The 70,773-nt window shown below is 34.0% G+C and overlaps 7 protein-coding genes across 12 annotated transcripts; 4 read left to right on the forward strand and 3 right to left on the reverse strand.

Annotated features, from left to right (window-relative positions):
• Positions 1 to 11,484: 11,484 nt before the first annotated feature.
• Positions 11,485 to 17,592, forward strand: LOC129896530 (glutaminyl-peptide cyclotransferase-like). Of its 2 annotated transcripts, none has more exons than XM_055972456.1 (11): positions 11,485 to 11,977; positions 13,128 to 13,184; positions 13,301 to 13,336; positions 13,421 to 13,485; positions 14,330 to 14,393; positions 15,262 to 15,379; positions 15,502 to 15,692; positions 16,791 to 16,861; positions 16,973 to 17,000; positions 17,091 to 17,145; positions 17,237 to 17,592. In XM_055972456.1, the coding sequence occupies exons 1-11, from the start codon at positions 11,708 to 11,710 to the stop codon at positions 17,344 to 17,346; spliced, it is 1,065 nt and encodes a 354-aa protein (XP_055828431.1). In that variant the 5' UTR covers positions 11,485 to 11,707; the 3' UTR covers positions 17,347 to 17,592. The 2 variants fall into 2 exon arrangements, with proteins under 2 accessions (XP_055828431.1, XP_055828432.1); XM_055972457.1 differs by having other exon boundaries at positions 11,487 to 11,977; positions 15,502 to 15,599.
• A 1,648-nt stretch (positions 17,593 to 19,240) lies between these two features.
• On the forward strand, positions 19,241 to 21,399 carry LOC129896215 (probable serine/threonine-protein kinase At1g01540). Its single transcript, XM_055972068.1, has 6 exons — positions 19,241 to 19,712; positions 19,943 to 20,044; positions 20,131 to 20,253; positions 20,471 to 20,650; positions 20,886 to 21,015; positions 21,121 to 21,399. The coding sequence occupies exons 1-6, from the start codon at positions 19,276 to 19,278 to the stop codon at positions 21,391 to 21,393; spliced, it is 1,245 nt and encodes a 414-aa protein (XP_055828043.1). The 5' UTR covers positions 19,241 to 19,275; the 3' UTR covers positions 21,394 to 21,399.
• A 6,898-nt stretch (positions 21,400 to 28,297) lies between these two features.
• Positions 28,298 to 29,421, reverse strand: LOC129894574 (uncharacterized). The gene is made up of 2 exons (XM_055970272.1): positions 29,191 to 29,421; positions 28,298 to 29,071 (listed from the first exon to the last, which is right to left on the reverse strand). Exons 1-2 carry the CDS (start codon positions 29,419 to 29,421, stop codon positions 28,298 to 28,300), a joined length of 1,005 nt encoding a protein of 334 aa, XP_055826247.1.
• A 318-nt stretch (positions 29,422 to 29,739) lies between these two features.
• Positions 29,740 to 31,274, reverse strand: LOC129894575 (uncharacterized). Its single transcript, XM_055970273.1, has 2 exons — positions 31,257 to 31,274; positions 29,740 to 30,705 (listed from the first exon to the last, which is right to left on the reverse strand). Exons 1-2 carry the CDS (start codon positions 31,272 to 31,274, stop codon positions 29,740 to 29,742), a joined length of 984 nt encoding a protein of 327 aa, XP_055826248.1.
• A 3,287-nt stretch (positions 31,275 to 34,561) lies between these two features.
• LOC129894163 (glutaminyl-peptide cyclotransferase-like) lies at positions 34,562 to 45,854 on the forward strand. 4 transcript variants are annotated; one of them, XR_008767635.1, is made up of 14 exons: positions 34,562 to 34,850; positions 39,653 to 39,709; positions 39,867 to 39,902; positions 40,234 to 40,298; positions 41,088 to 41,151; positions 41,571 to 41,688; positions 41,769 to 41,866; positions 42,319 to 42,389; positions 42,480 to 42,507; positions 43,028 to 43,082; positions 43,537 to 43,687; positions 44,166 to 44,335; positions 44,421 to 44,482; positions 44,553 to 45,854. XR_008767635.1 is itself a non-coding variant. In XM_055969706.1 (11 exons), the coding sequence occupies exons 1-11, from the start codon at positions 34,665 to 34,667 to the stop codon at positions 43,665 to 43,667; spliced, it is 909 nt and encodes a 302-aa protein (XP_055825681.1). In that variant the 5' UTR covers positions 34,562 to 34,664; the 3' UTR covers positions 43,668 to 43,859. The 4 variants fall into 4 exon arrangements, 1 of the variants encoding a protein (XP_055825681.1); XR_008767634.1 differs by having other exon boundaries at positions 44,556 to 45,854; XR_008767633.1 differs by having other exon boundaries at positions 44,604 to 45,854.
• LOC129894162 (probable polygalacturonase) lies at positions 43,934 to 47,365 on the reverse strand. The gene is made up of 6 exons (XM_055969705.1): positions 46,981 to 47,365; positions 46,549 to 46,857; positions 45,593 to 45,713; positions 45,226 to 45,400; positions 44,898 to 44,968; positions 43,934 to 44,810 (listed from the first exon to the last, which is right to left on the reverse strand). The coding sequence occupies exons 1-6, from the start codon at positions 47,092 to 47,094 to the stop codon at positions 44,116 to 44,118; spliced, it is 1,485 nt and encodes a 494-aa protein (XP_055825680.1). The 5' UTR covers positions 47,095 to 47,365; the 3' UTR covers positions 43,934 to 44,115.
• Positions 47,366 to 60,805: 13,440 nt separating this feature from the next.
• On the forward strand, positions 60,806 to 63,198 carry LOC129896548 (beta-carotene hydroxylase 1, chloroplastic-like). 2 transcript variants are annotated; one of them, XM_055972477.1, is made up of 7 exons: positions 60,806 to 61,387; positions 61,461 to 61,520; positions 61,846 to 61,917; positions 62,033 to 62,167; positions 62,254 to 62,379; positions 62,568 to 62,624; positions 62,835 to 63,198. In XM_055972477.1, the coding sequence occupies exons 1-7, from the start codon at positions 60,821 to 60,823 to the stop codon at positions 62,907 to 62,909; spliced, it is 1,092 nt and encodes a 363-aa protein (XP_055828452.1). In that variant the 5' UTR covers positions 60,806 to 60,820; the 3' UTR covers positions 62,910 to 63,198. The 2 variants fall into 2 exon arrangements, with proteins under 2 accessions (XP_055828452.1, XP_055828453.1); XM_055972478.1 differs by lacking the exon at positions 61,846 to 61,917.
• The last annotated feature ends 7,575 nt before the right edge of the window (positions 63,199 to 70,773 follow it).

Consider the following 70,773-nt stretch of genomic DNA (forward strand, 5'->3'; position numbering starts at 1 on the left):
TGGAACATTGGGACGTTAACGGGTAAATCCATAGAACTGGTTAAGATGCTAAAGAAGAGGAAGATTAATATAGCCTGTGTCCAGGAGACAAAATGGGTCGGCTCTAAAGCTAAGGAGGTAGACGGGTATAAGCTTTGGTTTTCTGGTAAATCGAAGTATAGAAATGGGGTAGGCATTTTAATAGACAGTGATTTAAGGGATCAGGTGGTGGAGGTTAGGAGAGTCAATGATAGGATGATGTCGATTAAAATGGTCGTGGAAGGGATCACGTTGAACGTTATTAGTGCTTATGCGCCCCAAGCGGGCTTGCGCGAGGAGGATAAGAGGCGCTTTTGGGAGGAGTTGGACGAGTTAGTGGGAGGCATACCACCTACTGAGAAGCTTGTTGTGGGAGGGGATTTCAATGGGCACATCGGATCTATTTCGGGAGGGTATGATGATGTGCATGGGGGCTTTGGCTTCGGGGACAGAAATGGAGGAGGAACCGCACTGTTGGATTTCGCAAGAGCTTTCGGATTGGTGATAGCCAACTCGAGTTTCCCAAAGAAGGAGGACCACTTGGTAACCTTCCGTAGTTCAGTGGCTAAAACTCAGATAGATTTTTTACTTCTCAGGAAGGATGATAAGGGTTTGTGCAAAGACTGCAAGGTCATCCCGATCGACAACCTTACAACCCGACATAAGCTCTTAGTGATGGATTTAGGGATAAAGATGACAAGGACGAGGAGGGTCGGGGAGGAACAACTTAGGATCAGATGGGGGAGTTTGACAACGGTTAGTGCCCTTGAGATGGGAGAGAAATTGAAGGATATGGGGGCCTGGGATAGTAGTGGGGATGCGAACGATATGTGGGATAGGACAGCTAGTTATATTAGGGTTGTAGCAAAGGAAGTGTTAGGAGTCTCGACAGGTAGTCGTAGTCGGCATCGAGGGGACTGGTGGTGGAATGGAGAAGTGCAAGGGAAAGTGGAAGCAAAGAAGGTGGCGTATGCTAAGTTGATAGAGAGCAAGGATGAGGTGGAGAAGTGGACGAATGGAGAATTGTATAAGATAGCGAGGAAGGAGGCGAAGTCGGCGATTGCAACGGCAAAAATGGCAGCTTTTGAACGTCTCTATGCTGAATTGGAAGAGAAAGGTGGGGACAGAAAATTATTCAGGCTAGCCAGGGACCGGAAGAGAAGGGCACGCGATGTGGATCAAGTGAAGTGCATTAAAGACGAAGACGGAAAAGTATTGGTAGAGGAGAACCTTATCAAACAAAGATGGCAGTCATACTTCCATAAACTTTTGAATGACAAAGGGGACAGAGAAATTGTGTTGGGAGATTTGGAACATACAGGAAGGAGTCACGATTTTGGGGGTTGTAGGAGTATTACGGTCGATGAGGTTAAGGATGCTGTTCGTAGGATGCGTTGGGGAAGAGCGACCGGACCTGACGAGATCCCTGGAGAATTTTGGAAGAGTGCGGGCTCGGTAGGTTTGGAATGGCTGACTAGGTTATTTAATGTCAACTTTACGACGGCAACGATGCCCGTAGAATGGAGATCGAGCATCATGATCCCGCTTTACAAAAATAAAGGGGATAGCCAGAGCTGTGACAACTATAGAGGTATTAAGCTTCTAAGTCATACTATGAAAGTGTGGGAAAGAGTGGTAGAGATGAGGGTGAGGAGAGGCGTGTCTATTTCAGAGAACCAGTTCGGATTTATGCCGGGACGCTCAACTACAGAAGCCATCCACCTTATGAGAAGACTAATGGAGCAATATAGGGAGAGGAAGAGAGACTTGCATATGGTGTTCATAGACTTGGAAAAGGCTTACGATAAAGTCTCACGAGAGATACTATGGAGATGTTTGGAGGCTAAAGGTGTACCTGTAGCGTACATAAGGGTGATCAAGGACATGTATGAGGGTGCCAAAACCAGGGTAAGGACAGTAGGAGGGGACTCAGAACACTTCCCAGTTATGATGGGGTTGCATCAAGGATCAGCTCTTAGCCCGTTTCTATTTGCCTTGGTGATGGATGGATTGACGCGATAAATTCAAGGTGAGGTGCCATGGTGTATGCTTTTTGCGGATGACATAGTCCTCATCGATGAGACTCGTAGCGGAGTTAACGCTAAGCTGGAAGATTGGAGGCGCACCTTGGAGTCTAAGGGGTTTAAGTTGAGTAGGTCCAAGACAGAGTACCTAGAGTGCAAGTTCAGCGAGACACCTCAAGAGGTTGGTGCGGAAGTTAGGCTCGGGGAACAAGCCATCCAAAAGAGAAGTAGTTTTAAGTACCTTGGTTCTATCATGCAAGACAGCGGAGAAATCGACGAGGATGTCACACACCGTATTGGGGCGGGATGGATTAAATGGAGGCTCGCCTCCGGTGTGTTATGTGATAAGAAGGTGCCACCACAACTTAAGGGCAAGTTCTACAAAGTGGTCGTTAGACCAGCTATGTTATATGGGGCGGAGTGTTGGCCAGTTAAGGTCTCCCACGTGCAAAAGATGAAGGTGGCCGAGATGAGAATGTTGAGATGGATGTGTGGGTATACCAGGAGTGACAAGATTAGAAATGAGGCTATTCGATAAAAGGTAGGAGTGGCCTCGGTGGAAGACAAGATGCGAGAAACGCGACTGAGATGGTTTGGACATGTGAAGAGGAGAGTCCCAGATGCACCAGTGCGGAGATGTGAGAGGCTGGCCATGGATGGTTTCAGGAGAGGTAGGGGTAGGCCGAAGAAATATTGGGGAGAGGTGATCAGGCAGGACATGACACATTTACGACTTACCGAGGACATGACCCTAGATAGGAGGGTGTGGAGGACACACATTAGGGTAGAAGGCTAATACATAATAGTTTTATTCTCCCTTATTCGTAGACGTATTAACGCACTGTGATTTTTTGTACTCTGATGTATGTTATTTATGGTATTTATGTTATTATCCAATAATAATATCTACTGTTTTTGTGCTTTGATTATACGATTGTTTGGACCGTATTTGTCATCTACTTATTTACTCTAATATTATTGTCTGACCTTTTTCTATGCTTTTATTGAGCCGAGGGTCTTTCGGAAACAGCCGTCCTACATTGGTAGGAGTCAGGTCTGCGTACACTCTACCCTCCCCAGACCCCACGATGTGGGATTTCACTGGGTTGTTGTTGTTGTTGTAATAGAAATTTTCCTTCTTTTTTTTTTGTCTGAGATAAATTTAGATTTAGATTTTTGTGTTTATTGAAAATCACATTATTTTTTAACTAATTAAAATATATATTTTGATTTTTTTTCCCAATTGAACATTCATAAAAATGTCATAATTATTAATTATTCTACTGTTTAAAAGTAGTACATGGTTTACCATGGATAATACTCATTTTTTTCAGAATATTATTTGGCCATAGAATTGTTAAAATTTCAGAATTTAAAAAAATTCGAATTTTTTTTCCACCACTTTCACTTAAAATCACTCCCAAATAATTCAAAAACAATTCTAATTTATACTAATGTCCAAACGCTACTTCAATTTTTAAATTCTATTTTCAATTTGAAAACAAATATTGTATTTTCTCCAAGTTTTACAATTTTTATATCCAAACGTTCACTTACTTATCCATACATTATGGTAAACTTGTTTAAGTTCTTTATATTTAATAAAAATATAATTTTAAAAATATTTTAGATATATACTTTATACATAAAGAGACTAAAAACATGCATTTCAAAGGAATTAAAAATGCTATTATCCCTAGTAGTTTTCTCTTTTTGATTTTCTTGAATTTTTTGTGTTTTTTCCTCTCTTGATTACGAGGAAATGAGTATATTGACATAACAAGATTTTGTCTCACCTAGACATCTAGAATGTTCTCGATGGGAAGTGAACCTTCGTGCCTTACTATTTTATTCAAAGCAAGTTTTTAAAATAATAATCAGTTTTGAATATTTCTGCAGCTTTTAGCGATTTAATCTCGTTTTAGTGGTCTAATCGGGCTTTCAATTCTACGTTATCATTTGTTATAGCGACCACAAAGAGGGAATTCATTTCACCTATTATTGCGATGTATTATCCGTCATAGCGGCTTGCACAAGATAAAACCTCATAAATCTTCTCAAAAATCCTCATTTTGCAACACACTTTCGAACTTGACGTAGTTAAATCGAGCCCTTCAAGTCAAGTTCAATATCGAGAGTTCTACTTATACGAATTCACTTTCAAAAAGTCCTATGAATTAACATTTTAGCTAAAAGAAAATCCAATCAAACTTAAACATTTTACGAAACTTCTCTCAAAATTTAAGAAATTGATTGATTCTGCTTCTTATCTGAAATAGAAAAGGCAAATGAATAATCTCTTGTTGATGACGGATGACAAATCATCTGATGGCAGTAGAATAATGTCAAATAAGGAATTGTTTAGCCATAATTATTTTGGTGGAAACAAGACCGGGATGTTATTTCAATCATAACAAGAACATCGGGGGAGGATATTCTCCAACAAATTCAACAAATGACCATTTTTCGAGAAATTGGGCTATTTCTTGCAAGTTCATATGCTCCATCAAAAGATGCACTATCTACAACAGAATATACTGATTATTCAACAATTCCACCCCCACCCTACATTGCATATAAAGTTTTGAACAGGGTGATGTTATGTCTATTTATTCTTAAAAATTTCAAAATCGCATGTCGTTTATCAAACTTTGGAGACTTGTAGGCTACTGCTTTCTACATCCCAGATAAACAGGTATCCTTAGTGATCAAATTTGATGTAACCTGAGTAAGGAAGAATAGTCTGATGAATTAAGAATAAGCGGTGTTCTTATCTTTCCGTATTGTGTCATATGTTCTTGTAACTGTTTCAATTGTATGTATATTGATAAGGAGATGAGAAGGCATGAAATGAGCCACATGAACTGACAATTTAATGTATTTATGGGCAAATAATCTTTTCTGGGTATTTGTAATTGTTCATGACTTCTCATGGTAATTGAGATTATAAATTCATTGTTCTTATTGGAATCGAGTATCATTTTCTGACACACTCTTGAATCGGGTGTCACGTTTTAGCGCATAATTAGATTGGGTGTCATATTTCGATGCGCTATTAGTCTGAATTTGGGTCCCATGAGAGGACCAAGTGTATGTGTTGATAGTCTCATGAGAGGACCAGTTGATATATGTCATTCTGTGGAATAGTATGATTACTTGTTTAGAGGCCGATGGGTGAGATTTCTATAATAACCCCATTGATTTGGTGAGTGATTCGAGTTGAGGACTGAGAGTAAATATAGACTTATCTGGGGGTATAACTGTGCAACATTGTGTGGACATATTGTGGTGTCTGTGATATTCTATAGAGTTCAAGCATAAGAGTAGAGGTTGGGTTGTTAGGTTGGGAATCGACTTCTAAGATTTCAACCAGGTGTTAGCAGTGTGGGTCTGGCAAATGAGGGTCAGAACTAGCTATGAGATGTGATTGTAGGGTGACTGGGTTCTGTCCGATAAGAAAGTAGCCAGTCTAGAATAATTGGTAAAGTCTGGTTAACTAGCGGGAATGGGTTAAGGGCAGCATGATGGCATGGGGCCTTGTAAGTGTGTAGGGCTAGTATAGTAGACTCATCAGTAGTGTGGTTTCGAAGAACTTTCTTATGTTATAGAAAGCGTATCTTAGGATCATAAATTGGAGTTGGCAGCGGACCAATAACTAATAGGTGAGTGTAAATGTTACACCCTAGAAAATTTCGAGTTACTAAGGCTACAAATGGCTTAATGTAAGCCAGAGGGGGAGAAAATATTACAAGTATAAAAAATGAAATTCTACCGTAGAAGTATGAGGATAGCATGAGTATAATATTTGGATTTTGTATAATACGATTAGAATGATATGTTAAAAGATATATTGCCTCATAATCGTGAGCTGAGGTAGGGCCCACATGATGGTATTTTATAAAAGGACTTACGATAAGTTATATGGATAATAGATGTGAAGTTAAATACAACTCAAGAAGAAACCTTGAGCCAAATCCAAGTGTAAGCCATTAAAAAAAGAAGAAGGTGTTTTTACGCTACGTTTTTGGGTGATCTAATTTGGGGAGACCATACCAATATCATTTTGTGGTAATTTCGGAAAACTCATAAAATAAAAGTTATAGATAATTGGCCGCAAGTAGAAAGTCTGACACGTGGTGGCTTCAAGGACTTTTAATCCCAAATTTTAAAATGGCTTGACTTAGTTATAAATTTTAATCAGTGTGGGAATATTAATTGATATTATAGATTAATTAACCATGGTTGGATTCTTATGTGGGAATTTTGGATAAATTAAAATGAATTAAGCTAATAGTGGGATAAAGAAATGGTCCCCCACTGCCGCATGGCCAATTTCTATTGGTCCACATTTTAGTAGGGGGCAACTAGGCATATGGGGCAGCATATATGTCTTCTTTTTGACCAATATTTCAGCCCAAAAACATTTTTAAGGTCTAGAACTTTCGAGAGAAGACTTCATGTCCAAATAGAGAAGAGAAACTCTCATCTTTTCCAAATAGAGAGAGAGGTTCGGCCATGGTTGATGGAGCAGCTCCAAGTGTGGCATTTTTCTTCAAGGTCATGGCAGCAAGATGAAGTCTTTAGGGAAATAAAAGCATTGATGAACCAAGCTTCAAATTCCAACAAAGTTGGGTCACTATAACCTAAGGTAAGATTCCATCTTTTTCCTCATCTTGGAAGCAATTTAATCTCTTATAAGTTGATGAATGTATGAAATTATGGGTGTTGATGTTGAGGTGTTGTTGAGCCGTGTTAGGGGGCTGCTTGGTTGAGATTGATGAATTAAATTCAAGTAGTATTTTGGTTGTTGTCATCATGAATTATGTGACGAGAATAAAGGAAATTAAATGGTTAAAGTGAAAATCATTCTTGTTCAATTAGTGGGCTGTTTTGGGTGTGTTATTGTTCTTGTTGATTGGAGGGATTAGGAGTTAAAATTTGTATTGTGTTGGTTGAAAATAATGGGCTGCCTTAATCTGAAAATGATATAATTAATTATAACTAGTCTTTATGTTATTGTTGTGGTTGATTATATAATGGAAATGGAAGAATTTGATATTTCGAGCTGGAGTGGTGATTGGTTGTGGGTTGTTGCGAAACTTATGGTGAAATTAACATAGTTTTCATGCATATGAATGAATGATATTGTGTTTGTGTGTGGGCTGGTATAAATCACGAAAATTTAATAAAGAGATAGTACGAAATAAGGTGTAAAATCATATGTAATTTCCTTGGTGTGTTCACAAGTAATCGCAAGGTTTTGAGCCTCTTTATGTTGTGAGTTAGGGGATGCTTTGATAGATTGTTGTTATTCTTGTTGAGCTTGGAATATTAAGGATAATTAAGGTTTTATGTTGCATCATATGTCAGTTGGGCTGTTTTAAGATTGTCTCGATAAAATGACAAGACTATGGATCATTAAGGATAATTGGAAGATGTAGTAGTTGTATGTGGATTGAAATTGTTGTTGAGTGTTATGAATGGGGGCTGCCTTAACTTACCAATAATGTTATGATAAAGATATTAACTTGTCTTAAATGGAAATTGGAAGAAAGAAAACCCCATGACTAGTGTTGGTATTAAAATGGACAGATTTGGAGTCGTTTAAATTAGATTAGGTTGATTGTCGTTGTTGCTATTATTGTCATAAATTATGTGTTAAAAGTAAAGGGATTGTATATGTTAATGTTTGGGACATATTGGGGCTGTTCTAAACTAAATAATGGAGGAACATCGATTAATGTGGTGGTTGTTATTGTTGCTTATTACAAAACAAAAATGAAAGCATACGACATGTCAAGTTGAAGTTGTAATTGATTTAAGGGCGGCTTATGGTGTGTGGCTGCTTGTGTTAAATTGAAGTTATGATTATGCATTGTATGGTTTCTTGTTGGGCTAATATAGATCATTTTAATAAGGTGTGATTGATGCAACTTATTAGAAGTAATTTGATGACATCGTAGTCGTCATGTTGGTAATAAACGGAAGTTAAATGTTATGTGGGTTGTTTGGAGTATTTTTGAATATTGTCTTGGATTGTCTTGACATGGCATTTGAATGTGTGATTAGTGATGTTTCTTGGTGATTGTATGGTTGATTTGGGAAGTGAGGAAAGTGGGTAGTATAAGGGAGTTGCTGCCCAGAATTTTGTGTTTTGCAAACCCATTTTTGGATGGGACTACTGTTAGTAATTTTAGCATAACTCCTTGTGTAAAGCTCCGTTTTGAGTGATTAAAGATGTTCTGGAAAGCTACTTCATAGGCTAAAACTTTCATGAAGGCTCTAAAATCCAATTTTGCTTTTATGTACTCGAAATATGGTGATTAATTTCAGGGGAGGTGTTGTCCAAATTTTCAGAAATAACCTAACGACGAAGTACGTTTTATGCCTTTCCATAGCCTAATCATAGTTCTTAACCTATTAATATAGGTTGAGATCCTATGGGGCAACATATACGTATTGTGTGCGGATAAATGCTAAAGGTATGTAAAGCTAACCTTTCTTTCTTTTGGCATGATCTTATGAAACAAATGGACGGCGAATGTATAAAATTTCAATGAAGCTCTTATTCTTAAATATACTAGGATGGCGAATGTTCTCAATTTTCAGAATTTTATATCGATATGTCTTGATTCATATGTATGATTCCATCCATCTAAGTTGGTATAAATCATATTTTAGTATAAATCATACTTCTGTATAATTCATATTTGGAATAATTTATAAGGTCAATCGGAGGTTACTTGAAATGAATATTGTCTTGATTTTCAAATGATGGTTCATTTGAATTATTCTATTGAGTCTCAAATGATGATTTAAATGCATATGGTTACTCACTACTCTACTCGTGCATGCCTTAATGTATATTTCACCGAGTCCCGGGGCGGGTATGTATTCATGCACAGTTTCACTACATTGTTCATCGAGTCTCTCACTAGAGGGCCGGATACGGTATATATATATATATGATGATATGATATGATGATATGATGATGTGATGATGGCGCCGGGCCCCATGATGGGCCAAATATGGTACATGTATATGACAGATTCACCGAGTTCACAATGGACCGGATATGATATATGATATAATCAATGTATGATTTTATTTCATAAGGCACAAGTACAATGACTTCTTGAGTATCATACTTATCTCCTGAATCTCTACTTCAAATATGATCTCGTTTATGATATGTTATGCTTTATATACTCAGTACATATATCGTACTGACCCCCTTTCTTCGGGGGGCTGTGTTTCATGCCCGCAGGTACAAATATTAACTTCGGGAATCCGTCAGCTTAGGATTTCCACTCAGCTATTTTGGAAGTGCTCCATTATCCCGGAGCCTAGAATTACGATATAGATATTTTTAATGTATATATTTATTTATCCATGGGTATGACGGGGCCTTGTCCCATCATATGATTCTGTTGATATTCTTAGAGGTTTGTAGACATATATGTGGGTGGTATATAGATGTTATCCAAATGTACCAGTGTGAATTATATTTTGGGAACTTTCCTATTTATAATGGCGGCCTTGTCGGCTTGCATATATGTATATGATATATAGCGGGATGTTCCTACATGTAATAATAGCCTTTTCGGCTTATGTACTACATTGCCTTTGATGTTATAACTCCTCAGGAGACAGGTCGCATTATATATATAAATATGGGATAGTCTTGAGATAACATTCTATTTCCTTAAGTCTCATATCATGTTTAGTTCTTGATTGATTATAGATAACATATGTGTACACGAGAGTCCAGTTTGAGCTATAGTCATGACCATGGGGTTGGGTCGTGACAGTAAAACTACAAGAGTTTTGTGAAAGGAGATAGTGGTGAGTTAATGATTATCGGTGGTGTAATTCTCTATTGATTATGTTTCTTCCTATTGTTTCCTCTATATTATGCGATGAGTATCAGGTTGACCAATGATGTCTACCAGTACGTTTTGTTTGTACAGATACAACTCTTGTTATGCCACTTGGCATAGTCCGATTGCTGGATAAGTGATGTTTCTTAGGTGAAGGCAAAGATGATTCTTTAACAACTTCTACCCTCCTTTCCTTGTGATTGGAGCTGTCATTGTTTTATTTACATTCTACCTCTGTAGAAGCTCTTATATCTGTTTTAGATTAGTATTTTTAGGGGTGTTAGATAATTCTTGTAATAAGACTTGAATTTTTAAATTAATATAAGTGTTTTTATAACTCTGTTGGCATAATATTGTTTTCCGTTTAACTTCCGCAAGTTAATTTTGTTTAGGGGGTTAAGAATTCTCCTACTTAGGTATTAGAGTAGGTGTCCGCACGACCCGATTGGTTGGATCGCAACAGTAAGGGTGGGCATAAATATCAGAAATCAAAAAATCGGATTGAATCAAACTAATTCGGTTCTTCAATTTTTTGGTTCGGTGTCAGTGTTTTATTTTCAAAAGTTCAATTCTTTGATTCAATGTAAGGGTCTCAGAACTTTGGTGCTCCGAAGAACCGAGCTTTTATTATTATTTTTTTAAAAAAAATTATATATATATTCAACTAGCAATTAAACCATTCATGAGCAAAATCAAAGTAGCAACAAATTTACAATTCAGATAGTTAGCTTCAACTATTAATTCTCAAGAGAAATCCAAATGCATTTCTGTCGGTGTACGTCATGTAAAGGAATTTGTCTTCGTTCTTGTTTTTCTCGAGCTATAGTTAGAGGCACAATGTTCTTGTAAAAGAAAAATATGATCTTTTAGCACAATAACCCCTTGTTTGGATGGTTGTTGCTCGTTGTATTGTATTGTATTGTTAGTATAAATACAATGTTTGTTTTGATTGTTAGTTAAATTTTATTGTATTATATCGTTTAAATCCATCGTTAGGTAACGACGAAAAAACTCATTTTGTGTAACGATCGATTTGGTGTGATCGCGTCGTTACCTTAATATTTTCTTCTCATTTTGCCTTTACTTATTATTTAATAATTCTATTTTATCATTTACCCTACTTTTTCTTAGTAACTTTATCCGTACACAATAATTTTTTGTAGGTTTATCATTCAAATTATGGATATGTGACATTATGTAACGACGGAGAACGATACAATTTATCCAATCATTGTATTCATTAAAATAATACAATACGATACGATTCCACACAATACAAAACAACAAGATACATTATGTAATACTACAAATAACCATCCAAACAAAGTGTAATTGTTTCATTATGAGACACATCATCACTTATCATGATTATAAATTTTTAAGTGTTTTAATACTTTAATTTTGTCTTTATTTTATTTTTTATTTACATAAAAAAATATCAATTTAAAAATACCAACCTAAATCAGACCAAAATTAAAAAATTCAAACCAACCAAATTAGCTTGATTGGATATTTGGTGTATATTTTTTTAAAACTGAAAGTCAAAGAACATAATCGAAATTTGATAAAATCAAACTTAAGAACGCAATGCCCATCCCTATGCCAAGGATATATTTGATTAAATTGACCTAAATTACATAAATTTTGATCAATTGGAAGTCAAAGTTGGCAGACTATCCACGTAAATCTCCCATCCCCTCAACAATTTCCGCCGTCGTTCCGGCGTGCCCTTCCGATTGACAGGAGGAATCCATGAACGTCGTCGTTTATGAGGTGTCGACCACATGCCAGGCGCAAAAGTGAGAAAGAAATCTAATACTAGGAGATTAAACACCCTACCTCAACAACCTTCAATGGCTTCCTCCTCTCGTTTTCTTCTCCATTACAGAAAAATCTCTGCCCTTGCATTTTTAATCCTAGTTGCTTGTTTGATTATTGTTTTGAACACTTCGTTGCGAAAGGAAGGCGTGTCTCTATCAGATGTTCCATCGAATCAACTTTACACAGTCGAAGTGGTCAATGAGTTCCCTCACGATCCTGACGCATTCACACAGGTTCGATCTTCTTTTGATTCTATTGATTTCAGCTGATCCTCTACATTTATATTTAATTCTAGTGTCTCTTGCATTTAATTTGTGTAATCGGAAAGAGGGATTGGTAATTCAATTGCATTTGAGGAAAAAATAAGTCTAAATTGGACTTTTTGGTAGTGTAAGATTGAACTAGGATATTACTTAATTTTTTTCAAATGAAGAAGAAGAAACTATCTCAGTTGACAGGGCAATACCCTGGCTTACAATAGCGAAGATAAACAGAGGCCTTGCTTCTCTTATCAAACACATTTTGCAGGACTGGCTGGGTTTCTAATTCTAATTTTTCTTGGGATGTAATGAGAGCTAGTCTTTCGCTTAAAAGCCGTACAAGTATCTGGCATTTTCATATCAGATCATCCTTTTAAATCGAAACAATGGTCAGTTCTTTGGCTGCATTGACAATAAACATCACCAACTAATAGAAAGTTTCAGCAAAACCGACAATAAGAATAAACATTAAGACGGTATCTGATGAATGCAGTGGATATGTGAATTTGCCAATAAAGGGTGCATTCTAGATGAAGTATCTAGAAAGGAGTCTTTGTCCATAGATTTGCTTCTGTTCATTCACCTTTGATGTTTCTGTTTTCCTTAACATTTCTAAATGAAATGACTAGGCCCAATATTCTCTCGAATGTGATTAGTCATTCCCTGTCAACAGATGTGGAAATTGTTTTCCATGCACCTTGATCAGCTATAAGGATGGATTTATGTGTAACATAGGTGAAACTGTTCTGTCTATTTACTTTAAACATGCTTAACATTTACAGTGAAAATCTAAATAAGCAAAGATAAAATAGATTTTTTTTCGGACCATCAGCTTTCAAATGGTAAAATCTTAACTATTGTTGTATATGATTAAAATCCGTGCATGGTGTGCTATTTGATATTAATGTTCTCCCCTCTCTTTGGTTGCTGTTGAAATTTTAAGCTTCTTTGCTTGGTGAGAAACCTGAATATTATGTTTCACTACACTTATCCTATTTCATTCTATTAGAAGTCCCAAAGTAATTGCCAGTTTTAGTATTAATCAGATGGTGCTATTTCTTTTGGTGAGTTATTAGATATTAGTGTTTTTCCCAGCTAATAATACTGAACATCTTTTTTACAGGGATTACTGTATGCAGAAAATGACATCCTATTTGAGTCTACTGGGTTGAATGGGGCTGTGAGTTTTCCTTGGTTCTATAGTTGATTCCAATTGATTATTTCATAGGAAGAATTGATTTACCAGAATATTGTTTTTGGTTCATTACTGATAGTGCTTATAATATTTGATTACAGTCATCTGTTCGGGAAGTCGCTCTGCAGACTGGCAAGGTAATTGGCCTAGATTCTCTGAGTGAAATTGGCCTTGATGCTGAGTTGGTTTATCATTGAGACCTTTCTTTCTGGCATTCGCAGGTTAAGGCTATTCAGAGAATGCCTTACTCTGATTTTGGGGAGGGCTTAACTCTTTTTGGTGATAGGTTTGTGATCTGAACTAAATGGTTTTACTTCTTTTATCTGATGATGGGTTTTTGCTTACTTATTCTGAAAAAAGAGGGAAAAATGCTTTTACTTATCTAGATTCAGCAAGAGAAGAAATTCATGTGACATAAGCAATTAGTTCTTTTTCCAAACAAAATAGTGCCTCCCATTAGTTATAAGTTATACAGCTTGTAAATGATGCTTCTATGGAACATACTTTCTGGGAAAACAAAAAGATGTTTTTGTTGCCCACATGGATATAGGTCCTTTTAGGCTTCTGACTACTCTGATCTTTTATGACTTGATGCCTGAACTGGTGATCTCTATAAGTGAAACTAAGCTTTTATCGTTCTTCTTCTGTGTGTATAGGTGTATGTTGGAGGGGGGGGGGGGGTATTTAAAGAAGAGTTAGTCTATCCTCCTCTTGGTATAGCATGATTATGTCCCTTTTTTTGTGATAACAGTATCCTTCTACCTCCCACCAACACGAACATGTAGCGTCTTTGCTTTCTGCTGGGATTTTAACCTGAGACCTCATAGTTCTCAACTCACTTCGTTGACCCCTAGGCTACACCCTTGGATGCTTTTGCATGATTATGTCTGCTAAATAAGTTGACAATCTCCTCAAATCTGAAGGACTTCTGAAACTCCTTTGATTGGGGAACTACTCTCTATATTCCTTACGGTGATCTAACTTGGAATTAAAAAAAGAGTTTTGACCCTTTTACTGCATGGTATATTCTCAAATTCAGTATTTCCATGTACAATCGATTGTTGCTTTCTCTTTTTATGTGAAAAAGATGGTCCTATCATCTAATGTAGCAATCTTAACATATTTTGTAGGTTGATTCAAGTAACTTGGCGGCAGAGTACTGGTTACATATATGATCGGCATAATCTCAGCAAAGTATGTAATATTTGTTCAGTGTTTTTTTGCATTTTTGTGCTATTGATGTTAGTATCTTGCTCAGATGAATCCCAGTTGATCTGGTAATATTTTTATGATGTTATTTGCAAATTCTCTAGTTTGAAAAAAAGGAGATTTTCCTGTGCTGATCATTTTATTTTGATCTTGTTTGCCAAATCCCAACTTTTGACTCCGAAGTCATGGCCAAAATGGTGAAAAACTTAAAAATGGTATCATGATGTCATTGACTACAACAATATTTTTCTGGAAACTTCTACTTTGGCTACTAGTATGATATTGGGATAATTATTTTTGGCTGCTCAGTTATATTGTCTGACAGGTCTCCCTGTCAGTTGAGACCTTTTCTGAGTTATCACTAACAAAGCATTGCAATAGAGTTTCTTTGACAACCATCTGTATACAGTTAATCTGTAATCAATTATTCTGGTTTATTTTTAGATTGCTGATAATGCTGAACAATGATATGAAAATATTAGGCAATTTCATCTTATTTTCGAGGTTTTGACTTATCTTCCAGTGTATTTTTCAAACTGGAAAAAGAACTCCAAAAACATTTTGATATCAGTTGTCTTCTGTATTCCATCTGCTTGAACCAAAAGATCACCATTCCCAGAAAATGACGCTCAGGTTTTTGTCCAAAGTCTTCTATACCATATAAACTGTCGTTTTGTGATGCAGAAATATGCTATGTATTAATCCTTGCCCATTTGAGATTGGGGAGCTAGAAATGCTAGTATTTTTGTGGTTGAAAGATCTGTATGTATTGATATGTACTCGGTATTTCCTTTATTTTCCCCCTTCCCTCCTCTGGAATTCTTACAGTTGCAAACTTGCAATTTCTCTTCAGTTTGAGAAGTTTCGCCATGGTATGCCCGATGGTTGGGGATTGGCAACTGATGGGAAAGTCCTTTATGGGAGTGATGGATCTTCTACACTGTATCAGATTGACCCTCAAACTATGAAAGGTTTTGTCATCTGAAGGTCAAATTATGATTCAGTTGTTTTATTCTTCATATAAGAATGTTTTATTTTGTTCTTATGCTCTTGTATTTTGTTCTTATGCTCTTGGTTTTTCTCATTCTTGCAGTAGTTAAAAAACAAATAGTTAATTATCAAGGTGATGAAGTACACAGGCTCAATGAACTAGAGTATGTTTATGACGAAGTTTGGGCAAATGTTTGGATGGTATGGACTTGCTCTCCGACAACTGCCTCTATAGAACAATTGATTTCCTATTATTCATCACAATTATATTTATCCAACATGAATCTGAGAAAGGTATTAGGGAGAATCTGTCTTTTTCTCTAATTACGAAGCAGAGCATCTTGAGATTCTTCTTGAAACTTAATCTGTATTTTACTTGTTCTGCTAGTGTGAGTACTTGTGCGCAAGTCCTTTTCTGGTACCTTATATTTGTACTGATGGGGCTACAAGGCATCATCATTCAGACTTAACAATGACTGCTTTGTCTGAACTTCTGGATATTGTACCTTATCACTGAGCTTGGATTAATTGCTGCTCTTTGATTTACCATGTAGTGATTTCTTCGATTCTATGTTTAATTAAGAGCTTTCTTTAATAACATGAGCAACCAAAATAATGGAGGCTATTTTCCGAGTATGTAAGTTCTCAGTGTTGTCAAAGAATCACTTCAGATTCTTATAAAAAAGAATCACTCGGAGACATCTTTAAACCCTGGTGTTCTTGTAGGCAACAGTTCACATCACTTGTGACTGAGCTTCAGTGAGTGCACCAAAGCGCTAATGCATGAGCCTCAACAATCATGGCTTGCACTGTCTTGAAGTGAGTGTGGCACTGAACTTCCTTAGGTGACAGTCCAGTTTAGAAACCAAGGCACTTAAGCATTTACCTGAGTGTCCATAGGCTCCATCTTGCACGAGACATTAGGTATTAATTAGCAAAACAATTGGTTGTTAATAAAATAAGAAAAACTAGTCCGTAAGTTTGAATTGGAGACTCAAAGCTGCATTGTCACAACTGAATCAGGTATTTAAAATGGTTTTTGAATTGATTGAGTTATAAAAAGTGATTTTTGAGCTTGATTGACAAAGCTTTCTGTTTCATATAATTCACTGAATTGTTTCCAACTCCTTTTTATCTATAATTACTTTAGTATTTATAGTTATTTCTGTATTTATGCCTTTCTTTGCCAAAGTGAGCATTAACTGTGATTTGTGCTCAGGTCCTAGCAAACTTTTATAATTTTTTCGTTTGACAACAATACCTGTTCTAGTAAACATCATTGTACAATATCTTCTGTTTGATTCTTGAAGCCCAAACCATTTGATTAATTTCTTTTACAACTTAAGTGTGGCGTAGGGTTAATTCTGACGCAATGTCAGCCTTCCTCTGCAGACTGACTGTATAGCTAGAGTATCACACACGGATGGCTCAGTTCTTGGATGGATTCTCCTCCAAAATTTGAGGTTCATCTATCAACTCTTTCCTAGTAGCATCATTCCAGTATTTGGAATTTTACTCCTTGAAAAAGTTGGATTTAGAGTGAAATGATGCATCAGCTTCTTTTTCTTATGCAGAGAAGGATTGCTACACAATTTGAAAAAGGTTAGTGTTCTATAGTAACTGCTTTAGGTTCTGTTTATGATGTTTACTTGGACCTTTCGAACATTTTCTTTAACACTAATTTTTCTGCAGCAAATTGATGTGCTGAATGGCATAGCATGGGATAGGGATGGTGACCGCCTTTTTGGTAAGCTCCATCATATTAATTCTATTGTTCTCTATTAACAAGTGTACCATAACAAGGAAATATCATCACGCCAAATTATTTTTTTATTCAGTCACAGGCAAATGGTGGCCGAAACTTTATGAGATTAAGTTGCACCCTTTGAAGACACCATTCAACGGAGACATCAAGGAGATGTGCATGCCCCCGGCATTTCCATTTTGATGATCCCTACGGTGGATTATTCCTTTTCAAATTCTGAATTATTCTGTTAGTGCATCAATTTTTGGGTCTACATAGATAGATAGAACCACATACAGGTTTTGGGAATGTACTGTGTACACAGATTTTTGTATATGTACTTCCTTTATGTAGGTTCTTTTACCTAGTTTCATGCCCAGAAAAGCAGCAGCAAATTGTAGGTACTCAACTCAATTATTATATGGTGTAGAGTAAAATGCAACTCAAGCAGATGGTCGACTCTATTATTCGATTTTTCATTTGATTTTTACGTTGACGCCTCAACTCCAATAATTGATTAATATCTTGCAAGATAATAACAATGGGTGCAGTTAGAAAAGCAAAAGAAATGGAACCTTCATCAAACTCTACTTGAAAAAAGAATGATTATTTTGTTGGGGATACCTCTCTGATCAAATACAATTACAGTCTCTATAGGGTTGGTCTTTAGTTTTTGCTCCTAATGTTCATTAAATTGTGGGTTAAATTATCATTAATTGTGATCTAATTTTGTAAGGTAAAAGTTGTGTAACATCTAATTCGCAAGGCATAAGTTTAGAGAATTTTTGCCCTTATACGGCAAAAGTTTTATGTGAATAAGATATGTCTCTTAATTAAGGCATAATTTTGTAGGTTTTGAATTTGAGCTTATGCCTCTATCGGCGTAAGTTCTGTAAAAATTAAGTTATACTTTGTAAGACATAACTTGTTAGTGTGGACATTTTAACATTTTATTAAATTGCAATTTTAGCAATTGTCCATTGATGACATTTAATGTCATCTTTATTCTATTTTTCATTAGTGCATAAAATGTCTTTCATTATCATCTTTAGTTAGTGCAAGACTAAATCATTCTATTATGTATTTTTAACATAATTATCACTAATAAGTGGTGCACTAAATCATAATGGTGCACTAAATGATGATAATGATGGCATTCCATTATTTTTTCATTTTTGTATGATTTTCTCTCCTATAAATAGAGAGGTTTTCTTTGTTTTGAAATGTAAGATAAGAGAAGAAAAAATTGAGAGAATTAAATTTGTCTAAAAAGAGAGTTCTTATTAGTTGAAGGGAGGTGTTCTTTGTGTGGAGTTTTAAACTCAACTATTGTCCAGAGTTTGTTGAGTTACATTTTGTGATAAGGTTGTTGTATCCTGAAGGGAACAAGTCAAGAGGACTACTGCTGGACCAGTGAAACGATTTACTGCAGTGGGCTTGAATCTCTTTAAAGAGAGCGAGATATCCGTGCCTTAGCCAAGAAGTGAAGTTAATTTCTTCATTTTAATTTTCAATTGTAATTTAAAGGGGCAGCCCGGTGCACTAAAGCTCCCGCTATGCGCGGGGTCCGGGGAAGGGCCTGACCACAAGGGTCTATTGTACGCAGCCTTGCCTTGCATTTCTGCCAGAGGCTGTTTCCAAAGCTTGAACCCGTGACCTCCTGGTCACATGGCAGCAACTTTACCAGTTACTCCAATTGTAATTTGTAATCGTGTAATTTCACCAACATAACTTGTGTGGGTTATGAATTTATTAAGACATAATATTCTGAAATTGAACTTATCCATTGTGCAGTAAACTAAGTTATCCCGTGTAAGACATAGTAACTTCTTGGCAGGATTTAAGCGACATAATAACTTCTGCTGTATTTTATGATACAAAATTTTGATGTTAGGGTTATTTTCGACCACTTTTGGGGGGCAGATACTAAAGACCACCAATAAATGGAGGCATTGTGCGAATGGCCCATTTTCGTTTGAAGATTTCCCGCCGCAGTTTTGTTATCTTAAATATCACAGCATTTGAACTACAAAACGTTAAGAGTTTCAGTTGAAAACAAATTGTCTCCCACTCTTATTCAACTAGACGTCTTCTCTAAAATGGTTTCTCACTCCAATTTTGCATTCTGTAAGAATGTATTTTAACTTTTCAACCATCATACAGAGGCTCTCGAAGCCAATTTCATTCTTTGGGATCAAATTATGGATTGTAATTCTCACATGCATTGTTCTTTTCGTCCTTGTCTCTTCTCTCTGTATCATTAAAACCAGGCAGCGCCGCCGCCGTAAAGCACGTAAGGCCTTGAAGCCATTGGTTACGAAAGAAAGTTTATTGACACATAACCGATGGGAGATTGAAATGGGCATGAGAAGTATCCCTGCAAAACAAGTGAAATTTTCTACTAGTAGAGCAACTAGGCCTAGTTACCAATTTACATTGACAGAGATTGAAGCAGCAACAAATGACTTTGCTGAAGAAAACGTAGTTGCTTGTGGAGATTATGCCATTATTTATCATGGTATCATGTTTGGCAATACTAGAGTAGCAATAAAGCGGTTGCTCAGTAGCAGGTAAATTCGCGGACAATTACCAATTAATGCTTATATCATAGAGATTTATCTGTAATTACCTTACAATAAGTGACTTGATAGAACTAGAGCTCATTTTAATATAACAGGAAACTAGTTGATCACTATGATTCATGCCGATTGTATTGTTAACTTCGAATCATTGTTTGTGAAAAAAGAGAGAATTTGCAATTCATCTTATCTTATTATTCACTTCAAACACTGGACATCAGGGCTAAAGCCAAGGAATTTACAGGGGAGGTGGAGGTATTATTGGGACTCAGACACAAAAACTTGGTGAAATTGATTGGTTATTGTTTTGAAGGATACTACAGGTACTTTATATCCTCTATCTACTAAGACATTCATTTGATGATATTAAGGCATTGAATGACAAATTGGTTTATAATTATTCGATCAGGATAATCGTGGACGAGTACGTAGACAATGGAAATCTAGAGCACTGGCTTCATGGCTGCATCAGTGATGTTAGCCCCTTAACATGGAATATTCGGATGAACATTGTGCTTGGAATTGCAAAAGGGTATGTTTTTAATTAACAATTAAGTTCTTTCGCTTCTGAATCCACATTTGAAAAGGCGACTGGTGCACTAAGTGTCTCGCAATCATGTAGGGTCTGGGAAGGATCACACCCTTGGGTAAGGGTGTGATGTCCATGGCTCAAACCTGTGACCTATAGGTCTCACGGAATATTCGGATAAACATTTGAAAAGGAGACTAAATTATTTAATTTTGTGCAGTTTGGCTTATCTTCATGAGGATACTGAACCAGCTGCTATAATACATCAACACCTAAAGTCAAGTAGCATATTGCTTGATAAGCATTGGAATCCAAAGATTTCTGATTTTGGTATCACCAATCTCTTAGGTTCTGATGAAAGTAGTAATTACCCAATAACATCCCCACCTGGAATGTCAGGGTGAGTTAACTTCTTGATACACTCAGCAATTCTTTAACTTGTATCTATGTTGCTCAAACTTTTTAAAAATATTGTTAGGTTTGTGTCAAGTCCTCCTAAAGTAGTACATACAATTTTGGAGTATCCCAAACAGGTGCTATAGCATTTTTGAGTAGTCTGAGCAACATAGTTATAAACACACGTCCATCTTTTTTCGATTGATTTATAACTTTTTTTTTTTAATGGCTTGCTTCAGCTATCTTGCACCAGAATATTTATCCACTGGAATTTTAGACGATAAGAGCGATGTTTACAGCTTTGGCATACTTATCATGGAGATTGTATCTGGAAAACCTCCCACAGAGTGTACTACCACAGAAATTGAGGTCAAAATTTTTCTACTCCTTTTTGGCATTCTAGTTCATTCATTCTATTCCCATAAAACAAGAAAAAAAAGGTTATCTAAAATGCAGATGTATTTCAATCTGCAGGAGTATTTAATTGACTGGATGAAATCAATGGTGGCAAGCCAACAATACGATCAAATAGTGGATCCAAAGCTACCAGAAATGCCTTGTATGAAAGAACTGAAAATAATTCTGCTCATTGCTCTTAGATGTGTTGATCCAAATGTTAACAGCAGGCCTAAAATGGGACAAGTGATCCACATGCTGCAGCCGCGCGATTTACTACTCAGCGATGTAAACGTCACTCCTCTGCTTCATCATAACTTCAAAAGCATTAATAAAAAAGAATGCGTTTAATCTTTATACACTGACTGCTAAAGAGCTTTTAAACTATTATGTTACCGCCCATAATGTATGTGGAATAAGAGTCTGTTTGGATGGACTTATTTTAAGTAATTTATAAGTTGAAAACTGCTTATAAGTTAAAAAAAAAAAGTACGCTTATAAGTTAAAAAAAAAAAGTAGGTGCAACCCAATTTTTTTTTTTTTGACTTATAAGTTGTTTTGAACTTATAAGCTTTTTAAAATAAGTTCATTCAAGCAAACCCAATTATGTATTGAGGCTTATTTTAAGCACAAAATGACTTTAAGTTGATCAGTCAAATATTCAAAAAAGTTGAATACAGCTTATAAGTAACTTATAAGCCAAACCAAACGGACTCTTAAGTAACCTAAAGAATAAGACGGATAACTTCTTGTTATAACATGTTAGATGACAGTATCACACTAGTAGTTTAAGAATTTTTTGACAATGTATATAATCAAGCTATACTCGTTTGAAAACAGAGAACCTATAACAAGTATGTTTGTCCAAGAAAAAATAGCTAAAGTAATCGAGTTCTGGGAGTCCGGCTCCAAAATGGATGGGCGAATTGTGACAAATGAAGTTAACTTCGTCAGTTCATCCTAAAACACATTATAAAATTTTTTAAAGGGTTGTTCGTCCATAACTGGACAAACTATAATTCTTTTTAATAGTTTCTCACGTAAAGTTATACTGTATCTAAATTTTTAAGTGTATTGTGAAATCTATTTACGTAAAATTGCAAATTTTTCTTCAACAATAAAAGTGCAAAAAAATTGAGAATTCTTTTCATAAAATGAATTTTACTATCTATTTGCTTACAATCACTATTAAAAAACTATTGAGGTCGATGGGACGACGATTCCTCTTATGATTGATTTTTCTACATAAACTACATCTTTATGCCATGCGACCTAGAGTAATGTCTATTTCATTTATACGCGTTTAGTACTGTTGGCTTCAGAAGTTCTCAAATATTGAGTATTTGCTATTAAATTGAATGGAGAAGGTGGCTAATATGACTCATCGCCCAATGAAAAAGATATGTTGTCGTAAGTTTGCTTGTAGTTCTTTGAGTCATGTTGGCCACCTTCTCCATTCAATTTAATTACAAATACTCAATATTTGAGAACTTCTGGGGCCAAAAGTACTATGCATCGTCAAATGAAATGGATATTGCTCCAGGTTGCACAAATATGTAGTTTATGTCAGAATATTGGTTATAAGAGGCATCATTATCTCTGTCGATCTCAATAGTTTTTTTTACTATTGATTGTAAGCAAATAAATAGTAAAATTTATTTTTTGTAAAAAAAATTCTCAATTGTTTTGTACTTTATTGTTGAATTCACGATTTTGTGTATCAAATAGACTTCACAATACACTTAGGGGCCGTTTGGTTATGGTATAAGCTTAAAGCTAATACATGAATAATTTTGGTTATTCATGTATTAATTTAATACCATGTTTAGTTTACAAATAGATAAAGTTATTCATGTATTAATCTTATACAATGTTTGGTTGGTAGGTTTTCAAATGTTGTATAAAAGTTATTCATGTATTGATTTTATACGGTGTTTGGTTGCATTTTTTGTAATATTACATAATTAATACTTACATAACTTATGAGAGAATTTGTGTATAATTTATGCGGGGTAGAAGGTGGAATAAGTTATGTGATATTAGTTATACATGCATAAAAGAGTAAATTACAAATTTATCCCTATTAATTTACTATTAAAAATATTTTTTTTATGTGAACTTTTTAAAATATTAGGAAGAAGCTATAATGCGAAAACTGATGCCAACAAAATCAGTTTCTTTTAATTACTCTTTCTTGCGTTTATTAACCATGAATACGGCATCAACTGATGCCAACAATTCAAAACCCAGAATCGGTTTTTTTTTTCCCTGGTTAATAGAAGTTTTCGTTACTTGATTTTTAAAATTATTAAGAATCAGTAACAAATATGGCATCAATTGAATTAATTAAGAGTCAAAATTTTCCTTTGGGGTTTGTTTCACATAAGACAGGCAATTGTTGGTTTATAAATAATGATATATTAATTTACAACAAAGTAAATATTCAATATGTAATAATTTATGTATTATAAATTTTACATAATCAATATCTGCATAACTAATACCCACATAACTAAAACATGCATAACTAATACCTACATAACTCTAAAGAATAACCGAACGGCCCCTTAAAATTTAGATATGATATAATTTCGGATGAGATTTAGATATGATATAGTTTCACGTGAGAAGCTAATAAAAAGAATTGTCTTTAAATTTTTGTGATGTGTTTTAGGTGAAATGAAAGAGTTAACTTCATTTGTGACAGTTCACCCATAAATGGGCGAAGTGTCTGTTTTGATCTGTATTTTTAGAAAGGATCTCTTTTCTATTATTTTTACAAAAAAAAATTATTAATATTTTTATTAAATATATCAATTGCTTAATTAGGTATTTGAAAGTTACATATTTATTTGGAGTAAAAAGAAAAAAAATGATATAAAGAGGGGCAAGTGGAAAAGGGGTGGTAAGAAAATGGGCCCACCAAATAAATAATGGAGCCTCACATAATTATTGTTGGTTGTGCCTCAAATAATTTAACCCATTGCAAATGGAATTTCATAGTTGAAGTTCGCAGAAGACGAAACACAATTTTCGTGTAAGCTTGTAGTACAATATAAAAGGATGTATAAGCACTTTTTATACACTATTACACTTCTTATACATTATTATATAAAGTTTTATTGGGTTTGAAAGAATTAGAATGTCATGCACAATCTTACAATTGTCAATCATATCGGTGATAACAACAAAGAAAACAATATTAAAAAATATAATATTATAATATAATTTGGCTAATTGGCCTACATATTTAAAAACTAATAAAAAGTATAAAATTGTAGAGGGAACATATCCCATAAACCAAACTCTCAGGGGTCATTTGGTTACTGTTTAAAGTAATGTAGGCATTAATAATACATGTATTAGTTATGCAGGTATTAATAATGCAAGATTTAGTTATACATGTATTAGTAATGCATGATTTAGTTATGCAGGGTTTAATAATTTCTTTGGATGTTGATTTGTTATTTTAAAAAATATACTTCTTGAAAATAAAATATTTATTTATAATTATACCCCTGACCTTCTTGCCTTTGTATTTCGTTTTTCTTTTTGCATTTTATTTAGTCAAAATTTTAGACAGAAAGTAGGAGTTGGGTGTCACAATTTTCAATTTCTTCATGTAGTAGAACCAACTTTATATATATATATATATATATATATATATATATATATATGAGAAGTTTGCTTTTTCTTTTTGATAAAGGATGCCATGACTTTGCTTCATACTAATGCTTTACAAAACTCATGGCAAAAACCAGTGAAAGTTTTCAGATACTGACTTCATCTAGCATCAGTGTTATCCTCAGTCATAGACACTATCCTCTTTGAATGTCTACTTAGTTTTCAAAATAATAATAAATTGAACAACATTTCAATATTTGCCTCTAAGAAGATGAAAAATTTCGAGATTTAGAAAGAAAAAAAAGCAAATAGTTGATCTGGTTGTATCCTTGAAAAAAGAGGTATATTTAATTAGGAGCGATTAGGGTAATTTAGTCATTTTAACTTTTTTATTTATGTATTTGTTATTCAGGTATAATTTATTTCACCTTCTAGCCCGCATAAAATAATACATAAATTGACTCATAAGTTATACATGTATTAATTATGTGGCATTCTAATCTGCCAACCAAACATAGTATTATGTGAGTTGAATTTTATACTTGATATAAAAATGCTAACAAACATAGTAAAACGTATACAATATTCTATACCTGAATAAATTTGGCGCTTATCCAATAACCAAACGACCCCTTAGTGGATGCTATTATGTTATGGCATGAAAGAAGAGGAGTCTTCAATTTATATAGTTTCAAATTTTTCCTCTAAGGAAAGAATAACCAAATATGAAAGATAATTATATTTTTCTTTTAAAAAAAATAAAAATAATTATGGTAATGATTTAATTTTCCATCAAAAGAAAAATAAAACTCAAATATGTTTAGAAAACAAAGCAAAATCCTAACAAATCTCCCATTTTTCTGAATTTTCTTGACAAATTTGATCTGCCTTTTTCATATATATACCATGATTAAAATTTGATGTGGGTTAAAAATTAGAGTCATGTGCATTAGAGTAACACGTGTTGATAATATTGGAGACCCTGCTTTAAAAGTGAGAAGGAAAGTGGAGCTCATGCATTAAAAATAATAAACATGAGTTGAAAATTGAAGCCCAAGGGGTTGAAAGTTGGAGCCATGCGTAAACATGAGTTGAAAATGAATTTTGTTTTAAAGATGGAATAGCAGGATTGTTGAGAATATAATTGAAAATTTTCTCCACATATTGTAGTAGCACAATTTTTTTTTTCATTAAAATCAAATTGATTACAAATTTATTTTCAACCTCTTGAACATGTTTTCAACCTCATTCAACCATTGGATCATTGAATCATGTGCTCTGATAACATTTGTTGGGTTCGAAAGAATTAAGATGTCATGCGAAAGCTTATAATTATCAATCATGTCGGCAATAAATCAGACGATAAAAAAAATCAATATTATTATGAATTTGGCTAATTGACTTACATATTTAAAAACTAATTAAAACATAAAAACTGTGAAGAAAAAATACCCCATAACCGAAACTCTTAACCATCTAGGTATAAAAGAAGAGGAGTCTTCAATTTATATAGTTCCAAAAAAAATTTCTAAAGAAAGAATAACCAAATATGGAAGAGAATTATATTTTTCTTTCAGAATAACTAAAAATAATTATGATAATACTTTGACTTTTCATCGAGAAAAGTAAAACTCAAATATGATAAGAAAATCAAGGCAAACTCATAACAAATTTATACATCGTAAGTGCATAATATTGTATGAGCACGGTTGAAATAATAATATATATAAGAGGAATGTGGGTGTAATGTGCTAATATGGTCTAGGTAAATGTAATATTTTATATTAGATTGTAATTTTATAAAAATCCCACAAATAATTGTTAAACAAAAAAAGCGATTACTGTATTAAAGACGGAGATGTTAATAATAGAGAGGACATAATAATACATGTTATAAAATAAACAATGTAAGCAAATTAACGACGAAGACAGAAAGAGAGAGATAATTGTGAGAATTGCGAATATATCATTTACATTTGCAGTGTCTTTTATAGACACAAAAAGGGTACCATATTTCTTGAACAAGGGAATTTGCTACAGCTAACATATTCCTTAGATAGGGGAATTTGCTACAGCTAACATATTCCTTAGACAGGGGAATTTGCTATAGCGGAGTGCCCCACATGGGCATCTATTTGACTATATTATTTATAATACCCTTCCTTAAATGTCCATGTATGCGAATAAATCTAGTAATACGCAGTGAGAGATGCCTCATTAAAAACATCGCTAGGAAAATCCAATGGAACAACCTTGACTAAGATGGTTAAGTTTTCACATTTCAATCTTGTGTACCATCTTCTCAAGATCTGAAGCTGGTAAAGATTTGATGAATAAATCTGTTGGATTATCACTTGGACAGATTTGTTGTACAACAATATCACAATTCTTCTGAAGATCAAATGTGAAGAATAATTTTGATGAAATGTATTTCGTTCTATCACTTTTTATGAAGCCTCATTTCAATTGGGCTATGCACGCAGCATTATCTTCGAACATGATCGTGGGTACTTTGACATCATAATTTAGGCCACATCTTTCTTTGATGAATTGTGTTATTGATCTCAACCACACACACTCTCTACTTGTTTCATGAATTGCTATTATCTCAACATGATTTGAAGAAGTAGCAGCAATGGACTGCTTCCTAGATCGTCATGATATAACAATTCCTCTGTATATGAACAAATAGTCTGTTTGAGATCAAGCTTTATGTGAGTTTGATAAATAACCTATATCTGCATAACCAACAAAGTCTACATAATCTTTGTTAGTATATAAAGGACCTATATCAACAGTCCATTTAGGACAGCGCAGAACATTTTTGACACATTTTCAATGTCTTCGCATCGGGGAAGAACTATACCTTACTAGCAAAGTAACAAAAAATGCTATATCAGGTCTGATTGCATTAGCAAGATACATAAGTGCACCAATAGCACTGAGATATGGTATTTTAGGACGAAGAAGTTCTCCATTCTCTTTTGAAGGTCGGAATGGATCTTTATTCACTTTAAGTGATCAAACTACCATTAAAGTACTTAATGGATGTGTTTTGTCCATGTAAAATCATTTCAAAATTTTCTCAACATAGGCAGATTGGTGGATGAAGACCGTCTACTAAATGTTCAATTTGCAGACCGAGACAAAGTTTTGTCTTTCCACGATCTTTCATCTCAAATTCTTTTTTTAAATATTTAATTATCTTTTAGACCTCTTCAGGGGTTCCAATGAAATTTATGTCATCAACATAAACGGCGAGTATAACAAACTCTGATTCCATTTTCTTAATAAAAATACAAGGACATATGACATTATTTATATAACCTTCATTTATCAAGTACTCACTAAGGCGATTAAACCGCATACGTCCTGATTGTTTTAGATCATACACTAATTTTTTAATCTGATTGAGAACATCTTCCGAGACTTAAAATTACATGCTTCATGTAATTTTAATCCTTTTGAGATTTTCATATAAATTTCATCATCAAGTGAACCATAAAAATAAGTTGTAACCACCAGGGGCGGAACCAGAATATTTGATAAGGGGGTTCAAGAAAATTAAAAAAATAAATGCGCAAAGAAATCAAAACAAACACAATTCTCTATTGAAAGTGCAAGTATATTACTACAACTGTACACGACGAGGTTTCATTCCTTGAAATGTTTTTATAATAACATCATTAGAAATCCTATTAAACACATCTTTTTCTATATAAGGCACCAAGCAATCACTAAAATAACTCTCATTCATTCGACTCCGCAAGTCATTCTTGATAAACTTCATTGTCGAAAAAGTTCTTTCAACGGATGCAGTGGCAACTGGCAAGAGCAAGGCAAGTTTCACTAAGAGGAATACATGAGGGTAGTTTGAATGCTTCTTTGTCTGAACTAATCTTTTTGAAAGATCACAAAGTCCTTTTAGATCGGAGAACCTTTCATCAAGATCACGAACATCAATAATGTAACTCGCAAGTTGATTCTTAAGAACCCCCATACTAAATTCATCAAAGTCATCACGATAATGTTCAGCCATTCTCATTATTTTCCTGAGATCAAAACTAGAAAATGAGTCAATTGGATTTAAACAAGCAATTCCATGAAGCAAATCAGTCGTTACTTCATCAAAACGATAAGAAAGCTCTTGAATTTGCCAATCAATAACTTTGCAAAACACTTCAACGTAATAATGGTGTGAGATAGTACAACCAGCAAGTTTACGTCGTGATCTCAAAGAGGTAAAGTACGGCTCATCCAACTTAGGTATCAAAATTTGATACTTGATACAAAATTTAGATACTTTATCAATAAGCGAACCCCATTCATCCTCTCTGAACTTTTGCAACCTTTTCTTTGCTACTTGAACAAGTAGCATGGCATTTACGATATCTTGCTCTTTTTTCTGTAAGCATTTGTTAAGCTCATTTGTGATTGCTAAAATATCTCTCATCAAATGCAATATGAATGCAGCAATATGAATACAACATCAAATGTTTGACATGCTCTGAGAAATCCCATTGCCTTGGCACTTTTATTTGGACAATGTGAATCAACAACAATATCATTAAGTACATCAACAATTGAACCAAACATAATAATAAAGTTACTAAAAGATTTGTAGTGGGATCCCCAACGAGTATCACAAGCTCTAGTAAGACCAAATTCTTGATGCAAGCCTCTACCAGTTTCAAGTTCACCCATATCTAATGCCTCTTGAACTCTTTTCTTTTGAGATTCTCGATATTCATCCATGCTTTTAAAAGAAGCTCCCAACATATTCAAAATACTTGAAACCAATAGTACAAGCTCCCCCACTTCAACACACTTTTTAGAAACCGCAACAAGACTTAGTTGAAGTTGATGAGCAAAGCAATGAACAGAATGAGCCGATCTACTTTCTTGCTTAATCAACATTTTAAGGCCATTGATTCTACCTTGCATATTACTTGCCCCATCATAACATTGTCCACGTACATAAGAAAGACTCAAGGAATGTTGAGCAAGTAAATTAACAATTGCTTCTTTTAGAGATGATGCACAAGTATCTTGAACATGAATAATGTCGATAAGTCACTCCATCACAAATCCCATTCTATCAACATATTGTAAAACAATGGCCATTTGCTCCTTGCGCGATACATCAAAAGATTCATCAACCAATAAGGCAAAGTAATCACCATTTAATTCTTCTATGATAGCCTTAATTGTTTCAATTTTGCATGCAGTCACAATTTCTTTTTGAATCATTGGAGAAGTCATCAGATCATTTTGTGGAGCATGTTTCAATACACAATCTTTAATGTTATCACACCTTTCAGAATACCATGAAAGAATTTCAAGAAAATTACCTCTGTTAAGTGATGATTTAGATTCATCATGACCCCGAAATGCCAATCCTTGATTCAAAAGAAGCCTTACAACATCAACTGAAGCAGTTAAGCGGAGCCAATACTCATGCTTAAATTGAGAATCTTGCCTCACAAGTGCAAATTGAATAGATTGTTCTTGTCGCACTAGATCTTCACAATTCTTTCTTGCCTGATTATGAATGCTATTTCCGCCACCAACATGTTTTTTAAGACTCTTCTTTTTTTGCCAACTCCTAAACCCTATGGTCGAAAATACATCACCCCCTCCTTGATGAATATTATCGTTTGCAAATAGATAGCAATTCAAACAAAAGACTGCATCTTTACTTTCACTATACTCTAACCAATTAGAATACTCACTAAACCACTGAGGATTAAAACGACGCATGTCTCTAGAAATTTTTGTTTTAGGATACTCTTTAAGCCGAGGTTGACAAGGACCTCTCCTAAGGTATTCTCTTCGAATGACATCACGATGATTTGGATGAAAGTCCAAGATTTGAGTTCTTTCACCCGGGTCATGCTTTAAAGAATTCAAATCAAATTCCTGAGAAGAAAGCAATGGTACTTCTGAGTGGTTGACATTTTCTTCTAGATTAGGTTGATCATGAGAGTCCAAACTTGATTTTGGAACTTTGGTAAAATAATTCTTCACTGACTTTTGAGACTGAATTATAATAAAAAAATTAGTTACAATTAAAGACACAAATGTCAATCTTAAAAGCCAATAAAATAAAGCCTATTTAAGAACATCTAACTGTTAGAATAAAAACTCAATCTTATGAGAATAAAAACTCAATCTTGTATATAGCAATACAACAAAAAAACAATTAGTAACCTTAACTCCTTAAGCATATCCCATTTCAAAAACTCTACCAAATGTCTCAATAAGCAAGAAAATAACTTAACCACAATCCAACACACATAAAAGGGAAATAGGGAATTGATTACTAAATAAAAATCTACACTTTGATTTTTTTACTAGCTAAAAATAAATATCTAGAAGACCAATTTTGCAAACAAACAACATTTAAAAATTAAAACAATCAAGGCTTGGGGTTCATGAATGGAAAATGGATCAGCCGTCAGCTACCCATTTCACAAAATGGGTCAGCTACCCATTTCACAAAATGGGTTGATTAACAACTAACAAGAAACAATAATGGATTTATTGTGATTTTGAGTATTGTTAAAAAAAGAGGGGAAAAAAAGAAATACCTTGGAATTGGAAGCCATGGGTGATGGGCCAAGAAGCAATATCATTTGGCCTCTTCAGTCTTCATCACCTTCACAGAACAACTGAACAAGAGAAACGAAGATGAACAGAGAAGAAGACACAAAGTAATTAGGGCTTCAATTAGGAAAGTAGTGTGTAGAGTAGATTAATTGCTTTGGTTTTTGTATAGTTGTTTACACTACATTACTACATTTATCTTTTTACAAAGTAATAAAAAGCCCAAAGGGCATAATTGACTTTAAAAAAATAAATATCCCAAAGCCAAATGGCCCACGTTTTTTTAAATAATAATAATAATAAATAAAGTGTGTCTTTTTTTTAAGGGATTGATGAAAAAAGAAAAAAACATGTCATTGCTGAGAATCGAACCCACAACCATGGGCTCAATCACAGGCACCTTATCCACTGATCCACAATCTTCATTTGTTAAGGGGATGGAAAAATAATATTTGTACATGAATAAAAAAATTCACAGTATTTATATAGTGTAATTTTCCGACGAAGGGGGTTCGGTCGCCACCCCTCGCACCCTTGTGGCTCCGCCCCTGGTAACCACATCCATTAGATGCATTTCAAGATTTTCATGTACAACTAAAGAGGTGAGATATCGAAAAGTTATTACATCTATAACAGGTGAATATGTTTCTTCATAGTCAACGTCGGGTCTTTGAGAGAATCCTTGTGCAACAAGACGTGTCTTGTATCTTATAATTTTATTTTTCTCAGTTCATTTTTGAATAAAAATCCATTTATGGCCAACTGATTTTATACCATCAGAGGTTTGGACTACAGGTCCAAAAACCTCACATTTAGAAAGTGAGTCTAATTCTGATTGAATTGTTTCTTGCCATTTTGGCCAGTCACATCTTCTTCGACATTCTTCGACAGATTTAGGCTCAAAATCCTCATAGTCTTTTATAAGACTAATTGTAATATTATATGCAAAAATATTATCCACAATAATTTTTGATCGATCTAAATTTATCCCATCACCAGTAGAACTCTTTGAAAGTTCTTTATTCACTTGAGTCTCAGATTCACTAATTTCTTCAATAATATCAAGATTAATTAGATCTTGAACTTCTTTAGGAAATTCTTTTGATAGTGTCGTCTTTATCACTTTTGCGCTTCTTTTTCTAAAAATTTTATTCTTTAAACCTAATGGCCTACCACGCTTCAAGCGTGTTTGAGATTCAGAAGCTAGACACTAGTAGATGGTCCTTTTGGAATATTAATCTGAATAGGTACATTTATTATAGGGATATGTGACTTAGTTATCCGTTTCAAATCAGTAAATGTATTCGACATTTAATTTGCTATTTTCTGTAAGTAGATCATCTAAACCTCCTTCTTACATATAGAGGTACGTGAATCAAAATGAGATAATGATAAAAATTTCTATTCAATTTTGCTGATGTTGGGTTCCTTTTTCTCTCTCCCTAATTGTGGGAAAGTCGTTTCATCAAATCGACAATCTGCAAAACGAGAAGTGAATAAATCACTGATCAACGGTTTAAGGTAGTGAATTATGGAGGGTGAGTCAAACCTAACATATATACGTAACCTTTAGTGAGGGCCTATCTTAGTGCATTGTGGTGGTGCTATATTTGGCTCATAACCAAATACTGATTGTGACCGAGAGTATTTATTATAATTGGTCGGTCTGAGACGAGTGAGTGATGCTGCATGTAAGATAGCATGATCCCAGATAATAAAGGGCAATTTCATTTTCATAAGTAGTGGTCTTGCTATAAATTATAGGCGCTTAATAAATGACTATGCGAGGCCATTTTGAGTATGAACATGAGCAATGTGGTGTTCAATTCTTATCCTAATTGATAAGCAATAATTATCAAAAGCCTGGATGTAAATTCTCTACATTATCGAGGCGAATCGACTAAATAGGATAATCTGGATATTGCGCCCTTAATCTTATCATTTGTGCCAATAACTTTGCAAATTCTAGGTCGTGAGATGATAATAGACACACATGAAACCATCTTGAAGATGCATCTATTAGGACCATAAAATATTTAAACAACCCACTAGGTGGATGAATGAGTCCACATATATCCCCATGTATACGTTCAAAAAAATCAGGGGATCGATGCCAACCTTCAGTGATAATGGTCTGGCAATTAACTTGTCTTGATAACAAGCATCACATGAGAATTCATCACAAGAGTTCGTTTCATCACTATTGATCTATGGTGACCTATTCGGTCATGCCATAACACAAAATCATGTAAATTAGTAAACTTCTGATTTACGATCGAATGTGCTTCAATTGTACTAATTTCTGCATAATATAAGGCAGAAGACAAGGATGGTAATTTCTCCAAAACATATTTCTGGCCTGAGACACTCTTGGTTATACCAAAGTATTCAATATTCATTTTATTTAGTGTCTCAACATAATATTCATTTTGGCGGATATCTTTGAAACTTAAAAAGTTTCTTGTGGATTTATAAAAGAATAACCGTGACGACCCCCTTCTTAGGGCCCACATATTCAGGTATTGTCTATGCCAGGGTCAGCCAGTTCGCACCTTCATCCCTCTTCACGCTGCAACGCTATGGGGTATCGAACCCGGAACCTCTGGCTCCTTTACATCCACCTTAAGGGGTCGCCTGTCACCAATTGAGCTGCAACGTGAAGAGTGATGAAGGTGTGAACTGGCTGGCCCTGGCATAGACAATACCTGAATATGTGGGCCCTAAGAAGGGGGTCGTCACAAAAACGCATCTTCTATAACAAGTTTTGTCCCCTTAGGCAGAAATATAGTAATTTTTTCGGAGCCTTCAATCAATTTAGAATTACCAGAAATTGTTGTAACATTTGCTTTCTTTTTAAGCAAATAAGAAAAGTATTTCTTACCTTTGAATATGACATATGTTGTTCCACTATCAATTACACAAATATCTTCATGATTAATTATTAATTGATCAAAATAAAATTTATGACATATCCATATTTTCTATTTAAAATAAATCAAAATAACGGACGCTCATATTGATAACATATTATAAAATAAACAAAATAAGCAAATTGACGAAGAAGACAGAAAGTGAAAGAGAGTGGCCCCCATGGGCATCCATGTGACTATGTACATTATAGTTGAATAATTCAAACGATATGGAGATAGTAGTCACGCCAAGAGCATTTTTATTTTTTAACGGAAGGAATATAGTTTTCACTTCAATATTAAATTCAAAATCGCAATTCACGTGGAATTTGAGCAAATGTCCTGGAGCAGAAGGGCCAAGCCGGTTGCCCGTCTTATCCTTTATCAATCGGACGCTGGAGATAACTCAAGGTACAATGTCAACGGTCATCCCGTCAACTGATTTCTAGTTATATTTTTGCCAAATTCTCTTAATAATCATCAATGGCTTCTTCTGCTTCAACTATTTATCATCACACGAAAATGTCTCTGATAAATCGAAGGTTTGCAGTTATAGGCTTGATTGTCCTGCTGAGCTTTACTGTCTTCAGTGAAGCTGAAGCATCATATGGAGTTTACAAAGTCAAAGTCATCAACGAATTCCCTCACGACCCCGAAGCTTACACTCAGGTTCATTAGTTTTTCGCGATTTTCTCTATTTTTCAACATAAGCATTGTGAATTTCGAGTTTTCTGCATTATTTAGTAGGCGGAAATGAGACATTTAGTCGCTGATCACCATAGTGTTGTTCCCCAATTTTTTCTGTAAAATTTACTTTCTGGTGACTGTAGCTTTTATTTGGAAATAATTTTTCTTAACATTTCAAGTTAAATTTTGAAGAAATTTGATGATATTATTGAATTTTAGAAAGTTTTTTATGATTCAACATTACATTCTGTCTACTAGTCAGGGCCGGCTCAGTACAAAAGCCACTGACGCAAGTGCAAGCCTAAATTTTGGGGATGCATTTCTCAATAGTTACTAAAATTAAAAAAAATATTGAATTAAGGTAAAAAAGAAAATAGTTCATAGCAGTAGTCTCCTATGCTCAACAAACTATTCTAAGAAACAACCTGATTTTAGTTATCAAGTATGTCCAAATAGGATCATCCTTCGTCATTTTGAGTTTGCACTAATTTCCTTTTACTTTAGATGATATATACCTCACATGTTTAACAATAATATATATGTGATTTTTGTTTTTGGGAGGAAGCACCACAATTAAAGTTTGATATGATGAAAATAATGAAAATAAATTGGACACGAAAATTTTACGTGGAAACCCCTCTAAATGATAGAAGGGAAAAACCACGGGGTAGAAGGATCTCACTATTTTAATATGGAGTACACAACTCTCAAATACAAGGAGAAAACAACAATAAACACTTCTCTCTTGTAAAAGGAACAACTATTAAAGAGGACACGCAAGACTAAACTATTTATCTTGGTGTATAACTCTCTTTGTATTCTTACTCTCTTTTTCTGTGATGAGATAAATGAGGGCAAGAGGTCTTCTATTTATAGGAAACTAGAAACGCGTAAAATCCGCGTATTGAACCTCCCTTTTTGACTACGCGTTCAAAACGCGTTTTGACTATCTTGCATTCTCACACTTGAAGATTTAATTGAGAATCAATTAAGTCTTCACACCATCCTTTCTATCCAATTACTGCAATGTTACGTTTCTGCTACGCGAATAGAAGATCGACACCATATGAACTTGTTACTGTTGATCGGCTTCGTAAATATATCTGTCAGGTTGTCATTAGTGTGAATTTTCTGAATATCCACACAACCTTCTTCCACCTTCTCACGAACAAAGTGATACTGAACTCGTATGTGCTTTGTCCTTGAATGAAATGCCGAATTCTTTGCAAGATGCAAAGCGCTCTGACTGTCACAAAACAGAACAATCTTCTCTTGTTTGTGCCCGAGCTCCTCCAGTAACATCTGCATCCATATTGCTTCTTTGCTAGCTTGTGTAGCTGCTACATATTCTGCTTCCGTCGTAGATGTTGCCACGATAGATTGCAGTTTTGAAACCCAGCTTACAGCTCCTCCAGCAAGAGTAAACACATAACCTGTGGTGGACTTGCTTTTATCAAGATCACCTGCATAATCTGAATCAACATAACCTTTAACAGTAAAGTCTGATCCTCCATAACACATTGTAATATCTGAGGTACCCTTGATGTATCTCAGGATCCTCTTAACAGTATTCCAATGCTCTCTACCAGGATTAGCCATGTATCGACTAACCACTCCCACTGCTTGTGCAATGTCAGGTCTTGTGCATACCATAGCGAACATTAAACTTCCCACTGCAGATGCATACGGTACTCGATACATCTCCATCCTCTCTGCTTCATTGCTAGGACACATACTTGAGGATAACTTGAAATTAATAGGAAGTGGGGTAGAAATTGACTTACAGTCTTGCATTTTGAAGCGTCTCAAGATTTTCTTCAAGTAGTTCTTTTGAGAAAGCCAAATCTTTCTATTATTTCTGTCTCGGTGAATTTGCATCCCTAGAATCTTGTTTGCTGGTCCCAAGTCCTTCATTTCAAACTCCCTAGCCAACTGTGCCTTTAAATTTGTGAGACGATCTTTGTTGGGGCCTGCTACCAATATGTCGTCAACATATAACAGCAAAATAACAAAATCTTCATCACCAAATCTCTTGTAATAAACACAAGGATTTGAACTATGTCTGTTGTATCCAAGGCTTATAATGAAGGAATCAAATCTCTTATACCAACATCTCGACGCCTGTTTGAGACCGTATAGAGATTTTTTCAACCTGCAAACCAAGTTCTCTTTTCCCTGTTCTTCAAAACCTTCTGGTTGGAGCATATAAATTTCTTCTTCAAGTTCTCCATGAAGAAATGCAGTTTTGACATCTAACTGCTCCAAGTACAAGTCAAATGTAGCACACATCGCCAGGACCACTCGAATTGTTGTGAGTCGAACCACCAGAGAAAATATCTCATTGAAGTCTATACCTTCTTTCTGAGCGAATCCTTTTACCACCAATCTTGCACGATGCTTCTCCACTTGATCATTACCATTGCGTTTGATCTTGTAGATCCATTTGTTTTCAATGGCCTTCCTTCCTTGTGGTAATTGAACAAGATCCCATGTTTTATTTTTATGGAGAGCTTCAATTTCTTCTTGCATTGCTACCACCCACAGAGATGATTCTTGGACTTTCATAGCCTCGTGAAAAGTTGAAGGCTCTTCATCTTCTGTTAGTAGACAGTATGCAATATTACTCTCCATAGAATAATCTGAGTGCCAAGCTGATTCTCTTCTCTCCCTAGCTGACCGTCGAACTTCTGGAGTTTCGATCTCAGCTTGCTCTTGTTCTTCGTGCTCTGGTGCTGCTTCAGAAGAAACTAGAACTTCTTCTATTTCTTCAACTTCAACTGTAGTAGCCTCTGATTTTTCTTTTGAAGTGCTACCTTCTTTTGCTTGTATCTTGTTTTCAACAAATACAACATTCCTGCTGATTACCACCTTGCGGGCTGTGGGATCCCACAAGCGATACCCCTTGACTCCATCAATAATACCCTAAGAAAATGCATTCCCTGGATTTTGGATCCAACTTTGATTTTTCTTGGGTGTTGTACATAACATAAGCAGGACTTCCGAATATATGTAAGCGAGAATAATCAACTGGTTTTCATGTCCACATCTCCATTGGCGTTTTTAGATCAATTGCGGTGCCATGTTGCTCCTGTGTCCATGATCCAGACATCAGCGAAACGTTTTCTGCCTTCATTATTTGATATTGCCTCACTACATAAAATATCGCCATCATACGAGGTACATGCAACATTCCTTTGAGCATTTGATGGCTCAGGGTTTTCACTCTTCTTCTTGAACGGACAATCTTTCTTGAAGTGCCCTTTCTTGTCACAGTTGTAGCACTTGATATTCTTGTTACTTCTTGATTGAGATCTGCCATGATTGTAACTTCCACTGGGGCCACATTCCGTTGGTCTTCCTCTCACCATCATCAAAGCTTCAGCTTGTTGCGAACTTGCTTGTCTGTCTTCCTTATTTTTGCGCCGATTTTCTTCTTTCAAGACAACGGCTGCAATTTCATCGAAAACTAGACTGTCTGAATTGTTTGTCAGGTTGATGATGAGTTGATGATACGAGTCAGACAGACTTTGAAGTAGAAGCTCCGCACGTTCAGTCCCTTCTATTTTGCAACCCATTGTTGTAAGTTGCGAAAACAGAGTATTCAAAGTATTGATGTGTTCAGTAACTGACATGGATTCTGTCATTCGAAGAGTATACAATCTTCTTTTTAAGAAGATTTTATTATGTAAAGACTTGGCCTCATACAACCCCGTAAGAGTATCCCATATTTTCTTCGCCGTCCGCTTTTCCGCCACACTAGACAACACTTGATCAGCTAGTGCCAAGTGTAGATCAGCAACTGCGTTGATGTCTATGTCGTTCCACTTGTTGTCATCAACAAAGTCTGTGGGTCTGCCTTCAATAGTAGCTAAGCAATTGTTTTTTCTCAATATCGCTTTTATTTTCATTTTCCATAGTGAGAAATTAGTCTCATTGAATTTTTCAACATCAAACTTTGTTGTACTCGACATTGTTATTTGCTTCACACCCTTCTAGATCGTTTCTGAATATTTTTGCGAACAATCGTGACAAACGTGAATAGTACTATTCACCAAATTTACTATTCACAAATAGTACATTCGCATAAAACAGACAGAATAACCGAGGGCTCTGATACCACTGTTTGGGGGGAGGAAGCATCACAACTAAAGTTTGATATGATGAAAATAATGAAAATAAATTGGACACGAGAATTTTACGTGGAAACCCCTCTAAATGATAGAAGGGAAAAACCACGGGTAGAAGGATCTCACTATTTTAATATGGAGTACACAACTCTCAAATACAAGGAGAAAACAACAATAAACACTTCTCTCTTGTAAAAGGAACAACTACTAAAGAGGACACTCAAGACTAAAATATTTATCTTGGTGTATAACTCTCTTTGTATTCTTACTCTCTCTTTCTGGGATGAGATAAATGAGGGCAAGAGGTCTTCTATTTATAGAAAACTAGAAACGCGTAAAATCCGCGTATTGAACCTCCCTTTTTGACTACGCGTTCAAAACGCATTTTGTTCCTTTTTTGACTACACGTTCAAAACGCATTTTGACTATCTTGCAATTTTAAAATATTTTTACTAATTGACATGGGATGCACGCATGGGTACCGGATACATGTGCACACGAGATGCACGTGTGACACACGCAGAAGCAAGTTTTATTGAATATACTTGATACCTCTTACGTTGAGCCATCATTGCTCTTAGTAATAGTTTTTGCCTATTTTCACTGGAAATTTAGTTGGTTGCTTTTGGTCCCTGATGTTGTGTATTTATCCTTCAGGGGCTTCTCTATGCAGAAAATAACACACTCTTTGAATCAACTGGACTCTACGGACGTGTGAGTTGCCTTATATATATATATATATATATATATATATATATATATATATATATATATATATACACACACGCGCGCGCACACACACACACTTGATTTGACTTCATGATTATTTTTTAGTCTTAACATGGGTAAAATCTCTTTCTAAAAAATGCAGTCATCTGTTCGAAAAGTTGCGCTGCTGAACGGTAAGGTACGCCTACAACTTGATTTCTAAAAGTATAACCATAATGCAATTTTGTAGTTTTGTGACCATATAAAATAAGTATTCATGTTTGGGTTTTTTTTCTGTTGGCTTGTCCGTCGTGGCTGGAAACTAAGAAGATTTTGTCACTACATTTTTTCTTAGTTTAGCAGGCTCACAGGACAGCTTCTGCCAATTGAAAGTGCTAACATTTCTATCTATAATCTGCATAATCCATTTTTTATGAAGTTTATCGTGTGAGAACGAACAAGTATCTATAGTTGAAACATAAAGTGTGCATCTTGGACCTAAAAGGAATCTTCTGTTGCTGGCTCCACAGGTTGAAACTATTCATGAAATGCAGTCTTCTGACTTTGGGGAAGGTTTAACTCTTCTTGGTGAGAGGTAAGGGATACAGAGATCATTTCCTGATTCTGGAAATAGTGGAAAATGTTTTGTGATAACTGCTAAGTAAGCAATCTTGCATTTATCAGATAGGATAATATGTAGTACTTTTATGCTGTTCTATCATCTCCTAGCTAATAATGGTTGCAATTGAATTCTGTCCTGACTATTGCAGCATTTTTGTAACGCTTATGAGCACATCAAATTTTGGTAGGAATATAAATGTTGTTGCTTATATATTAATAGCATTTAGCTTTGTATTAATTTTGGGGCTAATTGTCATTATGAAACTGCAGATAAGTAATGCTGTTTCAAATAATAATTAATGACTCGAATTTGGTGAAAGTTTGTTTATAATCTGAAGTTTTGGCTGTGCTTAAGTAGCAGTCTTTCTTTTACCAAATTGACAACTTCTGCTCTCCCTATGTCCAATTTAGTTGTCCATCTTTGACGAGGTACATAGAAGAAGTAAGAGTTGAAATTTTATTCTATTTCTACATGTATGAAAAAATGGCATCCCTTTTATGAACACATGCTTGAGATAGCCGAAATAGAACTAGAACAATTAATTTGGAAAAGAGAGGACACCGATCTTAGGATTATTTTAAATATATTCACAATATACTTTCTGGTGTACATTAGACCAGACCAAGTTTTCTCTTCTTTAGCTTTTTCCTTTTTGATCGTTGTGTCTTTTTGTGTCCTTTCCTTTATTCTTTTAGTGATGGTTTACTATTTTGAATTTACGTTGACCACTAGTTCTTACGCAACAGCTGGCGATTTTTGTAGGTTGTTCCAACTAACATGGTTGCAGGATACCGGTTTCATATATGATCGATACAACTTTAGCAAAGTATGTTTGCCCACATTACTTTGTGTGCTTTCATTTAAATCATCTTCTTTTCCTGATTTTAATTTGGATGTTGCTTGTTGTAATATGGAAGTTCCTGATGTATTTTATGAGAAAAGTAGCGTCTGTAGGATTATTGCCTCAATTAACTTCACAGCCTTCACATGTTAGTTAACTGTTATAATAGTGCTGTTTCATCCTTGATATGTGGTGTTAGGTCCTCTATTTGATTTGACGTTCAAGTTAAAATTATCATCTTGAATACGAAGTTTTCCTTTCTCATAACATCACATGAAACTATGAAAAATTGATAAACTAAATCCTTCTCTTAAGAACCTGATGGAAGCCCTTTATTGGAGCAACCAAATTCTTTTTTATAGTTACCCCTAGTTCACTATTTTTAGAATTGAAATTATATGCAGTTCAAAAAGTTTACTCATCACATGCAAGATGGTTGGGGATTGGCAACTGATGGGAAAGTGCTTTTTGGAAGTGATGGAACATCAACATTATATAAGATTGACCCTAAGACGATGAAAGGTTTTTCCATCTACAGTCTACATGATATTTAGTTTCTTCTTTGCTTCCTTAAAATGGAGATACTCCTTTCCTTGGTGCAGTTGTCAGAAAACAAATTGTCAAGTCTAAAGGGCATGAAGTGAGCTACCTCAATGAGCTGGAGTATGTGAAAGATGAAGTCTGGGCAAATGTCTATATGGTATAAATCACTCTTTTTTACTGAGTTCCATTTGGGCTTTGGATTTGTTTTTCCCATTTATTTTACACTATCCACATATTTAGAAAGACATCTTTGAGCAACTTTAACAAATAGTTGTTTTGGTTATAGTATTTTGGGGAATAGGTCCAGAAAAAAGCCTTGCTTGAGAAGGTAGTTGTATTATGTCATATAAGTTTGTATAACTTATTGGGTAAATAAAGATATGTTGGGCATGGTATCACTGTATGAACCAATAATCTATTTGGTGCCTCTCAATTAAATCCTCTCCTTTTCTTATTCAGATAGAAGTAAGTTAGACCATTTGATATGGTTATGACACCAAATGGCGGCAGACAACTTTCTTTTTTCACATCTGAGTGTCGTATTTCTTAAGTCCGAGTTTGACACTGAATTAGAGACCGAAATAATGTTGGCATTGCCTTTCTCTGCAGACTGATTGCATTGCTAGAATTTCACCAAAAGATGGCACTGTGATCGGGTGGATTTTCCTTCAATCTCTAAGGTATTAGCTTTTGTTCTTTGTCCTAATGTATTGCAGTTCACAAGTTCTGGTCAAGATTTATTAACAGATAGCTTCTATGACTTCTTTCAGGGAAGATTTAATATCAAGAGGCTATAAGGTAACTTCTTTACTGTTTCACATAAGATGTGTTATTAAGAGCTTTCTGTTTATTTTGGTATCTCTTTCTGTTCCTCTCTTTGTCTCTCGCTTTTTTCTTTCTGTTTTTGGTTTTTATCTTCTGTTGGTAAGCCTTGGATGGTGTAACATTGGTTGATGATATGGATGGGTAATTAGCTGTATGTCTGTACCTTGTTTGGAGTAAGTGAGGAGGGAAGATGAAAGAAAAGTTTATAACCTCTTCACTTCAGATGAACATAAGGCTATACTGATGGGAAGTGTGAATGCTTCCATATATGAAATTATTTACTCCAATAATTTAAGGTTAATTCTTTAAACAAATTGATTACCTTCATTTCCCCTCCTTTTACTGAATAACTAGGAACCAGTGACGTCATTTGCTTCCATCATTGAAAGAAATTCATCCCTTGCACTTTCGTATTCCTTTGGTCCCCCCCCCCCCCTGTTCTTTGATGCAAATATAGAGTGAAAGTTAAATCCGCTATTGCACTTCACTGCAGGACTTTGAGGTCCTGAATGGAATCGCATGGGACAGAGATAGTGACCGGATTTTTGGTAAGAATTAATCATTATAGTATTTTGTGTGATCTTCAACAGCTTTTTGGATAAATATGCACTTAAGCTTAACATTTGTTCTATAATGCATAACCAATTTTCTGTTTTCGCCAAATCAGTATCAATGAAATATTTCTAATCATGAAGGCTCTATCTTCCGCATATGTTCTTACATCATATTATTGTTTAACCTTGTTACACAATATTCACCTTTGGTTTAATTGTATCCACTCTCCCTCTATCATTAACCTGCAATCCATGCATCAGAAGCTCTCATTCAACTTAACTAGTAGCCTCAATTCTGTAAGGCTCAAAACAATATATATCTTTGGTACCAATATAAGATGTCCGATAAAGGAATTTCTGCCATGATGCTGTGTTTTTACAGTTTAATTTGGCGATCTATAGAATTTGGAAGGTTCTGTGAATGACACCATTCTGTTCTTCATTGCAGTGACAGGGAAATTATGGCCAAAGATATTCGAGATCAAGTTGCTCCCCCTCCCACCAAATGCTCCATTAATTGGAGAAATCAATAACTTGTGCATCCCAGAAGCATTCTATCTTGGAAAATTAGAGAGCTGATTATGTTTATCCTTTCTCATGTAAACTTTTGGAGCTTTTTTTTAGCAACATCCATATCTTGATCACCTCTTCCTATATTTTACGTCTGTTGCTATGTATAACATCAGATACTTATGCATACTGCAACATAATTAAAAATGGAATGAGGCAGTGTAAGTCATAATAAGTTGTATCTGTTGTGTTTAACACCCACTCTGAGTCCACATCCCGCTGCCCCAACTACTACCAATGGCTTCTTTTGAGGCCTTTCAAAGATTACTTACGAATGTATCCTTAGGTACATATTGTCCAAGTCCAAGAGTGAAGCATTGACAGGAACTTGCATAAATTGAGTTTACTAGAAGACTGGAAACCATGAACTGGAGCAAATGTTGCTTAATTAATAATCAAAATGGTTCCAAAAAATTAAAGCATAACAAGGGGCTAGCTGGGTATTTCTATCTTTTACTTAATGCATAGCAGCTGCAGCACAAGTCTGGAACTGAATCTTATCAACAGGTAAAGTATCAGTGGGGAAAGGACAATCAATTTTCTTATCAGGCAACAGAGCACACGGCTGAGGACTGACTTTGCTAGAAACACCTTGTATATTACTGCAGTTCCATTGTAGTTTCTTAGCATGTTCTGACAACTCGATGGCCACATTTGATATGCAAATTCCATTGAAGGTATCACCATCTATCCCCACTAATTTCCCTGCTATTGTAACATTCTTAGCTACAACGTCTTTTAAATTGATTCCTTGAATGACAGGAAGTGCTTTCGGATCATAATGATCGTCAGGATGAGACCCATAATCGCCCGTCATCCAAAAGGTATATTTCATTGTCTGCAATGTCATTCCTCTCACAAACACGTCTTTAACGTATGCCCCTCTTCCTACAGCAGTTTTGATCCTCAGTCCTGATTCAGAACTAATTGCTGCAATGTTTTCAGCTCTAACATCTTGAATGCCACCGGACATTTCGCTTCCGAGAGCAATGACTGCACTATCAGGAGATATGCAGGTGAGGTTTCTTATGATTAGGTGCTTTGTAGGCATTCCAAATGATATTCCATATTCATCCCAACCACTTTTCACTGCTATGCAATCATCCCCTGAGACTATGAAGCAATCTTCAATTCTTGTGTTGGAACAAGAATCTGCACAACCAAAAATGAATAGGTAACTACTTCACTAGAGGATGTCGTTTTCTCACATATTTACTGGCGTCTGTTCTTGTGACAAACCTGGGTCGATTCCATCTGTGTTTGGTGAATCAATTGGTGCTAGGATTGTTAATCCCTTAATTACCACAAAACTGCAATTTTTGAAGAAAGAAGAATTAGAATCAAAGAGTACATATCAAAGTAAGTTAAGAAGCACCGCTAGGGAGTGTGGTGGGATGATAAGATCTCAGCACCCTTAACCAGATGCCTAGTTCGTCCCTTGAGAATGGAGAAACTCCTGGTAGGCAGGTTTTCCTTTAGTGGGCTCCACGTGGCACAAATCCAAAGATGGCCACGCGAATTATAAAAGGATATGATATAAATAAATGAGAGGAACAAGAAAGCAAACCTGCTGTAAACAGGATGGACATTCCATGAAGGAGAATTGATCAATGTAAGATTGGAAATCTGAACATGATCAGAAAACATGATCTCAATCAGGTAAGGTCGGGTGCTTTTCAGTTGACCTTGTCGAAATTTAGTCCACCACTGTTGGCCTTGACCATCTATGGTGCCATTTCCACCTAATCATCATCAGCATACATATAAAACAATTAACATTGTTGGCATTAGTGTCTGAAGTATTATGGATCCAAACAGAGGATTTGTGATATTGAGGATTCATACGTCCAATCCCAATTAGCTTCAGACTGAGGCGTAGTAATTGTTGTACTTGGCATATTATTTTGTCTTGATAGTACAAAGAGGATATTTACCTGTAATGACTACATCAGTCAAGTTTGTTCCAAAAATGAGACTGATAAACCTTGGTCCTGGAGTATCTCTTCCTACTCCATAAGATGGCAATGGTGGAACTAAATCCCACTCTGCCTCATCCTGTACAAACAATCACATATGTGTATTCTAACAACAAGTGTTGCATCTTAAGTAAAGTTAAGAATTTCGTTAAGTTTATCCAAGATTCATTATATATGTATAAAACAGTAAAGTTTGATCTATATAATTAGTATGTGGCTACACCACTGCTTACGTCAAGGAACCTCGTCTAGGTTTGCTACGTCAACTCAAAAATAATGTTGATGTAGTTCTTTAAATGAAATGCCCTAGCTAATATAGAGATTCTTACGTGTCTTTTTTATAAAATAAAATATAGAAAATTAATTAAAATGTAGCAGGAAAATTGGAACATTGGGACAATTTTTTAAAAAAAAAGTAGTTGTGATAATACACAATTGGTTATCTGAAAATTTAATATGTTGTAAATTTTCTGATTTAATTTGTAACCATTGATACCTGTAGACGATTTTAAGGGGTATCAAGGAACAAAATAAATCGTGGAGACACAGGGGTTTTGTTTGTTTGTAATGTTGTCAAAGAGTTGAACTATGGTTTTTTCCTACACATATTTAAACATGAACAGATTCAATTCAGTGAGATCCTTCATTCACAAACATTTTCACCAAAACATTTCCGGTTCGTGTTTAATTTATGTGGTCAGCGAAATTGTTTTTTCACTGATTTCTATCATTTCCCTCCCTCCTTTTCCTCCTGATTAGGAGGATAAGAAAAAAGATCAAACCAATTTCTTTTTTTTTTAAGGGGAAATGGAGGAGAGGATTACACAATGGGGAATCGAACCCTCACCAAGTTCCTCGATCAAACCAATTTTCTTTGAAGTAAAACAAAAAGAGAGACAAGGAATGAATGAAACCTGAGAAGCTAGAATGAAAGCATCCTGGTGTATATAAAGAGTGAAGTTACTAGTGAGATTGAATGGCCCTGTTAGCCATTTTCCAGGAGGAACAATGAGCTGTGCTCCCCCATCTGTTCCAAATTTGCTCAATTCACTTATGGCTTTTCGAAATGCCTCGGTGTTTGACGTTTTCCCGTCTCCTTTGCCTCCAAAATCTGTCAAAAATGCTGTGTGCTTTCGACAACTAAAAGCTTCATACTCAATACATTCCGCTGCTCTAAGACAAAGTATTCCCCATGTCAAAAGGACCATCAATTTCTCTAGAAACTGTTCAAAAAAATAAAAGAAAAATCCATAAGAATTAATGATAATGGTAAATAATAATTTTCTTAATTAATGGACATTGAGGAGATCTATGTATATGGCCTAATTAAAGAGAAATAGATTTACATGGCACGTTGATGCGTGATACAACTCCATTGGTGAACACAGTTTTTGAATGAATGAATATTGGCCTAATGGTTCTGTTATATATTGTAGTGTAGATTGTGTCAAACTAAACATTTAATAACTAATCAATGTGAGGAGATTTTCACATTTGTAAGTTTATTAATCTGATTCCAATTATTATGGCGAAAATTTTGCTACTTATAAGTCAGAGAAATTGAATTTATTATTTACTTGGATGCAAATCTGGTAAGAAATTTGATGATTTGATTATGAGAGAATCGTCATGCTATAATTGCATTTGCAAAGTATTCAATTGGTAATGCAATTTTAAAGCTAAGGCAATCAATCTTACAAAATAAATAAATAAATCGGGACAATGGATTCTGAGGTGTCAACTCTAGAGAAAATGACATAATGGTTAATTATTTTTAAGAGTAGTTTCAAAATAATTTTGTAAGTATGCATTCAACAAGTTTTACTTCTTTTAAGCGTGTCAAATCAAAGTCCAACACTTTTTGTCTCGGTCAAATATTTATTGAATTCTCTTAGAATTGATAGATAATGTGGGAATAAAAAATAGCGGGAACTCACATTTTTAAATGTGTTATAAAGTATTTTATATCTGAACAAATTTTAACGAAGAGAATAAGAAAATGGAAGGGAAACAGAGAAAGGGAAAACAAGAAATATAACGAAGCAGAAAATGTTTTTTCTCTACATCCGTTCATGCCAATATGACATGTTTATATAAGAGTAATTTAGTGGGATGCCCACTTTTAGTGGGCCCCACTTCATTTAAAAATATAAGTGGACATTCCACTTACTTAACACTCCCCCTTGGATGTCCACGTGTAATATGCCTCTATAAAAAAACACTTTACAAGAAATAAAATACATAGTTATTGTGTCTCGTTAAAAACCTTCCTAGGAAAAACCCAGTGGGAAAAAAAAAACCTAGTGAAGGAAAAAAAAATACACACATATGGTAATACGCCTTGAATGCTGCCTCATTAAAAACCTTACCAGGAAAATCCAGTGGGACAAAACCTTGGTTAAGGAAAAAAGAGTGCAGCGCGTATTTTACTCCCCCTGATGAAAGCTTCATTTGATATTTTGGAGACGACACATTCCAACTTTATATCTTAATTTCTCAAAAGTTGATGTAGGTAATGCCTTTGTGAATAAATCTGCAAGATTATCACTTGAACGAACTTGTTGTACATCAATATCACCATTCTTCTGAAGATCATGTGTGAAGAATAATTTTGGTGAAATATGTTTCGTTCTGTCTCCTTTTATGAAGTCACCTTTCAATTGAGCTATGCACGCGGCATTGTCTTCGAATATAATTGTGGGTACTTTGACATCATTTTCCAGGCCACATCTTTCTTTGATGAACTGTATCATCGATCTCAACCACACACATTCTCTACTTGCTTCGTGAATTGCTATTATTTCAGCATGGTTTGAAGAAGTAGCAACAATGGACTGCTTTGTAGATCGCCATGATATAGCAGTTCCTCCGTGTGTAAATAGATAGCCTGTTTGAGATCGGACTTTATGTGGGTCCAATAAATAACCTGCATCTGCATAATCAATAAGGTCTGCGCAACCTTTGTTAGTATAAAACAAACCCATATCAATCGTACCCTTCAGGTATCGCAAAATGTGTTTGATACCGTTCCAATGCCTTCGCGTTGGGGAAGAACTATACCTTGCTAGCAAATTAACAGAAAATGTTATATCAGGCCTAGTTGCGTTAACAAGATACATAAGTGCACCAATAGCACTGAGATATGGTACTTCACGACCAAGAATTTCTTCATCCTCTTCCGGAGGTCGAAATTGATCTTTTTCCACTTCAAGTGATCGAACAACCATTGGAGTACTTAATGGATGTGCTTTGTCCATGTAAAATCTTTTTAAGATTTTCTCAGTGTAGGCAGATTGATGGACAAAAACTCCGTCTGCTAAATGTTCAATTTGCAGACCTAGACAAAGTTTTGTCTTTCCAAGGTCTTTCATTTCAAATTCTTTCTTTAGATATTCAATTGTCTTTTGGACCTCTTCGGGGGTTCCAATGAGATTTAGGTCATCAACATAAACGGCGAGTATAACAAACTCTGATTCCGTTTTCTTAATAAAAACACATGGACAAATAACATCATTAATATAACCTTCATTTATTAAGTACTCACTTAGGCGATTATACCACATACGCCCTAATTGTTTCAGACCATATAATGATCTTTCGAGTTTTATTGAGTATACTTCCCGAGACTTTTTACATGCTTCAGGCAATTTTAATCCTTCTGGGATTTTCATGTAAATTTCATTATCAAGTGAACCATAAAGGTAAGTTGTAACCACATCTATTAGGTGTATTTCAAGATTTTTATGTACAGCTAAACTGATGAGATATCGAAATGTTACTCCATCCATAACTGGTGAATATGTTTCTTCATAGTTGACTCCCGGTTTTTGAGAAAATCCTTGTGCAACAAGGCGTGCCTTGTATCTTACAATTTCATTTTTCTCATTTCGTTTTCGCACAAAAACCCATTTATAGCCAACTGGTTTTACACCTTTAGGGGTTTGGACTACAGGTCCAAAAACCTCACGTTTAGCAAGTGAGTCTAATTCTGATTGAATTGCCTTTTGCCATTCTGGCCAATCACATCTACGTCGACAATCTTCGACGGATTTAGGTTCAAGACTTTCACTATCTTGCATGAGGTTAATTGCAACATTATACGCAAAAACATTATCCACCGTAATTTTTGATCGATCTAAATTTATCTCATCACCGGTAGAACTTATTGAAAGTTCTTCATTCACTTGAGTATCGGGTTCACTGATTTCTTCAGGAATATCAGGATTACTCAAACCTTGACCTTCTTCAGGAAGTTCCTGTGTAGTATCATCTTTATTATTTCTTACGCTTCTCTTTCTAGGATTTTTTATCCTTTGAACCCAACGGTCTACCACGCTTCTGGCGTGTTTGAGATTCAGAAGCTATGATACTTGTAGATGGTCCTTTTGGGACATCAATTCGGATAGGTACATTCACTGCAGGGATATGTGACTTAGTTATCCGTTTCAAATCAGTAAATGCATCTGACATTTGATTTGCTATTTTCTGTAAGTGGATGATCTTCTAGACCTCCTGCTCACATGTGCGGGTGCGTGGATCAAAATGTGATAGTGATAAAACTTTCCACGCAATTTCTTTTTCTTTTTCGGGTTCCTTTTTCTCTCCCCCTAATGGAGGGAAAATTGTTTCATCAAACCGACAATCTGCAAATCGAGCAGTGAATAAATCTTCAGTCAACGGTTCAAGGTATCGAATTATGGAGGGTGAGTCAAACCCAACATATATGCCCAACCTTCGTTGAGGGCCCCATTTTTGTACGTTGTGGTGGTGCTACAGGCACGTATACTGCACAACCAAAAATTCTTAAATGGGCTATATTTGGTTCATGACCAAATACTAATTGTGACGGAGAATATTTATTATAATGTGTCGGTCTGAGACGTACAAGTGCTGCTGCATGTAAGATAGCATGACCCCAAACAGTAATTGGCAATTTTGTTTTCATTAGTAAAGGTCTTGCTATCAATTGTAGGCGCTTTATAAATGACTCTGCAAGGCCATTTTGAGTATGAACATGAGCAACAGGATGTTCAATTTTTATCCCAATTGATAAGCAATAATCATTAAAAGCTTGGGATGTAAATTCTCCAGCATTATCAAGGCGAATGGCCTTAATTGGATAATCTGAGAATTGTGCCCTTAATCTTATTATTTGTGCTAACAACTTTGCAAATGCCAGGTTGCGAGATGATAATAAGCACACATGAGACCATCTAGATGATGCATCTATTAGGACCATAAAATATCTAAACAATCCATTAGGTGGATGAATAGGTCCACATATATCTCCATGTACACGCTCTAAAAAACCAGGAGATTCGATGCCAACCTTCAAGGTCGATGGTCTGCCAATTAATTTGCCTTGATAACAAGCAGCACATGAAAATTCATCATTTGTAAGAAACTTCTGATTCTTTAACGGATGTCCAGTTGAATTTTCAAGAATTCGTCTCATCATTATTGATCCAGGATGACCTATTCGATCATGCCATAGCACAAATGTATTTGGATCAATAAACTTCTGGTTTACGATCATATGTGCTTCAATTGCACTATTTTTTGCATAATATAGGCCAGATGACAAAGTTGGTAATTTTTCCAAAATATATTTCTGGCCTGAGACACTCTTGGTTATACCAAGATATTCAATATTTATTTCATTTAGTATCTTAACATGATATCCATTTCTGCGGATATCTTTAAAACTTAACAAGTTTCTTGGGGATTTAGAAGAAAATAGTGCATCTTCTATAACAATTTTTGTTCCCTTAGGCAGAATTATAGTAGCTCTTCCGGAGCCTTCTATCATTTTTGAATTACCAGAAATTGTAGTAACATTAGCTTTTCTTCTAAGTAAATTGGAAAAATATTTCTCGTCTTTAAATATAGCATGGGTTGTTCCACTATCAATTACACAAATATCCTCGTGATTTATCATTGATCCAAACAAGATTTGATGCATTTCCATATTTTCTTCACAAAGAAAGAAAGTAAATATTATAATAAATACATAATTTATTATACAAAATTTTATTTTATTACATGGATCTAGAAAAATACAAATATAATATTTAATAAATACAACAACAAAGAGAATTGTTTAAATATTATCTGGCTTATCAACATTCATATTTACTTCTCGAAAATTAAAGAAATCAGCTACATCCAGATGCATGGGCTCAATATTGTCCTCAGAGATAAAATTTGTCTCTGGATTATTTTCTGCCCTCTTTAACGATGCCTGATATAGCTGAACCAAGCGTTTTGATGACCGGTAAATCCGCGACCAGTGCCCCACACCTCCACATCTATGACATATTGTTTCTGAATTATTCTTCGGTAAAGCTTCTGGCTTTTTATCCTGCCTTTTATATTGCTGGTTATTTCTCGGTGCCAACCGAGCATCATAATTAAAATTTCTTCTTTGACTACGACCACGACCACGACTAGGGCCATGGCCTCTTTCTCGTTGGTTAGAATTTGTCTGATTCACTTCAGGGAGTGGCAAAGAACCAACTGGCCGACTATCATGATTTTTCATTAATAGTTCATTATGTCTTTCAGCAATAAGAAGGTGAGAAAGTAATTCAGAATATTTTTTAAAGCCTTTTTCGCGATATTGCTGCTGCATGAGCATATTCGCGGGTGGAAATGTGGAGTATGTTTTTTCAAGTTTATCTTGTTCCGTGATTTCATCTCCGCATAAAGTTAACTGAGCTATAATTCTAAATAAAGCAAAATTATATTCAGTTATATTTTTAAAGTCCATCAGTCTCAGATTTAACCAGTCATAACGTGCTTGTGGAAGCATGACCAACTTCAGGTGGTCATACCTTTCTTTTAAATTTTTCCACAATTTCAAGGGATCTTTTAATGTAAGATATTGTAATTTAAGACCCTCGTCGAGATGGTGGCGGAGGAAAATCATAGCTTTTGCACGGTCTTGACTAGATGTCGTGTTATCATCTTTGATGGTGTCTGCCAGACCCATCGATTCAAGATGAATTTCGACATCTAGTGCCCATGAGGAGTAATCTTTTCCAGAGATATCCAAAGCAACAAATTCAATTTTTGAAATATTTGTCATTTTATGAAAATAAATTTAAATAAAACTCTTACCACTTTTTGTTACCTTGAAAAATTAGCCGGAGCCTCGTGCTGATAACGTGTTATAAAGTATTCTATATCTGAACAAATTTTAACGGAGAGAATAAGGAAACGGAAGGGAAACAGAGAAAGGGAAAACAAGAAATATAACGAAGCAGAAAATGTTTTTTCTCTACATCCGTTCATGCCAATATGGCATGTTTATATAGGAGTAATTTAGTGGGATGCCCACTTTCAGTGGGCCCCACTTCATTTAAAAATATAAGTGGACATTCCACTTACTTAACAAATGTAATTTTTGTAGCTGCTATTTTTTATTTTTAGAGTTTGATTTAGTTTTTTGAAGTATAATTTTGGCATAATATATAAACCTGCTCTTTAATTTTGCTTCAACGATCATATATGTCCTTCAATTTTGGATGTGCACAAGTAGACACTTAAATTTATATAGAGTTGAACAAATAGATGCACATGTTCTAGGTGACATAATACATGTAGGATGCAAACTGTCACATAAGACGTCAAGTAAAATGCGTGTGTATACTTGTTCAACACTATACAAATTTAAGTGTCTACATGTGCACACTCAAAGTTGGAGAGCATACATGTCAAATAAGGCTAAATTAAAAGGCGCGCTTATATATTATGCCTATAATTTTCATTATTTTTTTATATTTTCTTTATTGCAATATTTTAGAGTTTGATGGAACTTTCTTGGTGTTTTTGAGAAAATCTTTATGTTCCACTATTTTGATCGCATCTATTGAACATAAATTGTTAAATATTTGACGATTATATAAAGTGTTAACTTTTGATATATTTAAAAGATCAAAACTGTTCAATGCATATTTAAGTGACTATATTTTTTTTGGCGAGTTCATACTACTAAATGGTAGCATCCTTCTATTAAAATAAAAATTAAAAAAATTTCAATAGGAATAAGCACAAGTAAAGGGGCCTAGGCCAGGACTTATCTCATCAATCCTAACAAGTAGAGTTGTGCGAAGCAAATCGATAAATCGCATCAAACCGATAAATCGCACCAAACCGACAAACCGAACCAAATCGGAAAAAAAACCCGACTAGTGGTTTGGTTTGACTTGGTTTGGTGTTTGGAAAAAAAACCCGACCATTATAGGGTTGGTTTGGTTTTAAGTAAAAAAAGTCCAACCAAACCCAAATCGATCCGATTATAGATATACTACTTTTAAATTATGTTATACATAAAAATATTTATTAAAATATAATTTATAAATATTATTTTAAAATTTTTCATAATTTTTGTTTTCTTTCTTACATTTAGATTTGGACTTGATAAACTCATCTAAATAATATACAAAAAAAGTCCATCTTATAAAGTTATATTATAAAGTTAAAACTTCAAACAGTGTTCTGCCTCCATCTTTTATATTGATATTTTGTACTAAAACTCTTTTTAAGAAGCACTGTTCTGTGTTTTTTATTAGATATTATGAAAAATACGAGAAACTCGAAAAAAATCGAAAAACCCAAGAAAAATTGATATCGAAAAATCCGACTTTTATTGGTTTGGTTTGGTTTATAGATTTTATAACCCGACACAAATAGTTTGATTTGGTTTGTAAAAAATCTGAACCAACCCGGTCCATGTACACCCCTACTAACAAGGCTATGAACCTCTACTAATTATGGTAATCACAGATTTTGGATTACACATTAGGATAATGCTGCAAATGAGGATGCATGCAATTTTTTTTTTTTTACAATTACTAATTATATAGAATAGATTGTCTATCCTTCTTAAAAAAAATAAATTGTCCGAAGTAACCTGAAATATTTTACCATCAATGTGTCTTATTTTTATTTTTGTTATTTTCACTTCTTCGATGCCTAGATAGGATATTCCCATCCCAAGTCACTTTATAAGCAATGTCCAACATATTACGAAAAGGGCTCATCAGAAAATCCTCGTTCAAATCGATAGTATAAACATTAATTAGACAAATCTTGTCCTCGTTTCTGGACTTAATTTGCTGTTCAAAGGAGGAGAAACCTGCTCTTCTTCATCAACCAAACAGCCCGTCCAGGAACACTCATCTCCCCCTATTTTTTCTTCGAAATAATTAAACCATTAGTGAAATTAGCTTGATAAAGTGATGACATATCTTTCACCAATTTTTTGTCATTTTCTGTAGACAATAAAAACTGCTCAGATGTACCTTGATGTTCATCAAATAAATCCAAATATTAAGAAGGGGCTCTTATGCGCCTAGATATTCAATGTGACCATGAATGACTTGATTGTTGGATTGGATTGGATTGAGTAACATGATATCTTGACTTTCTTAAATAATTTTAGCTACTTTAGGATTAGAAATATGTAATGTTGAAGTCATAAAATTATCAAAAAAAATTCCATCTACATATTACACATCTCAATTAGCGTGGCAAGTAATTGTAAATTATTTTCAGTATAAGTCTCAATTAAAGTCTGGTCCTTTGTAGGATTAAAATCAATTAACACTAATTATTTATCCCCCATAAGCGTTTCATACAAACAATGTCCTTCCTGCGCCTATTTTTTCATGACTTGAAGATTTATTTCACTTGCCAAAAAATCAATATGAATAAAAATTGCTAATCCGTGCGATTTGTGTGCTAATTCTCAATTCATTATCATCACTGGTAGAATTTTTAGCTTGCTAATCAGTAGATTTCAGAGGTTGTAAATCGCCATGTTTTGAAGATGCAATTATTTTGTCAATCAAAAAATTGTGTTATTACATCAATTGTCATTTTTTTTTAAAAGGGACAAATTAAAAATTTGAAGAATGGGGGAGAGAATTACAGGTGGGGAATTGAATTCTCACCAACAAAGTAAAAATTTAGATAATCAATTAACTGTGCTACTAAGACTTTCCATTGCCAACTTCTTCATTCTCTTTTATCCCATTTATTTAAGATTTGTGATATTACATCAATTGTCAAATTCTGAGGGTGCTTATTAATTTTTTTACATTAGTATAAAACATCATGATGCTTCCTATTAGTGTTCCCATTATCACCTTGCTTCCAAGTTGTGCATTCTTATACTGGTTAATTCGTTGATATACATCTACAATGAATTTCTCTTCAATTCCAATACTAGGAGCTGAATTAGCACTTTCTTTATTAGCCGCAGGTGTACTTTTTTGTCATATGTTTATAATTTTGCTAGTGATTAAAATTTTGAATTAAACTCTATAATTCTTTTTAGAAGCATCCTTAATAGAATCACCTCGATCTCTATCCTTGCAGTGCTAGGTCGTGTTTTATCATTATCATAAGTTGTTTTATCTATATTAAGAGCCTGTTTGCTAAAGGCATCGAGAACAGAATATTAAAAGCAAAATATTGGACTTGCTAATTTTTTAAAAGATTGCAATATAATCTTTCTTTAAAGTGAATTACAACAATACATGCCGACTTTCTAATTACTCAATAATACATTTACTCTGAAATCCTAATTGTTGAGACACCAGTTTTTGTAAATATAAAAATTCTGGCCTTCAATGTGAGAATTTGGCAATGAGAGAATATTGTAAATTTTCTTCCATGATAACATTTTCAAGATCTTTGAAATCAAACACGCACGTAAGGGGTTCTTTATGTAGAAAAATAACTAATTTGAGAAATTTCTCATTAGATTATTGTGAACTTGCTAATCCTCGAACATAAATGAATATGACAACAACTAAGAGCCCGTTTGGATTGGCTTTAAGTTGGTCAAAATCAACTTAAAACTCTTTTTCAGCTTTTGGACGTGTTTGCCTAATGCTAACTTTAAGCCAGAAAGTTTTTAAAGTCAGTCAAAAATGAAAAGTTAGGATTCCTAACCTTTTTTTTTTAAGTGCTTAAAGTCATTTTCTTTGACCATAGAAATTACTTTAATATCCCTTATATTTTAACTAAATTTTCAAACTACCCTTTTTATTCTTTTAACCCTAAAATTCACATAATTTTCCTCATTTAAGCACTTTTATCCAAATACTCAACTTCTTATTTATAAAAATAATTTTTAGCACTTTAAAGTTCTAAAAGCACTTCATACATAAAAGTTTCTTTTTTTAAGCCCATCCAAACGGGCTCTAATTAGTGGTCTTCCAAAAGAAGAGTTTTCACCTACGATTGCATGATCATTAAAAGTTATATTTAGAATCGAGCTAATTGCATAGACAGAAAAAAATGGTTTTAAAAAGCCTAAATTCAAATTTCACTAGCCTTTTGCATTTTTTTTTAATTGAACAATTGTGATATATAATTTCACATCCATTCAAACTCCATCACCAATGGAATTTAGATTTGCTTGAATTGATTATACTTTTTTCATTTTATTTTATTTGATTCATATATTAAAATAATTTATATTTTTTTCAGTGACACTATGGCAGTGGAAAATTTCTTATACGATGAGCAATTATCAGCCATCCAATCATCTTTTCTCGAAGAAGAAACAAACTGTAAAAACTTTCAAGTAATAATGTCTTTTTTCCAACATTTTTAGCTATAGAACAAAAACTTGTCCTCAACCAAAAGTACAAGTTAACCTAACTCATTACAATTTGCATAAAATAAAATGTCTTTATAATTTTCTGGAGATATAGTATCTCAGATAAACATTCAATTATGAGTTCTTCTTTCGAAAAGCCAATCAATTTTTCTTTATAACCTCAAAGTTATTCAAATATTGAATATTTTACTTATAAAATTACCAAATATATTTAATTGATTAAAATTTATTAACATAAAATTTTTATTAAAAACTAAAATTGTAAAAAATAAAAAGATATCTTCTTATTTTTATCCATTTTCTTTCTAAATTGTTCTCTCTTCTCCACACTCTTTCTCCTCTCTGTTCTTTATTTTACCCATTTTCCTCCTCAATTATTCTTGCTAAAAATATAGTATTGACCCTCTGGACCTTAATTAATTCATATATGAATCATGCACTATTTCATTTTAATTAAAGCAAATCAAATGCAAAAACTATAGCTTATAGTCCTCCCTCTCCAATGGAAATGTAAGATCACCAAAATTTGAAAGAGAAAAAGATTTTTTTTTATTAATATAGGTGACCCCCACAATGATAAATAAGAGAGAATTAATTTGTGACAGATTTGTCCTTCCTCTTTGAAGGAAAAAAAAAATGACCCTCGCTTCTCCTGTTTCACCCCATGTGGTACTACAATTTATTATGAATATATTTTTCTTTGGTCAAGATTTTTTTAAATATTTTAAATTACTAATTACTATTAATATTTTTATATCGTTTTTAAATACTTATATAAAATGTAATTTTATTCTAAACTTGAGATTTATATTGGAATTTGCATAAAAAACCAAGTATGCACGATGCACCGGTACATCGGATGAAATAAAAGAGTAATTTTCACTTAATAATTCTCCCTCCCTTTTAAATTTGTGTAGTTTTAAACAGTTTATGGAATTTATGTGGCTAAAAGTATGACATTAAAGATAAAATAATGAATTTAAATTTAATTTATTTCCACATATAAGAAAATCTCAATCATTTTACGGTATTAATATGAAAATAATGATCACATATAAATCAAACGATTGAAAATATTTTTTTTCATACAAGAATACCTCTTATCGTGAGTAGGGATTGATATAAATTATCTAAAATTGAATTATTATTTATCGTAATTGATCGAACTTTGAAAGTTTAATTATTTCCTTCATTTTAAAATAAGTGTGCTTTTATTTTTTCATTTTATTTCAAAATTAGTGTTGTTTTACATAATTAAGAAGAATTAAATTTTTTTGTTCCAAAATTATGCTTACTTTAATACATAGAGTTTTACATTTTTTTAAAAAAATACTTCTTTCTTCAAGTCATTTAATTAAGAGTAAAATAGTAAAACACCTCTATATTAATGTTCTTAAAAATGTATTCAAATTAAAAAAAAAATATTTTAAAATAAATTAAATATTTGATATCTATTTTCAATTATAAATTATGAAACTATAAAAGTATCAAATTGAATACCAAACAGGTAATCATTTTGATAAAAAATAAATAAATAAAGGAAAAACAAAATGAGGCACGAGTCATATCATTATAGGCAGGGGCGGACCTACGTGTAGGGTATTGGGTGCTCAAGCACCCATTAACCCCAACGAAAACTTTGTATATGTATATAAAAAAAATTAAAAATTAATATAATTTATTCGTGAGCACCCATTGACCAAAATGTTTGATGGGTACTTTGCATTTTAGGCGGAAGTTAAAGTATGTGCTTACGCCCTTGGTGTGAGGGTTTGGATCTTGGTAAAATCAAACTGTTTTTTTAATTGAAAAAAAAAAGGACAAATTGAAGTTTTTTCTTATATTTTTACTCTTTTTTTATACCTTTTTCACTGCTATTTGCTTACTTTTTTTTCTCTCCAATTTATTGTTTTCCACTTTTTTATTTTTAGTATTTCATTACTAACTGAATTATAAAAATATTAGTAAGCTTTTGGAAGGAACCCTTCTTGGCAAGCATCTTTACGTTAAAGAAAGTAGCATCCATGATCTTCAAATCTTGAATCTGTCACTGATTTATAGGAGTGATAGACAAACGGTTAGGTTCCTTTGCAAAATCATGATAAAGTGTGTTTTGAGAGAAAGAAAATATTTTTAAATTTTTTATATCTGTTTCGTTAAATATTTTGGAAATTTCAGGAAAGTAAACTTCTTAAAATTAGAAAAATGGCTTTCTTAATCAAATTAAGAAAAACAAATTATGTAAGTGACATTGCAAATTTATTATCTCTTTCCAATTCACCCAACACCCTTTCTCTTGACTATCCCAATCCCCGATTTTCTCACCTACATAATATATGAATCCAAAACTTCTTAACTAAAGGCTAGACGATATTAAACCATGAGACAACGAAAAAAAGTTGTTTTCCATCCCTGAACCTACACTTCCCCCTCCATTCCATCTACATAGTGTGTTGTTATATTAAATATAAATGATCTTGAAATAATATTTTTTTAATCTATCAAACATTGCAAAATAAGTAGAAAGCTTCACGTATTTAATGAAATATTTTTCGTAAAAAACGTTTTCCTTCTCACCAATTAATATGAATTGGCTGTTATGAGTGTTACCTAAACAAAAAAGTGCCAAATTTCGTCATACAATAGAAAATTTTGGTTCACCTTATAAAATTAGATACGTCCCACTTCCAAATTCGTGCTTAATTTTAGCGGAGTTTTTTTTAATATTTAATTGATAACTGTCATTCCGAAAAAAGAAAAAGGAAATTGGGTCGGTTTATCCCACCGCCCTTTCCTCTCATGGTCATTTTTTATCCTTATTTTCTTATTTTGTGATTTGTTTTTGTTGTTATATTACAAAAAATATATTATTTAATTATGGATATCAAAAAGAGCTATCAAAATAGGTTTGATTTGTGAGGCAGGTCCAATACAATCTTAGAATTGGAATTGGTTTAAATTTTTTCGATCTATTTAGGAATGAGACTTTTTAGTCTAGTCTTATTTGGTTCGTCAGTTTCATAGGTTCAACCCGCTAGCCAGATGTCAGTCCTTGGATTGTGAATTTTAAAAATATTTATTATATATATTTCAAATAGTTTTTATTTTACCAAATTTTCAACAACCAGGCAATTAAAATTGCTATAAATATGAATCTTTGACCTCTTTTATTTTTTTGTTTATGTCTAATTTTTCGTATCTCCTTTCTTGTCTAGTTTATGAAAAAAAATATTTATATAATGTACGTTGTTCTGATTAATTCTATGAATGTTGACTGTTGTATCTTGTTTATTATGTTGTTTTGCAAGTATTCCACTAAAGTATATGCAACTTATGAATATATAAATTTTTAACGTATTGATATTGTGTTCATTAATTTTTAATAGTCTTTCCAAGAGACCAATGTTGTCCATTTTCTAAATCTATAATTCGAAATCGAAGGTGTGAAGGTTAAATTACTCAAGGTGGCAATTCTGTAGTATTTGTGGAAACGAGGAGCATAAGTTGAACAACTAGTTAGTTAGGAGGAACCCAGTCCACTCCCATGCTTAATGGGAGCAACGTGTGCCAACCACGTTCAGCAACGTAACATTTGCACTGTATTTATACACTTTCCACAAGCAGTCCACAAACTGAAAATCCATCGTCTTTGTCCACTTAATCTGCCTTTCAATTTCACTAATTTGGATCCTCCACCGTCCATGGCTGCCGGAATTTCAGCCTCCGCTAGCTACCGAACCATTTGTCTCCGGCACAACCCGTTTCCCGGTCCAAAATCCGCCTCAGCTGCTCCGCCAGCTCTGTTCTTCTCTCCGTTAACACGTAATTTCGGAGCAATTTTACTGTCTCGAAGAAAGCAGAGGTTGGCGATTTGCTTTGTGCTGGAGAATCATGAGAAATTGGATAGTACTATCCAAAGTGAGACTGAAGCAATACAGGACCAGATTGAAGTAGAGATTAACGAGGAGAAGAGTTCAGCTGCCAGCTGGCTGGCGGAAAAATTGGCGAGGAAGAAATCGGAGAGGTTTACTTATCTTGTGGCAGCTGTTATGTCTAGTTTGGGGATTACTTCTATGGCAATTTTAGCGGTTTATTACAGATTCTCATGGCAAATGGAGGTACTAATTAATTGATTAATTACTCCATTCCTTTTCTTCTTCTTCTTAAGCTTAATCTTAAGCTTTTTGATAGGGTGGAGAAGTGCCATTTTCTGAAATGTTAGCTACATTCACTCTCTCGTTTGGCGCTGCCGTAAGTTCCCTTTTTTTTCCCCCTCATGTTCAATACTTCTTCCGTTTATTTTATACTCCGTCCGTCTCAATTTATATGTCATATTTCCAATCTGTAGAATTAAACTTTTTTTATTTTGACCATGTATTAGAACATATGACCTTTAAGATCTTTTTAAAGTAATTGATATATTTAGAAATTAAATTGAAAAGATGATAAAAATTTATTTTATTTGATTCGAAATGCAAACTATGTTATATAAATTGGGACATAATGAAATTTTTAAAAAATAATAAAAGTTTCGTCATGAGGTGATTTGCTGTAATTTAATGCTGTGGTCCTTCAGGTAGGAATGGAGTACTGGGCAAGATGGGCTCATAGAGCTCTATGGCATGCTTCTTTATGGAACATGCACGAGGTTAATTTCCAAATTTACAATAATTTGGATTCTTTCTCTTGATCTGTTTAGTAAGAAAAATAAATATTCTTTTCAAGTTTTTCCAAATATTTACAGTTTTATATAATATTTGCAGTCACATCATAGACCAAGAGAAGGACCTTTCGAGCTGAACGATGTTTTTGCCATAATCAATGCTGTTCCAGCTATAGCTCTTCTTTCATACGGTTTCTTCCATAAAGGCCTCGTTCCTGGCCTCTGTTTCGGCGCTGTATATTCTCATTAACTATACATCGTTTTTTTATGAGTTTAAGTTATACATGTCTTTTGTGTAAGAAAAATGTGGCTTTTATGCAGGGATTGGGGATCACAGTATTTGGGATGGCCTACATGTTCGTTCACGATGGACTGGTTCACAAGAGATTCCCCGTAGGGCCGATTGCCAATGTACCTTATTTTCGGAGTGTAGCTGCAGCACATCAGGTAACAAAAAGTTTATTGGACTCTAGTTTTACTCTTAATCTTAATCTTAATTTAATCACACTTAACACCACCACTAAATCAGATTAATATTAAATTGGTTGGTCCTTTAATTTTCAATTAATTACTTTGTATTTTAACGGATTCTAACGTCTGCAATCTTCTTTGATTTTCTTGTCTGGGGATTTCAGCTTCATCACTCGGACAAATTTGATGGTGTCCCATATGGCTTGTTCCTAGGACCTAAGGTGCTTTTTAACTTCGCCAAATGAATTATGATATCTAGTTAATCAAAAAATCTTAGCCGCGTTAACTATCTGAATTTTTACCTTGTTTGTGATTGTTTGAATTCTCACCTTGTAATTCTCTCCCTGTGTAGTTAATCTAATCTAATCTTTGTCTTTGTTTTGTTACACAATACAAATAAGCTGACTATGGATTAATGGTTATTGGTGCAGGAATTGGAAGAAGTAGGAGGACTTGAAGAGTTGGAAAAGGAAGTCAATCGAAGAATTAAAATTTCTAAGGGATGATTATGATCAAAAGATACTCTAATGATGAAATGCACTTGTATTTAGGCTCTAGATCATTAAATGGAAGAAGAAGAAAAAAGAAAAAAAGATAGAAGTATATATAAATATAATAAAACAAGCTTTACATGGAAAGGTCATTGTCTTCTATTTTTGGTTCCTCTATGCAAAAAGGTGAACAATTTGATGTCCCTGGAAAAATGATGAGAGTATTTCAAAACAAAGAAATGTATTACAATAAGACTTATCGTATTGGTGGCACTTTCATTTTTTAATGTGCCTCATTCGCTGACGCTTGTGCTTTGCGTGTGGGATTCTGAGGTGTGTGTTTGGCCAGTACACGTTAAACACGGGAAAAATAGAACCGACTCTATTTTCTCCTACCATTTATGTTACTTACGTATACACTTGATATAATCAAAATTTTCGTCAAATTTAAATTATAATAATATGATAGTTATATTTTTAATTAATATTTATTTCGATTTTTTTATTTATTTATTAAGTGACTTATTATTCTGTAAGAATAATAATAAGAATAGAAAAAAGAAAGGAAAAGAGTAATCATACGTTAGGATGAAAAAAATAATCATTTTTTTCTTGTTGGCAATGATTTCATGTGTTATAGACAAATATAATTGTAAAGTAATTTCTTGATCAACAAGAGATTTTTATGCAAGTGAGAGTTTTAAAGAATTCCTAGTATTTTTTATTTGAATGAATTTTCTTGAGATGCCCTTTTATCTTTTGAATCGAAACCCGACAGGGAGTACATGCGAATTAAATTTAACAAAATATGATCGTAGATTGGGGTGTTTACGATTTAGGTAAAAATCGATTCAAACCGAAAAATCAAACTAAATCGATCAAATAAATTATTTTTTTATTTGGTTTGGTTTGATTTTACATTTTTAAAAATCGATAATATTTGGTTTGTTTTTGATTTCGTTCAAAAAAACCGAAGAAATAACCGAAGCGAAAAATTATATACATGTGTTTTTATAATTATATAAAGGGCAGTCCGGTGCACTTAAGCTCCCTCTACATAATATATTATTTTTTATTAACACTTTTTAATGCAAAAAAAATGCATCACATTAATTTAAAAATAGTAGTAAGGTATGATGCATCTTTTATTTGTACAATCATATCATTAGCTTATACATTATTCAGTTAGTTTATGTTGTTTAATTAGTAAATTGGATTAGCTAAAAATATAAACATGAAATTAAACATAATTAAAGTTCTAGTATAGGAATTATAAGATTCAAAATGGCACAAAGATAATTTATTTTTTCTCTCTTGAATGAATTGTTTCTTTTATTTTTGTGTATGGTTAATAACCGAATAACCGAATCGAACCAAACCGAAATCGATAACAACCAAACCGATGGACATATGTTTTATTTGGTTTGATTTGGTTTTAATAATTTTAAAATCAATTAAATTGGTTTGATTTTGATTTTGACCAATAACCGACACAAACTGACCCGTGAACACCCCTAACCGTAGATATCACATAGCCGGTTCTATTATTTACATTGTTCAGTATAAGTAAATCAAAAATAGTAAATCAGAAATACTTTTAAGATGAAAAGAAAAATATTTGAGGCCACCTCACTGTATCGGAGGTTGTAGATTATTTTCTCCTAGGATAAAATGAATATACTTGTTAAAGAACTAGCGGCACCTCAAATTTCAGTAACTTCCGTAAACTCAAAAGTCAGGAACCAAAATCACACAATGGCTCGATTTTATTTGTAAGAAAATATTTGCAGAAGAAAATTTGACTCAAAAACTGAGGAAAAACCTCACTATTTATAGCCAACGATTTGGATTGAATAAGTGCGAACTCACTTGTTCAGAACTGACTAATCTGTTTCAATCAAGTATGGTGTTTGTTTCAAAACAATTCCACAAATTTTAAATTAAATTAATTAATTAAGTAATTAATAATTCAATAAATTAATATTAGAACAAATAATAATTAATGACACTGATAAATAAATTTTATGTAAAAAAATTGTCAATCAATCACATGTCAAATCCGAAGTCGAGTCAAACAACGACGATGGCGGCGCGAGGACAATCTCTTTTTAATATTTTAAGAGCTAAAGAAAATGTCTTTCAATGTAAAGACGAAACTTTTTTTCCATTCTACTAATTAGCAAGAAGTGACTTTTTTTATTTTTCCTTCAATTAGCTTTTTCTATTAGTTCCCCATATTTTCTAATTCAGAATTTACTTAAAACCAACCGATTCAACATATTTGAAATTGAAGCATACTATTTGTTGTAATATTAAAATAAAATATCTATTGTATGTCATCCTATTAAAGTAAAATTTAAATTAAAACATTAACAATAAGTAGCGAAAAGGCCACTGAATAATGTACCATGTGTCGCTTCAATATTCTTGGTGGGCAGTCCAAATATATTTGCAAAGAGAGAAAAGAAAAAAAAAAGGATTCTGTTATAAAAATAAAGTAAATTTATCTAAATAAAATGAAGAGAATCAGAGAAAAAAAAGAAAACAGAGGAGTGAATTGTCATATATATATATTTCTGTGTGTGTCACGTTCAATTGCTTGCCAAATCTGGCAATCTATAGCTAGGGAAAACATAATGGAGTGGGCAATTTGCCCAACTATCCAAGTGGGTGGGTCCACTTGGATAGAGGCATACACTCCCTCCTGGATGTCAAAAATATTCTAGTTAAAGAATAAATATACATAGATGTTGTGCCCGTTAATAACCTTATTTAAAAAAATCAGTGGAAAAAAGCCTAGTAAAGAAAAAAGAGTACACACATTTGGTAATACGCCTTGAGTGCTGCCTCATTAAAAACTTTACCAGAAAAACCAGTGGGACAAAACCTTGGTTAAGAAAAAAAAAGTGCAGCGCATATTTTACTCCCCCTGATGAAAACTTCATTTGATATTTTGGAGACGACGCATTCCAACCTTATATCTTAATTTCTCAAAAGTTGATGTTGGTAATGCCTTTGTGAATAAATCTGCAAGATTATCACATGAACGAACTTGTTGTACATCAATATCACCATTCTTTTGGAGATCATGTGTAAAGAATAATTTTGGTGAAATATGTTTCGTTTTGTCTCCTTTTATGAAGCCACCTTTCAATTGAGCTATGCACGCGACATTGTTTTCGAATAAAATTGTGGGTACTTTAACATTATTTTTCAGACCGCATATTTTTTTGATGAACTGTATCATCGATCTCAACCACACACATTCTCTACTTGCTTCATGAATTGCTATTATTTCAGCATGATTTGAAGAAGTAGCAACAATAGATTATTTTGTAGATCGCCATGATATATCAGTTCCTCCATATGTAAATAGATAGTATGTTTGAGATCGAACTTTATGCGAGTCTGATAAATAACCTGCATCTGCATAACCAATAAGGTCTGCACAACCTTTGTTAGTATAAAACAAACTCATATGAATAGTACCCTTGAGATATTGCAAAATATGTTTGATACCGTTTCAATGCCTTCGCGTTGGGGATGAACTATACCTTGCCACCAAATTAACATAAAATGTTATATCAGGGTTGGTTGCGTTAGCAAGATACATAAGTGCACCAATTGCACTGAGATATGGTACTTCAGGACCAAGAAGTTCTTCATCCTCTTCTAGAGGTCGAACAACCATTGGAGTACTTAATGGATGTGCTTTGTCCATGTAAAATCATTTTAAGATTTTCTCAGTGTAGGCAGATTGGTGGACAAAGATCCCGTCTGCTAAATGTTCAATTTGCAGACCTAGACAAAATTTTATCTTTCCAAGGTCTTTCATCTCAAATTCTTTCTTTAGATATTCAATTTCCTTTTGGACCTCTTCAGGGATTCCAATGAGATTTATGTCATCAACGTAAACGGCGAATATAAGAAATTATGATTTCGTTTTTTCAATAAAAACACATGGACAAATGACACCATTTATATAGCCTTCATTTATTAAGTACTCACTAAGACGATTATACCACATGCACCCTGATTGTTTCAGACCATATAATGATCTTTGCAGTTTTATTGAGTACATCTCCCGAGATGTATTACATGTTTCAGGCAATTTTAATCCTTCTGGATTTTCATATAAATTTCATTATCAAGTGAACCATAAAGGTAAGCTGTAACTACATCCATTAGATGTATTTCAAGATTTTTATGTACAGCTAGACTGATGAGATATCGAAATGTTATTCCATCCATAACAGGTGAATATGTTTCTTCATAGTTGACTCCGGGTCTTTGAGAGAATCCTCGTGCAACAAGGCGTGCTTTGTATCTTACAATTTCATATCTCTCATTTCGTTTTCGCACAAAAACCCATTTATAGCCAACTGATTTCACACCTTCAGGGGTTTGGACTACAGGTCCAAAACCTCATGTTTAGCAAGTGAGTCTAATTCTGATTGAATTGTCTTTTTCCATTCTGGCCAATCACATCTACGTCGATATTCTTCGACGGATTTAGGCTTCAGACTTTCAATATCTTACATGAGGTTAAGTGCAACATTATATGCAAAAATATTATCAACCGTGATTTTCGATCGATCTAAATTTATCTCATCACCAGTAGAACTTATTGAAAGTTCTTCATTCAATTGAATCTCGGGTTCAATGATTTCTTCAGGAATATGAGGATTACTCAAATCTTGACCTTCTTCAGGAGGTTCTTGTGTACTATCATCTTTATTATTTCTCACGCTTCTCTTTCTAGGATTTTTATCCTTTGAACCCAATGGTCTACCACGCTTCTGGCTTCTTTGGGATTCAGAAGCTATGATACTAACAGATAGTCCTTTTGTGACATCAATTCGGATAGGCACATTCACTGCACGAATATGTGACTTAGTTATCTATTTTAAATCAATAAATGCATCTGCATTTGATTTGCTATTTTCTATAAGTGGATGATCTTCTGGACCTCCTACTCATATGTGCGGGTGCATCGATCAAAATGAGATAGTGATGAAACTTTTCATGTAATTTCTTGTTCGAGTTCCTTTTTCTCTCCCCTAATGGAGGGAAAGTTATTTCATCAAATCAACAATCTGCAAATCGAGTAGTGAACAAGTCTGTAGTCAACGGTTCAAGGTATCGAATTATGGAGGGTGAATCAAACCCAATATATATGCCCAACCTTCGTTGAAGGCCCATCTTTGTACGTTGTGGTGGTACTACAGACACATATACCACACAACCAAAAATTCTTAGATGGGCTACATTTGGCTCATAACCAAATACTAATTGTGACGGAGAGTATTTATTATAATGTGTCGGTCTGAGATATACAAGTGCTGTTGCATTTACGATAGCATGACCTTAAACAGTAATTGACAATTTTATTTTTATTAGTAGAGGTCTGGATATCAATTGTAAGCGCTTTATAAATGACTCTGCAAGGCCGTTTTGATTATGAACATGAGTAACAGGATGTTCAATTTTTATCCCAATTGATAAACAATAATCATTAAAAGCTTGGGATGTAAATTCTCCAGCATTATCAAGGCGAATGACCTTAATTGGATAATCTGAGAATTGCGCTCTCAATTTTATTATTTGTGCTAACAACTTTGCAAACGCCAGGTACCAAGATGATAACAAGCACACATGAGACCATATAGATGATGCATCTATTAGGACCATAAAATATCTAAACAATCCACTAGGTGGATGAATAGGTCCACATATATCTCCATGTATACGTTGTAAAAAATCAGGAGATTCGATGCCGACCTTCAGGATCGATGGTCTGGCAATTAATTTACCTTGATAACAAGCAGCACATGAAAAATCATCATTCGTAAGAATCTTCTGGTTCTTTAACGGATGTCCAATTGAATTTTCAAGAATTCGTCTCATCATTATTGATCCAGGATGATCTATTCGATCATGTCATAACACAAATGTATTTAGATCAGTAAACTTCTGGTTTACGATCATATGTGCTTCAATTACATTAATATTTGCATAATATATGTCAGATGACAAAGTTGATAATTTTTCCAAAATATATTTATGGCCTGAGACACTCTTGGTTATGCCAAGATATTTAGTATTCATTTCATTTAGTGTCTCAACATGATATCTATTTCTGCGAATATCTTTAAAACTTAACAAGTTTCTTGGGGATTTAGAAGAAAATAGTGCATCTTCTATAATAATTTTTGTCCCCTTAGGCAGAATTATAGTAGCTCTTCCGGAGCCTTCAATCATTTTTTAATTACCAGATATTGTAGTAACATTAGCTTTTTTTCTAAGCAAATTGAAAAAATATTTCTCGTCTTTAAAAATAGCATGATTGTTCCACTATCAATTACACAAATATTCTCTTGATTGATCATTGATCCAAACAAGATTTAAGGCATTTTTATATTTTCTTCAATAAGAAATAAAATAAGTATTAAAATAACACAAATTTTATTTATTTACATGGACTATAAAAATACAAACATAATATTTAGTATAGATAAATAAAAAGAAAAATTACTTACATATTGTTAATCTTATCGATATTCATATTTTCTTCTGGAAAATTAAAGAAATCAGCTACATCCAAATGCATAGGCTCAATATTATCCTCAGAGATAAAATTAGTCTCTGGATTATTTTTTGTCCTTTTCAAGGATGTCTGATATAGATGAACCAAGCGTTTTGACGATCGGCAAGTCCGTGACCAGTGCCCCACACCTCCACATCTATGACATACACTTTCTAAATTTTTCTTTGGTAAAGCTTCTGGCTTTTTATCCTGCTTTTTATCTTTCTGATCATTTTTCGGTGCCAGTCGAGTATCATGATTATAATTTATTTTTCGTCACGACCACGACCACGACTGGGGCCATGACCTCTTTCTCGTTGGTTATAATTTGCTTGATTCACTTTTAGGACTGGTAAAGAACCAACAGGCCGACTATCATGATTTTTCATTAATAATTTATTATGTCGTTCAGCAATAAGAAGATGAGATAGTAATTCAGAATATTTTGTAAAAATTTTTTTGCGATATTGCTGTTGCAGGAGCATATTCACGGGTGAAAATGTGGAGTATGTTTTTTTGACTTTATCTTGCTCAGTGATTTCGTCTCCGCATAAATTTAACTGAGCTATAATTCAAAATAAGACAGAATTATATTCAGTTATATTTTTTAAGTCCATTAGTCTCAGATTTAACCAGTAATGACGTGCTTGTGGAAGCATAACCAACTTCAGATGGTCATATCTTTCTTTTAAATTTTTTCACAATTTCAGGGGATCTTTTAATGTAAGATATTGTAATTTGAGCCCCTCATCAAGATGGTGGCGGAGAAAGATCATAGCTTTTGCACGGTCTTGACTAGATGTCGTGTTATCATCTTTAATGGTATCTGCCAGACTCATCAATTCTAGATGAATTTCGGCATTTAGTGCCCATGAGGAGTAGCCTTTTTCAGAAATGTCCAGAGCCACAAATTCTTTTCATAAAATATTTGTCATTTTATGAAAATAAAATTAAATAAAACTCTTACCACTTTTTGTTACCTAAAAAAAAAAATTGAAGTTTCGTGCTGATAACGTGTAATGAAAATAAAGTAAATTTATCTAAAAGAAACGGAGAGAATCCTCGAGAAAGAAGAATGATTTTGCCGAATTATCCAAGTGGGTAGGTCCCACTTGGATAGAGACATCCATATCTAACCGATTCAACTTTTATCTTGATAATGGTGTCCCCTATATGTCCATTATCCATTTATCTACATGCCAAATGTTGTTTTGCTAGTTAAAGAGAACGATCAAATCCCCAAAAAGTTAATTCACTTAGAACTCTAGTACACTGCTATAGTATTATTTTAAT

The sequence above is a fragment of the Solanum dulcamara genome, chromosome 7, assembly GCF_947179165.1.
Source record: "Solanum dulcamara chromosome 7, daSolDulc1.2, whole genome shotgun sequence".
Classification (NCBI taxonomy): Eukaryota; Viridiplantae; Streptophyta; class Magnoliopsida; order Solanales; family Solanaceae; genus Solanum; species Solanum dulcamara.

What these genes read in the sequence shown, in the direction of transcription:
- LOC129896530 (XM_055972456.1), top strand. Translation starts at nt 11,708, where the DNA reads ATGCCAGGCGCAAAAGTGAGAAAGAAATCTAATACTAGGAGATTAAAC. An exon ending in CTACTGGGTTGAATGGGGCT is followed by an intron (nt 13,185 to 13,300) that starts GTGAGTTTTCCT and finishes ATTTGATTACAG; the next exon opens with TCATCTGTTCGGGAAGTCGC. An exon ending in ATCGGCATAATCTCAGCAAA is followed by an intron (nt 14,394 to 15,261) that starts GTATGTAATATT and finishes ATTTCTCTTCAG; the next exon opens with TTTGAGAAGTTTCGCCATGG.
- LOC129894574 (XM_055970272.1), bottom strand. Translation starts at nt 29,421, where the DNA reads ATGGATGAATATCGAGAATCTCAAAAGAAAAGAGTTCAAGAGGCATTA. An exon ending in GTCCAAATAAAAGTGCCAAG is followed by an intron (nt 29,072 to 29,190) that starts GCAATGGGATTT and finishes AAATGCTTACAG; the next exon opens with AAAAAAGAGCAAGATATCGT.
- LOC129896215 (XM_055972068.1), top strand. Translation starts at nt 19,276, where the DNA reads ATGTATTTTAACTTTTCAACCATCATACAGAGGCTCTCGAAGCCAATT. An exon ending in GTGCTTGGAATTGCAAAAGG is followed by an intron (nt 20,254 to 20,470) that starts GTATGTTTTTAA and finishes AATTTTGTGCAG; the next exon opens with TTTGGCTTATCTTCATGAGG. An exon ending in GTACTACCACAGAAATTGAG is followed by an intron (nt 21,016 to 21,120) that starts GTCAAAATTTTT and finishes TTCAATCTGCAG; the next exon opens with GAGTATTTAATTGACTGGAT.
- LOC129894163 (XM_055969706.1), top strand. Translation starts at nt 34,665, where the DNA reads ATGGCTTCTTCTGCTTCAACTATTTATCATCACACGAAAATGTCTCTG. An exon ending in CAACTGGACTCTACGGACGT is followed by an intron (nt 39,710 to 39,866) that starts GTGAGTTGCCTT and finishes TAAAAAATGCAG; the next exon opens with TCATCTGTTCGAAAAGTTGC. An exon ending in AGATAGTGACCGGATTTTTG is followed by an intron (nt 43,083 to 43,536) that starts GTAAGAATTAAT and finishes TCTTCATTGCAG; the next exon opens with TGACAGGGAAATTATGGCCA.
- LOC129896548 (XM_055972477.1), top strand. Translation starts at nt 60,821, where the DNA reads ATGGGAGCAACGTGTGCCAACCACGTTCAGCAACGTAACATTTGCACT. An exon ending in GATTCTCATGGCAAATGGAG is followed by an intron (nt 61,388 to 61,460) that starts GTACTAATTAAT and finishes GCTTTTTGATAG; the next exon opens with GGTGGAGAAGTGCCATTTTC. An exon ending in CTCTCTCGTTTGGCGCTGCC is followed by an intron (nt 61,521 to 61,845) that starts GTAAGTTCCCTT and finishes GTGGTCCTTCAG; the next exon opens with GTAGGAATGGAGTACTGGGC.
- LOC129894162 (XM_055969705.1), bottom strand. Translation starts at nt 47,094, where the DNA reads ATGTTTAGTTTGACACAATCTACACTACAATATATAACAGAACCATTA. An exon ending in CTTTCATTCTAGCTTCTCAG is followed by an intron (nt 45,714 to 46,548) that starts GTTTCATTCATT and finishes TTGTTTGTACAG; the next exon opens with GATGAGGCAGAGTGGGATTT. An exon ending in GTCCATCCTGTTTACAGCAG is followed by an intron (nt 44,969 to 45,225) that starts GTTTGCTTTCTT and finishes CAAAAATTGCAG; the next exon opens with TTTTGTGGTAATTAAGGGAT.